This window comes from Myotis yumanensis, unplaced genomic scaffold (assembly GCF_028538775.1).
Source record: "Myotis yumanensis isolate MYYU_CA2020_CCGP unplaced genomic scaffold, mMyoYum1.0.hap1 SCAF_4, whole genome shotgun sequence".
In the NCBI taxonomy this organism is placed as follows: Eukaryota; Metazoa; Chordata; class Mammalia; order Chiroptera; family Vespertilionidae; genus Myotis; species Myotis yumanensis.
This window is the reverse complement of record NW_027223755.1, coordinates 50,589,155-50,661,243: the sequence shown is the minus strand read 5'-3', so window position 1 is coordinate 50,661,243 and position 72,089 is coordinate 50,589,155. Positions and strand designations below refer to the sequence as shown.

The 72,089-nt window shown below is 41.2% G+C and overlaps 2 protein-coding genes and 1 pseudogene across 5 annotated transcripts; 1 reads left to right on the top strand and 2 right to left on the bottom strand.

The window, feature by feature from the left end:
• Positions 1–14,280: 14,280 nt before the first annotated feature.
• Positions 14,281–15,918, bottom strand: LOC139009426 (lysine-specific demethylase 4D-like). The gene has a single exon (XM_070413742.1). It carries the CDS (start codon positions 15,916–15,918, stop codon positions 14,281–14,283), a length of 1,638 nt encoding a protein of 545 aa, XP_070269843.1.
• Positions 15,919–17,282: 1,364 nt separating this feature from the next.
• On the bottom strand, positions 17,283–18,466 carry LOC139009425 (negative elongation factor E pseudogene; annotated as a pseudogene).
• Positions 18,467–47,092: 28,626 nt separating this feature from the next.
• On the top strand, positions 47,093–61,236 carry ARRDC3 (arrestin domain containing 3). 4 transcript variants are annotated; one of them, XM_070412324.1, is made up of 8 exons: positions 47,093–47,607; positions 51,648–51,729; positions 53,489–53,636; positions 54,637–54,739; positions 55,186–55,442; positions 55,781–55,943; positions 56,207–56,361; positions 58,539–61,236. In XM_070412324.1, the coding sequence occupies exons 1-8, from the start codon at positions 47,328–47,330 to the stop codon at positions 58,593–58,595; spliced, it is 1,245 nt and encodes a 414-aa protein (XP_070268425.1). In that variant the 5' UTR covers positions 47,093–47,327; the 3' UTR covers positions 58,596–61,236. The 4 variants fall into 4 exon arrangements, with proteins under 4 accessions (XP_070268425.1, XP_070268427.1, XP_070268428.1 ...); XM_070412327.1 differs by lacking the exon at positions 53,489–53,636 and adding an exon at positions 47,705–48,058 and having other exon boundaries at positions 47,520–47,607; XM_070412325.1 differs by lacking the exon at positions 47,093–47,607 and adding an exon at positions 49,399–49,766.
• The last annotated feature ends 10,853 nt before the right edge of the window (positions 61,237–72,089 follow it).

The window sequence follows — 72,089 nt, the reverse complement described above, 5'->3', positions numbered from 1 at the left end:
CCCAAATTAATCAACCCTTCTCATTCCCTAACCCTGACCTCTCCCAGAGTTCCAGTTCCACTTATATAACTTTTAATTGTATTGGGTGGTCAGATGAGATCCTTTCTCCTTGATTCACTTTGTCCTTCCTCCACAGCTTTACCATGGGTACGGAAGGCATCGTTGCTAAGTTCCAGTGAAAACAACCATTAGGAGTTGCCACAGTGAACCACTGACACTTCAGTATGAGAAGTAATCAATATTAACAAGGTGAATATATTTGTTTTTCAAATTCTTCAGCCTCTTGAATTCAACAACGTACAGAAAAGACCTGATGTGGCCCATGCATGATGAAATTGGAGAACCCTGGGGTAAGAGTAGGGAACTCACTGGGGAGAGTGAGGTGGGCAACTAGTTAACAACAGAACTGTCTGGTAATGGGATAGACTTGTATGAGACCCCCAGCTATAAAAGATGCCATACAGGGGCTAAATTTGGATACCCTGGAGCACCTCAGACTTAGAATTTCTAAAATTAAACTTCCCCAACAATCAGTTCCTGCTGACTTCCTTGTTTGTTGAGGGTACACTTATTCTTTCTGGCTCCAAACATGTCATCTTGCTTCATTCCTCAGCCATCCCCTTCATATCTAACTAAACACCAAGTGGGGTCTGTTTTTTGGTTGTTGTTTTTTCTTCTTCAGCACTTTACAATTCCCTGCTGCTTTCTTTTCTCACTTCTTCATTTCTAATTTGGTTTTGATCTCATACTTGGCTCCCTGACTATAGCCCCTTAACTTCCAAACAATCCATCTGGCAGATATGCTTCGAGTTTAAACTCTGCCTTGATTGGGTCACTATTCTTATCAGAAATATTCTGTAATTCCCCCTTTTCTAATGTACAAAGATATTCCAAGCTACTTTCAAATGCACCCCAAATTGCTTTCAGTCTTACCTTCTATTTTCCTGGGCACCAGCCATGCTGGTTATAATCCCACTCCCCACGACACTCTACTGCCCTAACTCTGGTCATTTATTTTCCCTGCAATATCATCTCCCCAACTCCTACACATTGCAAACCCACCTCCAACTCCCCCCCACACACACCCCACACACACATACACACTCTGACATAGGCTCAGATTCCTTCACTCCTTTAAGTCTCAATTCACCTTCCCATAGATTTCCCACCAGAAGTTTTTCCTGCTCTCTCATAGAGCTTTCATTTGCCTTCATTTTATAGCAAAACATAGTGCTTCAAATTGTAGTTATTTTTACTCAAGGATATTACTTTCTCTAGTAGACTTGAGTCCTATTCTTCTAAGAGAGGACCGTGTCTTATTTGTCTCCTTATGACCCTTAATGCCTGGCATCGTGCCCTTCACAGACTGAGTGTTCAGGAATTATTTTACATGAATAAATGCAGAAACAAAATAACTGTTCCAGATATACTGCTTTCAAAACAGTGCTTTTCAAGCTTTAGAATATCATAGAATCACCTAGGGAGGGGACAGCAACCAGTCGATGTGTGTCTCTCTCTGTCTCTCTCCCCTCCCTTCCACTCTCTCTAAAAATCAACAGAAACATATCCTCAGGTGAGGATTAAGATTAATTAATTAATTAAATGAAAAAACTTTTTTTAAAGAAGCAGATTAAAAAATACTATATAAGCCCTGGCACTGAAGGGTTGAGGGCTGAGGGCTCTATTCCTAATCAAGGGCATGTACCTGGGTTGCAGGTTCAATCCCAAAATCTGGCCAGGGCATGTGCAGTGGGCAATCAATCAATGTGTGTCTCTCTCTGCTCTCTGTCTTCTCTCTCTCCCTACCTCTCTCCCTTCCCCTATCTCTAAAAATTAATGGAAAAAATATCCTTGGGTGAGGATTAAGAAAAATACTATATACAATATTATAATATTTTACAAGACACATAATCATGAAAAATAAGCAGTAGAAAGACATTCACCAAAATGTTAATCATGCTTATTTCTGGCTTCAGGGGTTCTTGTTGATTTTTTATTTTGTTCTTAATACTTTATCACATTATCTATAACTAGTGGCCCGGGGCACAATATTCGTGCATGAAGTGGGGGTTCCCTCAGCACAGCCTGCACCTTCTCACAATCTGGGACTGCTGGCTCCTAACCGCTCACCTGCCTGCCTGCCTGATCGCCCCTAACACCTCTGCCTGCCTGCCTGATCACCCCTAACCACCTCTGCCTGCCTGATCACCCCTAACCACCTCTGCCTGCCCACCTGATCGCCCCTAACTGCTCCCCTACCAGCCTGATCGCCCCTAACTGCCCCCCTGCTGGCCTGATTGCCCCTAACTGCCTCTGCCTCGCCCCGCACCCAGGACCCGGGCTTCCCTCCCTTTGGCCAGCCACAGGGACCCAGGACCTGGGCTGGCTTCACCTAGGCCAGCAGCTGCCACAGGGGACCATGGGCAGGCAGCTTTGCCCAGGCTGCAGCCGCAGGCACCCGGGACCACAGGGCATGCGGCTTGTCCCTCTCCTGGGCCGCAGCCTGGCTGTTCCCCAATCCTCTCTTCCCAGTGTTGAGCGTCTGAGCCGATATGGCATGATGGCATGAGGGTGTGATGACTATTTGCATATTAGCTCTTTATTATATAGGATTTTAACTTGTCACAGTCTATCATCAAGTGGATATTATACCACTTCACATCTTGTATAGAAACGTCACTGTAACAAAATTTCATTTTTCCCAGGCAATCTTTGGCTATTGGTGTCATGTATTTTACTTTCACAGATGTTATAAAACTGACATTACATTATTATTTGTTTAAATAGTTAATTATATTTAAATATATTTAAATAATAAGAAACTTCTATTATACTTTTTCCTATGCATTTACTGTCTTTGGTGTTTTCCATTTCTTGGCATAGATTGTTATTTCTATCTGGAAAAATTTTATTTCTGCTTGCAGGACTTCTTTTAACATTTCTTACACTACAAATCTGCTGATGATTTAAAAAATTCAATCTTTTATATATGAAAAATATATTTAACTATTTTTTAAAATATTTTCACTCAGTCTAGAATTATAAATTGAGAGGATTTTTCTCCCTTTGTGAATACTTTAATGATGTTGCTCTACTATCTTCTCCCTTACACTGTTTCTGATGAGAAATCTTTCGTAATTCTTGTGTTTATTCTTGTGTATAGTGTGTCTCTTTTCTTCTGACTACTTAAAAGCTTTTTCTTTTCATCATTGGTGTTGAGCAATGTGATTTTTATGTGTCTTGATGTAGCTTTCTTTATGTCCTGTGCTTGCTATTCACTGAGCTTCTCTGACCTGTGGGTTTATATTTTTACTATATTTTGCCAAATTTGGGAATTTTGGGATCATTCTTTCTTCAGATGATTATATATATACAAGTTTGGGTCTCTAGAGGGGGCTGGGGAGGAAGAGGAGTGAACCAAACCATAGGGTCAGGACCTCAGCAGGCAATTGAGTACGGGGACGGTCAGCAGGGCCACCTCTGTAGTGGCCAGTTCATGACCTGCTGCCTGAGACTGGCTCGTTCCTGGGCTGAGGGGTTTCATGCATCTGCTCCGTGCTGCCCAGCAGTGCGGTGCCCGTCGGGGCTGTGCATAGCTTAGGGGAAAGGTACGGCCTGGGGAATCAGAGCCTTGATCCCACGCAGTAACCAGATCCGGGCACTGGAAATGTAGCCAGTTCTCTGCACCCGAGTCGCCCCTCTGTTGCATCCCCGGAGCAGTCATAGTGCCTTCTTCCATCACGGTCCCCTAAACTCGCAGCGATGGAGGAGAGCTGTCATAGGTTTGGGTGAACGGAACATGGAAGACCCCTGGGTGATAGCAGGCACTGGGTGCTGGCTGGGGAGGCGGTCGTGTTGGTTTGCGTGAAATGCTCACAGTCACAGCTTTGGCAGCCTCTTTCTTAGTTTCTCAGCTCGGTGGCGAGAAAATGCAGGCCTTGTCCTGCGTTGCGGATTCCATGGGAAACCTCGCCTTTGGGGGTGTCAGAGGGGTTGGCCAGGGCACCTGAGGCAGAGAGACATCCTTCTCCAGTAACCTCTTCGCAGGCGGACTCGTCGCCAGATACCCGGGAACTGCTCAGCGGATCCCTGCTGTTCCACAGAGTTCTCTGAGCAGCCGTCCATCTTCCGCGGGAAAAAGGTGTGCGCTTGTGCACAGTCACTGCCCGGCCCTGGGCAGGCGGGGGCACCCCAGCTCTGGACATGTTCTCCCACTGGGTTCACAGAAGTCAGACAATCGTTGTCCAGAATTCTCTTGTTTAACAAAGAAAGTTACGTTCCCAGGGAGGCCCATGGTTAGAAAGGGAGGGGACTGGGGAGAGGAGGAGGAGCCAAGCTGCCTCTTCCCCGCCTGCCAGAAGGTACGGAGCCCGAGGCATGACCTCCAGCCTGCTCACCTGCCCCGGGAGGCTGCTTCCAGAGAGACCGTGAAGGCCAGGCTCTGCTCCTGTGTCCTGGTGGGTCTGAAAAGCAGGAAGCAGAGCCGTGCTCTCACCTGGGCCTCGGGGCAACGGCCTCCTGGTTCTCAGCAGAGATGGTGGCCCTGGAGTCTGACCGCTCCTTAGTGGTTGGAACCATGTGTAGGAGCCAGTGTGCCCCTGGGAGGCAGATACAGTGGGCAAACCATCCACCTCGTTGCCCAGGCGACAATGACAGCATCCCGCCCAGCCGCTATGGGCGCCACCATCTTTGTCATGGTGTGATGGTTAATTTGCATATCCCCTCTTTATTAAATAAGATAAACATCGTATTTTTGCACCCAGTACAAAAAGAAGGAAAAGTCTGGATTATAGTGATAGCTTAAGCTTACTCAGCCATAGTTATTTCATCTAAAAATATAAGCCAATAATTATGGCAACTTTACTGGGTTGGGTAAAGTTAAAATACATGTAAAATTCTTAGCACTGCTGCATGAGTAAATAGTAGTCTGAAAAGACAATCTTAAGGGGCTGTATAGCAATTTCAAGTTTTCCCCTTTTTTATTATTAATCATTTTAACCATCAAGCCAGTCTATCCTTGAGTTCAAACTCTCCTAAATCAAATAATTGTCTCAATAACTTGTGGGAGTTTACTGAGCCAAACAAGATAACTATGGCTGGGGGCCCAAGTTGATATTTTCTACCAGCTGCATTACACACTGGTGGTTTCAATAAATGGCCATAATGTCCAACAGGGGAAAGAAAAGAATTATCTTCCAAATCCACACTCTTTGGGAATTTTACAAAGGAAACATATAATTATGAAAATTTGGCTGGCATACTGAATCTGGTGCATTAAGAAAAGTCATGGGACTTCTAATGATAGAAAATGGTCCAGACCTTGGGTTTATATGTCATCAAATAAAAAATAAATTCTTTAAGCAAAGCACTATAATGAAGCCATGTTTTACTTTTGGGTATCCTTTAGTCATTTTAACTAGAAAAATATATTGTTACTCTGTACAATTATTATATTTTCATTTTTCTTCGATGTATCATTGTTAATCAGGTAACAGTTTGATTGAAAACATTCACAAGTTCAGAGATACACTCATTCATTCATTCATTTACCCGACAAACATTTATTTAATCACTTCTTATGTGCCATTCATTATGTAGGTACTGAGGAACCAAGGAAGAGCTCTTCTCGTGTAGCACAGAGCACAGTGAAAAAAAAGTGACTCAGAAAATTACACAAATGAATATCTATATATATAAAAGCCTAAGTGTCCATCCGACCATCCAACTGGTAGCTATGATGCACACTGGCCATTTAAAAGAAAAAACAGCACCGCAAACCTGGAGTCCACAAACCAACACTCGACTTTCCCCAAGTGGGACACAGGCCCCGCCACCACCCCAGAGCAACACTCCACAAAATCACAGCCAATGCTGCCAAGACCCCATGCCACAAAATGTGGCCCACAGCCCAGCCCAGCCCAGAAACGGTGGCTGTGGGCACCAGATAATGACATCACGTAGATACGCACGGCTTCCTCTCCCTAGTGACTAGCCTTCTTGGAGTTTCTTCAACCCAGAAACACGACTTGCTTTATAGCCAGGTGCAAACATTTTACAGTTTAACCAAATGTTTGTGAAGCGTTTTCACGTGCCCCATCTCATTTGATCCTCACAGAAGCCCTGGAGTAGATAGATAGGAGACTCGGTGGAATCCTATTTTCTTTTCATTAACCAGAAATGGAGATTTAGAAAGTTTACAAACTTGACTCAAATGAAAAGAAGTAAGAAATGGTGGAACTTGGAAATGACTTCAGGTTTTCTCATTGCACAGAATATAGTCAAACACTGCTGCAGTTAAATATTTCACCCTTTGTTCTCCCTGCATGATCTACAATAATAATCTGCTTCATGTTGATATTTACTGCTGTGTTCCTGGCAATTACCTGAAAGAGAAGTTGAGGTGCTTCACTGGGCTGGAAAAAGTTTAGCTAAATCAGAAAGCAGGTCTAATTAAGAAAGTTTATCTATATATATAACGCTCTCACTGGCACCAATCGAACAAGTGTGTTTCCATCTGTCATTGTTGATCATGAATTTGGTTGACACTTCTATTATAGAGAAAGGTCAAATAGCAATAGTAAAATATTTCTTCTAAATAATTTCTTTTCAATGTGCATGAATCCATGCACCAGGCCACTAGTATAAGTATAATGTAGTTGATGCTACAAAGAAGAGGTAGTATGGTAGTAGATGTAGAGTAGAGGGTACATAAATAGAAGCATCAAGCTTTTAAAATGCTGAGAATTCTCTATCGTGATAAATGAGAGCCACACTGATAACGATTTGAATGGGGTTCCAAGAGAGCTACAACTACATTCCACTACATGTCAAATACCTGCCTCCTGGCATAGCAAAGATCTTCTCGACTTGGTAAATTAATGTATTTCCTAAAGGAATCAAGGCCAGACTTCAGAAGTCCAGTATACACTGTCTCATTAGTCAATATATCCTCTAAACTTATAGTATGATATCTTGTTTCTAATAGGTACCTAAATATTGATTGTCTATCAGGTTAACTAAACACAAAATATGTCAATATAATTTTATCATTGTTCCTTTCCTGGGAGATTTTTCCATAAAAAAACGAAGGGCTCCTTGATTTATGAGAAGTTACATATGATTTAAAGGCCTGCTGTGGCATTCTGGAGATAGAGAGTGGTGCTGGTTGCACAACAATGTGAATGTACTTAATGCCCCTGAACTAAAACTGGTTACAATGGTAAATTTTATGTTATGTAGATTTGGCCACAATTTGAGAGAGAAAACATGCCCACTATGGGCATTTCCATGATGAGTAGGGGAATTGTGCTACTGAAACACAAGGCTGTTTTGAGAGTCAAGTAAGATAACAGGATGCCTGGTACATGGCAGAACCTTGATAAAAATTAGTTCCCTTTTCCAATGGTTCTAGATCAAAACTGCCCCTGATGGTGACAAGCCACCAAAAATGCCCCCCCGCTGTGGTTCCTATTGCCAGATAAAAAGTTTTCTCTGAGGGGGGAAAACCTCTCCAACCCTTGTGCTGCTTCGTGTCCTGATACTGCAGGTGGTAGTGATAACCCTCTGGAAGAAACCGTACAGCTTGGTCTCTATTACAATTAATCCTCGTATCATAAATTATAAAGTATCAAAGGAGATGCTTGAGACTATTAAAAGAAGACATGTCATTTACTACCCATTTTGGACAAGCATCTGCAATATTCGTTTCAAAATAACATAGATTATTTTTTCAATTACAGCTTTTGTGAATTTACATGCCTCATTATAAAGTAATTCTGTAGGAGTTGAGGGATTATAATGTAGAGTCATTAACTCTTTCTTCAGAGGAAAACCACAATAACCTACAGAGAAATCATGAGAGTTGTGAATAAGACTTTCATGTTTAATACACAGCCAATGGTTTATTTTTTTAATATATTTCTATTCACCTACTAATCAGTCTCAAACTATTTTTTTTTAAATCAACATATTCTTGATTGTCTCAGTTTAAATAAATCATGGCATGATCCTGAGAACTTGGCAAGAACATCAATGGTTTTACATCTGGCATCACACACCAGCTGCGTGTTGAAGGAATGAAAAGCTTTTCTATTTCTTTACCTTGCTTCATTAGTGAATACGTGGCGATGCATGCATTACCATGTCTGTGCATGCTCAGCGCCCCATATGGAGAGGCAACCAGCAATGTCATCAAATCTATGCATCATTTGCTATGATGCTGAACTTTCAAAAATAATAAGATCATATTTTTAATGAAATATGTGTATCTATCAATTAATATCTTTTTATCAATAGAGCTATATATTTAATGTATATTGGTAGAACCTGTTGCAAAAGTCTCTAATGGAAAAATAACTTTAGCTGTCACAGTTGAACATATGTACAGTATGGTACCCATCTTCAAGTCATCATATAGTAAAAAACAATAATTTCTTTGCCAAATCTATGCCCAACACATTTTCTACTTAGTTCTTGACAACAATACTACTTACTGGAAAAAGTATCTGCACTATGAGCTTTGAGCTTTATGGTTATCTAATTAAAGAAATCTTTAGTGTCCTCAGCCTCATCACAGTTATTTGCCTTATATTTGCACACTGTACGTTTAACAAATATTTCTCTTTACTGGTTATCTATTACTGTCTAACAAATTACCTCCAAAATTTAATAGCTTAAAACAACAACAATAATCTTCTGTCTTGAGGTTTCTGGATCTCTCATGAGGTCACAATTTAGGTTCCAGAGTTGCAGTGATCTTAAGGTTTGACTATGACTAGAGGATCCACTTCCAAGATGGCTCACTCATATGATGGGCAAGTTGTCACTGACCCTTTTGGCAAAAGGTGTCATCCCTTTTAGTGTGAAACTTTCTAGAATGCTCCTTAAATGACCTCATGATATGACAGCTGGACTCCCCCAGAGTGATTGGTCCAAGAGATCAAGGCAGAAGAGGTACTCACTGTCTTTTAAGCCTAGCCTTGGACGTCACATTCAACCATTTCTGTCATATTATATTGGTCATTCACACCAAACCTGGTACAACATAGGAGGGGTCTATACAAGGTCTTGTATATTGGAGGTTTTTGAGGGTCATCAGTCAGCGGTTCTCAACCTGTGGGTCTCAACCCCTGAAAATACATCCTGCATATCAGATATTTACATTACGATTCATAACAGTTGCAAAATTACAGTTATGAAGTAGCAACAAAAATAATTTTATGGTTAGGGGTCACCACAACATGAGGAACTGTATTAAAGGGTCGCGGCATTAGGAAGGTTGAGAACCACTGCAAGGCTGGCTACCACATCCTTTTTTTTTCTAGTTCTGATATTTTTATTACACCATAATTCTGCTTCAAACCTGATACAATTTTTATTTATTTATTTATTTATTTATTTATTTATATTAAATCTATTGGGGTCACATTGGTTAATAAAATTATGTAGGTTTCCAGTATATAATTCTTGAAACCACACTCATAAAAATTATTTCCAAATTAATAAGCTTCCATTGTACATAAACTTTCACTTTGTTGAAATCTGATTTTACACAAGTTCACTTTTCTATCTTCACTGAACATTAAAATGGAAGCATAAAAGTAAAAATAAAGGTTCTCATCCATAATAATTTAATTAATCTAAAACTTATAAGCACGTCCACATTTAACTAAAGAAAAAATCTATTTGATCTAACAGCAAAGGTATTTGTAATCTACTGAAAGCACTTAAGTAATAATGAAAACAAAAGTTCACTTTAACTCATTGGTTAAAATTATAGATCAGGAACAGTAATTATTTGGAGAGATTTTGCTATTTCATCTCATTCAATATTCTGAGGTAATATCAATCATCAATATCAAATAAAATTATTTTTAAATTTAAAAACAGCTTCTGCATATGACTGTTCTTCTGAAAGCTTTTAATTAATGACACATTAAGGCAAGAAAATGATCTATATCAGTGGTTCTCAACTTTCCTAATGCCGCGACCCTTTAATACAGTTCCTCCTGTTGTGGTGACTCCCAATTTTATTGTTACAAATTGAACATAATTAAAGCATAGTGATTAATCACAAAAACAATATGTAATTATATATGTGTTTTCCGATGGTCTTAGGTGACCCCTGTGAAAGGGTTGTTCGACCCCCAAAGGGTTCGAGATCCACAGGTTGAGAACCGCTGATCTATATGTTTATTTTTCAAGCAATGAAAAGGAAATGTTCATGTAGAACTTTACCACCAAGCTATTTTTATAATTTCTAACTTGGCACCCAACCTTATTAATTCAACAGATATGTCTGAGCACCTGTTGCTTTGAAGTACTTTAGGGATATAAAGAAACTAAGCCAAGGCCTTTGGCCTCAAGGAACTTATACCTGGTTAGGTTGATAAGGCAGGTTAACACATACTTTAATGCTAAACATTGCACAGTAAGTTTCATAAGGGAAGGAAACAGTGGTCTATGAATTAGGGGAGAGAGAAAGCAATTCTAATTGGTAAACAGCAAAGCATTATGGAATACTGGCATTTGAGCTGCCTCTTTAAAGATGAGTAGGTTTCAATAGTGGAAGCTGATAGGTGGTTACTACTACAAAATAATCAGCAAAATCAAATGACGGAAATCATGAAGTTACTAATACACACCAAGGTGGGCACATTCTCCCATAACCTCCATATTTCAAGGTAAAAGCCAAGGTAGATTCCACTCCTCTGGTGATGCTATCCTTCTCTTTCATCCTTCATCCAGTGCAACCCTGTCATTGCCTTCTACTGACTTTTGTTCACATTATCTGAGTCTGGTTTTTGTTACATTCCATACTATAATTTACACAATATACTTTCAGGAGGTTCTTTTCTTCCTTCTGTTGTAATTAACCATTGAGGGTTTCTGTATAGGACTTAAAATTTAAATTATTTTGATACACTATTGTGTCAGATTGTATTTTCCAACATGGCCACAAAAATACCCTGAGCTGAGGCCCAGCCCCAGTCCCAGCCACCATCTGACTGCTACCACAGACTGAGGTCAAGTGAGAACTGCCTAACTGAGTCAGTCTATCCTAGAATCATAAGAGATACTAGTGAACAGACTGTTGTTGTTTAAAGCCCCTATGCCTTGGGGTGATTTTTTTGTGTGACATTAGATAATTAAGAAACATTCTGGCATCTATAACAAAATCCTAAAACATGTAGTATGGTCCTTGGGATCAGGTGGTGAGCAGAAAGGGGAAGAACATTGAAGGACTGTTAGTGAAAACCTATAAAACCTCCATGAAAGCCTTAGTGAAAGCCTAGAGGGCCTCACAGAGGCTGTCTGTGAAGACTCAAGCAAACGGAGAAATGTCACTGGAAGCAGGAGAAAAGGCTATACTTGTTACGTAGTGCTGCAAAGTTTTGCGCCAACGTCACCTGTGATCATGTGAAAAATGGGAAATGTACCTAATGCACTCAAAGATCTAGCTTTTTCAGGCAACACTGAAATTGCCACATGGCTTCTTCTCACTGCCTATGATGAAATGCACAAGGAAAGAGATAAGCTAAAGAGTGAACTGTTAAATATAGAGAAGCCAAGATTGCTGGGTTTGAAAATAAAATGATTTCTTATTCCCAACCTCTCTAGACAGCAAATGATTCTAAAATTAAAAGTAGCTTCTGGGCAGAGATGAAATCCAGTGCAGGAAAACAGCATCTAAAAATGAAACTGGGGGCATGGTGATAAAATTCTTTATTAAGATTTTCAGAAAGATCTAATGTGGTACCTCATAGAACCTTTCAATCAGACCAAAAGCTTTTGAAGGATCTCCAGAACATGCCTGTAGAGCCTCTCAGTTAAGTAATTGAGCCTTCAAGAATCTTAAGGATATCGTCCCACAACAGCATCACACTGAGCCCAAAGTAGAGAAGGGCTTACTTAGCCTGAAGAAGTAGGATAATAAAGCGATGCATACAAATACACCCAAACACACAATGTGTTTAAGAGAATTATTCTGGTGGAACCACTGACAATTGCGACTAAAATGGACAGGTAAATACCAAGAATAGGATTTTGAACCTCTACTACTTTATAGGCAGGAACCAGGCTGAGAAGGCTACTCAACTGCAAACTCTGCTTTTCTTAATCGGGGAGTGGAGGTGCGGCGGAGGGCGGGGGGGAGACAGGGAATGTCTGAGGGCAAGACCAAAGCCCAGAGAGTGGAGCCAAGAGCTATGATGAACACCTGCCAGGGCAGCAGGGGTGGGCAGTTGGAGGCGATCAGGCCGGCAGGGGAGGGCAGTTGGGCGATCAGGCCGGCCCTGTGATCCCCTTCTCCTGGTATTCACACCCTTATATAACCTCCTCCCCTTCAATGTAGGCAGGATCTGTGATTTGCTTCTAACCAATAGAATATGGGAACAGTAATGAGATGCTCATAATTACATTGAAGTGACTGCATTGCTTAAAACTGCAATGTTGCCCTGGCCAGTGTTGCTCAATGGTTAAAGTGTCAACCTAAGCACTGAAGGGTTCAATTCCAGGTCAAGGGCACGTACCTGGGTGGCAGGTTCAATCCCCAGCCCTGGTCAGGCAGGAGGCAACCAATTGATGCTTCTCTATCACATCTATGTTTCTCTCTCTCCCCCCATCCCTTCTCTCCTTCCCTTCCACTCCCTCTAAAAAGGCAATGGAAAAGTATCCTCAAGTGAGGATTAACAAAAACAAATAAACAACAACAACAAAAAGAGTACAATGTCCATCTTCGTAGGAGACTTTCTCTCTCTTGCTGGCTTTATAGAAACAAGCTGCCATGTTGTGGACTGTGTATAGATAGGGCCAAATGAGATATGTCCCACACCATTGCCCTTTCTTGTGTCTAGTGAACTTTGATGTCTTAAGTCTCATTCAGATTCTCATGCTCATTTTTTTCTGCTACAGTTTCTGCCTTCCCTGAAAAGGGACTATTTTTGATACCAAGAGGACAAGGAAGAGAAGAGGTGCCAACATTCCATATCAATCTATCAATAATAGCTGCAACACATTTCCTCCTTTATTATCAAAAAATAAACACACACACACACACACACACACCCAGCGCCAAGTGTATCAGTTTCCTGGGGTTTCCATGGCAAATCACCATAAATTTGGATGGCTTAAAACAACAGAAATGTATTGCCTCAAAGATCTGGGGGCTAAAAGTTTGAAATTAAGGTGTCAACTGGGTCATACTCTCTCTGAAAGTTCTAGGGAAGAAGCCTTCCTGGCCTCTTCCTAGGTTCTGGTAGTTGCAACACTTGGTGTCCCTTGGCTTGAAGATGAATAATTCCAATTTCTGCCTCCATAGTTACATGGCATTCCCCTGTTTGTTTCTCTTACTTTTCCCCTTCTTGTAAGAACACTAGTCATTTGATTAGGGCCCATCAATATGACCTAAAATATGACCTCATCTTAACTTGATCACATCTGCAAAGATGCTACATCCACATAAGGCCACATTCACAGACACTGGGGATAACAACTTGAACTTCTTTCTGAGAATACAGTTCAACCCATAACAATATCAAGTATTAACTTTCTTCCATAGATAGTACAATATAGTTTATCCAAGAGAGTATATTCCTGCTATCAACATGCTTTGGACTTAATACTCAGTAAAATAATAACTGGTTGATGTTGCTAAAAATTTAGTTTTTATGGGCTTTGAACTGTTTTTTATTTAAACTTTAATTTTCAATTACAGTTTTCATTCAATATCATTGTGTATTAGTTTCAGGCATATAGCATAATGGTTAAACAATTGTACACTTTACAAAGTGTTCCCCTCATATTTCCAGTACCCACCTGGCACCATACATAGTTATTACAATATTATTGACTATATTTCCTATGCTGTACTTTACATCCCTGGCACTAACTACCAATGTGTGCTTCTTAATCCTTTCACCTTTTTCACCTAGTTCCCCAACCCATCTCCCCTCTGGCAACCATCAGTCTACTGTTCTCTGTATCTGTGAGTTTGTTTCTATTTTGTTTGTTCATTTATTTTGTTATTTGGATTCCACATATAAGTCAAATCATATTGTATTTGTCTTTCTCTGACTGATTTTGCTGCGAAAAACATCCTTAGAAACAAATGCCAAGAGAAAAACCCACTGAGGCTTCCAGCTACCATTTTATTTTTATTTTTATTTTTAATCTGAACAATAAAGATTTAATTTTAAAAAAAAAAAAAAAAGAACATGGAGAACAAAAGTAGACATCCCCTGGGCTTAGGGGAATGGAGCACAGTAGCACTCAAAAGCCACGTTAGGAGGCTGGGACCAGCAGTGCCTGGCTGTCCATGGCGGGTTTGTCCTCAGGCACAGGCTGGGCTTTGGGATCCGGAGCTGTGAGCACTGCGCCCACTAGGCGGCGCCTCTTAGCCGGGACCTGAACAATGGACTCTTGAGTCCCCTGTTCCTGAGGACGACGACCACTTCCACCACCACGTGTGCCAGTTGGCTGGAGATCCTGAGCAGATGGGCCCGAGGGTGGCTGTGAGGATGGGTTGGGCTTTGAGGAGCAGAGGGCCGCGGCAGCCGCGGGCTGTGCAGCAGAGGCAGAACCATGGCCTAGCGAGGGGTGCAGGCATGGCTTGCGCACAAGGGCCTGGCTGCCACGGTGGCCGCGGGACCCACGGCCCATGCCCACTGATCCAGGGGTGTGCGTGGCCCGACGGGGCTGCAGTTGCCTCAGGCCCAGCTCCACGTGGTCCACAACAGTCCGGTCCTCCCCGCGTTTCCACAGCTCATAGCGCTCGGGCTGCAGGAGGCGCACGAACACGTCCATGGAGAAGCTCACCCGGGCCTCCCCGCAGCTGCATTGAGAGGCCACTTTGCCATAGTCGACCCATCGCGGGGTGGCAAAGTTGATGGCCTCCGCACAGTTGAAGCCAGCGTGGTAGCCATAGGGAAAGGTCACCATGAACTCTCCAGCCTCCTGAGTGATGCGACTGAATAGGACCCCGTTCTCCTTGAGGACAGTGGGCGAGATGAGGGCCACCTTGTGCCGCAGGAAGGCCTGGCAGCCCCGAGAGCTGCCCGGGAAAAGCTCCCTGGCCAGGCGCTCCAGGCGCGGGCCCTGTTCTGGGGGCACCGCGTACCACGTTTTGGGCTCCCCGAAATGCAGGTAGTTGATGCTGTAAAGGTCCATGTCCTCCGTGTGCCAAGCGAAGGTGGTCTTCCACATGCCAAAGTACAGGTAGGGAGTGTTGACGCCTTCGATGACAACCCCACACTCCTGCTCCAGCAGGTCCTGGATGGTTCCCAGGTGGCCCAGGTTCCATTGTTTAGTGTTGGCATCAAATAAGGAGCCACTGACGTCAGCGCCATAGATGGGCGCGGCGTACAGGCGCGTTTTCCAGTATTTCCGCTCCAGATCCTCAAAGTCCAAGTGTGGTGGAGTCTGATACTGTCCACTGTTTGCCAACAGGCGATACTCGCCCACTGTCATGGCCCTCTTCTTTTTGTGGTATTGAATGAACACACCTGCTCGCCCAGACGCCACCTGCTGGAGGGGAGTGGCTATCACCATGTCACTGACATCATCGTAGGTCTGTCTGGCTTTCCATTCCCTGGGTGGAATGACCTTTGCCAGGCCAGCTCGGTGGGCAGCTTGGGATTCCATGTAACCAATATATTTGTTGAAATCTTTAAATTCTTCCATGGTTGGGTGGAAGGTCATGATTCTCCGACTTGGCTCATTAGACACCATGGCTGCAATGTAAGCAGAGGATTCCCGGGTTCTCAGGGATGTTTTAGATACCTGAGAATGAGGGAGTGATGTCTTCTCTCTTGTTTGACCAGCATTCAGTTGGAGATCCTCTAGCCAGGATCTCCAGCCAAGGTCTGTGTCTATTGAGCTATTACATCTGTATTTATACCAGTTGATTTTAATCCTATCCATTCTATTCCAAAGGTTAGGGCATTTCTTATCTCCATTCCAAGGTTACTCTATTGTTCTTTTAAGCCACAAGGGAGTAACTGAAGCAGATTATCCTAAATAAAGATTATGTAGTTTAAGCGTGATTGTTCGTAGTTAAAGTGATTAACTACCCGCCTGGCACTTAGTTAAGGGGTTTTATTCCCTCCCTAACTCCAGGGAAAAATCCTCCCTTGGGGAAACAACCTTTCTCAGGGAGGTGGTCCTGTTTTAAAACACATAGCGTTAAGAGGGGGAGCAAACATATGCCATATATGCCAGGTCCCTTGAAACATAAGCTGTGCAGATGTTTCTTCCCTGCAGCGACTGTGTCAAGCAGCAAGGGTGGATTGGCTTCCAGCAGGAACATAAAAAGGACACTGAGTAAAAACTGAGGAAATCTGATTAACAGATTTATTAAATAACGTATAGGCCTTGATTCATCAACTGTAACAAATGTACCACAGTATTGTAAGGTATTAATAATAGGGGAAACCATGAATGAGGTAGCATGGGGGTAGTTATATGGGGGGAACTCTCCCAATTCTCTGATCAAATTTTTAATCTAAAACTGTTCTAAAAAATAAAGTATCACTAAGTGTAATAAAATAATAACTAAGAGAAGGTGTCAACGAAGAATAGAAGAATGAAAAAAATTAGAAACATAATCTATTTTTAAAAACAGTCGACAATACAGCTCAATATAAAACAAACAATGATAATTTTTTTAAAGCAGGAAGGTTTAACATTTGTTTAATTATAAAATATGTTCTTATAGAAATTCACAAAGCATATTTGTACAGCTTAACTTACACATATTAAGAACTATTAACATCTATTAATAACCGTGCTTAATAACTGTGCTTCCTGAGGTGCAGGAGATATTCTACCGAATGACCCATGGCCACCCTGCGTCCCCTGCAGGTTGGTACGATCAGCTGGGGAGTCGTGGGTGTCTGCAAAGACAAGAAACTGCAGCACCAGGTGCCTGCTCACGCCTGAGACTTTCACATCAACCTCTTCCAAGTGCTGCCCTGGCTCAAGGAGAAACTCCATGAGGAGGATCTGCGTTTTCTCTCAGGGGTTTCCTCCTGGGAAGGGGCATGGGATCCAATTTTAAGAGCTGTGACAACACCTGTGCTCAACATCCTTTGGGGTAAGGGAGTGGGGAAGACGCACTGGCCATCTTGCTACAAATGAGATCCAATCTAGTAGCCGTTGTAAAAGGCTCAACCCAATCCCCAGTGCTGAGAAACCAGAGGCTGAGGGAGGTGTGTGAGCTTCCACCTCAGTGCTTTACTGAGACCACTGTCAGGGCAGGCAGGGCCCAAGCAGTTCAGTTCCGCCACCTAGAAGCCATCCACAAGGTTCTCCTGGCAGACATCGTCATTGTAGACAATCTGGGTCCTTTTGTCCCGATGGCAGCCCTGAGGACTGTTCTGGAGGGCGAGGGAACCCCACACGGACTTGCCAGTGGCGGCATCCAGCATGGGCTGTTGGCGGGCAATGCTGACCTTGAGCTGCACGGACTCCACCTGCGTCCTGTTGAGCTTAGCAATGGCCTGATCTGCTGACTCCATCTTTTCATAGGTGACGAAGGCACAGTTTCTGGGTGGGTCCATGGAGAGGTCAGTGATGTTTCCAAAGGGGGAGAAGGCCCCACAGAGGAGGCTGGGCGTCATGTCTTCCCCAAACACGTAGAGAGTGTTCCCCTTCCGAGGGGCCCGGCGTTCAGGGAAGGAGTCCGACCTGCGGAAAGGGCCTTCTCGGTCTTGGTCCTGGTCTCTGTCTCGGTCCCGGTCTCGCTCTCGGTCCCGGTATCTGTCTCGGTGCCGATCTCTGTCTCACTCCCGGTCTCGCTCTCTGTCTCTGTCTCGGTCCCGGTCTCTGTCTCACTCCCGGTCTCGCTCTCTGTCTCTGTCTTGGTCTCGCTCCCAGTCCCAGTCTCTGTCCGGGTTCCGCTCACGACGGCGGTCCCGGCTGCGGCTTCGGGGAGGGGAGACTGAGGAGCGGGCGTTACCACGTTCTGTTCTTCGGAGCCCCGTCCAGAGCTTCGGGGAGGGCCATCGCCAGCCCCCGGGCCCTCTGCCTCCTCCCCGTCTGGCCCCGGATCCCCACGCCGGGCACTGGCAGACACAAAGCTCTCGTACAGAGATGTCCTTTGGGGACGTCTGGGCGACTCCTGCAGATGGTCATCAGCAGATAGGCTCCCCTGGAGCGGCTGGGAAGTGGGGACCGGCCCCTTCTCAGGGTCCTTGAACTTTCCCTCTAGGGTTCGAGAACGCTTGAAGCCCGAGTTCTTGGTCTCAGCCTTGACGGCACTGATGGCTCCCGACTTCACCAGCTGCTTTGCCTGCTCCGTGGCGGTGGTTGGGTCCAGCACGGGCTGCGCTGGCAGAGAGCGTTTCACACGCCTTGGCTGGCTGTGCTGCTGCTGCTTTGCTTCTTCAGAGCCAGCAGTGCCTTTTTATTTTCTTCTCTTCAGTTTGTTGAATTTCTTCTGCAGAGCCTCCTCCTCCTCGCTCAGTCCGGGGGGGTATCACCAACATGGTGGCTCCTGAGGGGCATCAGCCGGGCCGGTCTCACCTTCCTTAAGAAAGAGTCCACCCCAGCTACCATTTTAAAGGAGTATGGGACTATGGACCAGAGATCACTGTTAGAATTTGCAAGCTTTGGAACTTTCTTAAGTGTATTTATCTTATTAAATTCATTTTTCCAAAGTGATCAGTGAAAAACCCACAAAGAGAAAAGGACCTGGCCCTAGCACGTTTGGCTCAGTAGAGAGAGCATCAGCCTGTGGACTGAAGGGTCCCGGGTTTGATTCCAGGCAAGGGCATGCACCAAGGCTGCAGTCTCAATCCCTGACGCTGCTTGGGGCATGTGGGGAGGCAACCAATCGATGTGTCTCTCTCACATCAATGTTTCTCTCTCTCTCTTTCTCTCTCTCTCTACCCCTCCCTTCCATTCTCTCTAGTAACCAATGGGAAAATACCTCTGGTGAGGACTTTTTTTTTGTATTTGTTAAAAAAAAGAAAAAGAGAGAAAAGGACCTGGATGGTTGTCTTCAGTCACGGTAAAGAAAAGGAGCTACTCTTTTAAACAACCAGGCTTCATGGGAGAAGAAAGAAAACCATTTAATGACCTGCCCCGACCTGCAGGTCACGCTTCGTGGGTACACCGCACCAAATCCTGCAAAGGAATGAGAGGATAGGAGACGCGAAGAAATGGAGGCAAGACAAAGTTCTGATCAAGCCTCCGTTTTATTCTTTACAGCGAGTGGTATTTATGTTGTTTCTAGAGGAAGGGGCGGGCAGAGGAAGTCGTTAAGGATGAAACAGGCTTTGGAATGTCGCAGCTTATCAGCGGAGATGTAGCTTGCTTTGTGCTTAGGGTGAGGGTATGTTATTTAACTCCAGGCTAAATCGCAAGGTTAACTTTTAACTCCAGGCCAAACCAGGAGTTGGCTTGGAGGAGCCAGAAACCTATTGTTGTAAGCTGGAGATGTATATGTGATTTATAATGGCTCCCAACAATGACCCAATTTGCAGTGGAAGCATCAAAAAGAGAGAAGCTTAAGTGACCAAGCCCTGTAGCAAAAACAGACAAACAAAAACAGGAAGGATACCTGGGAGCTGGCTGGGGCCTAGCTCCACAAGCAGAACATTTCACTGACTTCCCTGGGACACAGCGATGACTGGCCGTAGACAGGCACTCAGAGTTGCACCATAGGGGACATTCTCAAAATGTGGGTCCCAGACCAGTTCATCATTTTCATCTGGGAACTAATCTGATATGCAAATGATACAACTCCATTCCTGACCTACGGAATCAAAAACTTAGGATGAGGCCCAGCAATCTATATACGGTATCTCCAAAAATGTATACACACACTTTGAATAACTATAAAGGCAGTATTTATTAAAATACATTTCATTTTCAAAATTGAGCTATCAGCTGTTAAAGTGTGTATTCATTTGGGGGGGGACACCCTGTATTTTAACAAGCCTACAGGTGATTCTGATATACACTGAAGTTTATATACTATTGCACTAGGGAATAGGATTTGGCTCATTATAGCACTTCACCTGAGAAGGTACTGTTTCCCTGATACAAGGTGAAAACAAAGCAAGAAAGTAACTGTGCTGGGAAAGCTAGAGAAAATAATTCATGTCACCAACAAGGAGAAAGGCAGTGCTCTCCCCAGCTCAGGCTGGGCAAGGACAGCTTACACGTCCTCAGGGGTGGGCTCTGGGCTTAAGCTGAAGCGGCCAGCAGCATCGGTGCCCTCTCCCCCTTGACCCTACAAGTCTCCCTACTGGCCCAGGACATGTGGCCCCTGAGCTTCAGCCCAGGCTGCACTGGAGAGCACCATGCCCAGCTCAGCAGAGCCCTGCTCCAGAGCACCTGACCAATCACTGGCGTTCATAACAACAGAAACCATCACAAGAGAAGCAAGATAAATAATCCATTGGATGATCATGAGTCATCCCTCTCAACAGCATCTATCTTCTAGGCATATTGCTGAACAATCCACATTTATTTGCTGACAGTTTTACTTGTTAAGCAAAACCATGAATACCCACTCGAAATGATACAAAAATAGACTTTAAAATAGTGAAACTTACCGTATCAGTTAGCAATGAATTTGGTGGAAAACAACATATGCCTAAGATAAACACATATTATTCATCCTAGTCAGGCATTTTAAAGAAAAAAAATTAAATTTAAAAATCCAGACTCTGGTAATCAGTGAAATATAAGGCACTAGTGTAAAACATAAGGTTAATTATTCAGATATACTGATGAACTTGTTTAAAATGTTTAAAAGAATATTTTTTCACTGCATCTAAAACAAGCATAGGGTGAAATATTTTTTCAGACAAACCTACTACCCTTAATGTTTATACATCCTAATGAGTTATTAAAACCAGTATACAAGTTCACGCCCAAAACCATCTGAAATCATGATGTTTTGTTTTCCAGATTACAATATATGAATTTTTTTTTTAATATATTTTATTGGTTTTTTACAGAGAGGAAGGGAGAGAGATAGAGAGTTGAAACATCGATGAGAGAGAAACATCGATCAGCTGCCTCCTGCACATCTCCCACTGGGGATGTGCCCGCAACCCAGGTACATGCCCTTGACCGGAATCGAACCTGGGACCTTTCAGTCCGCAGGCCGACGCTCTATCCACTGAGCCAAACCGGTTTCGGCAATATATGAATTTTTTTAAAAATTTAAATTTCTCATAACAAATAACCAGTGTTTTTATAGAATCTATTTTCAAACTTTTTCTTTCCTTCAGAGATCGAGTACACCAAAACAGGAAGACATTATTTTAAAACAAACCCTTTTATTGAAGAAAAAAATGCAAGGCCCTCTCATCATTAGCAGATGATAATCCATGAGGTGCATGAAGAAAGGTAGCTAAGCCATAGATAAAAGCAGACTTCCAGCTACAGAACCTTATACTAACGTCAATGATGCGGGAGTAATGTCAAAACTCCTCAGTGAGAGGCTGCGAAATGAAGCACATAGTTTACACAGTGAAAGGGGCAAGCAGTCCTCGAATTCTATCCACCTTGGCTATGTAGGTGACAGCAGGCATTTATTAAAACAATAACAACACACATCCCCCCACCCCCCAAAAAAACACAATAATGATCCAGAGAAGATACTGTTATGGTGGGGAGGGGGGCTGGACAGAGCAGCCAACTGTCTCAATTTAGTTTAAACAATTCTTTTTCCAACTTGCTGTATCCGGACACCTAATTATATCACCATATGCTTTGAAAAGAACATTTTTTCACTCCATCTCAAACAAGCATATGGTGAAATTTTTTTTCTGGTTTCTCTTTTAAATTAAGTGAAGAAGAATTGATGTAGTATATAATACTTCTAATATATAAGAGGCTTGAAGACCTTTGAAATATAACATCAGAATAGATGGATTCATAATTTTCTTGACATATTTTTGCATGTTTGATTAATTAATTGGTGTCTAGAGACTATGTCATTTTATATCAAGATTTGAATGTACATGGGTTAATTTACTTCTGAATACCATTTTAATTGGATTCAAAATTGGGGTATATATCTCTGAGGATCATAACTGGTCAGAGTAGTCAAAAGTATTAATTAATACACTTCAGAATATTAATTTATTTTCCAAATGCCTTGTGGTCCTCCTGAGTTCACAGATTCATGAATGCTTTCCTCTCAGAATAAACTCATGCCCACACATTTGGGTGTTATAAAATAAAATATTAGTCAAGTGTACAATTAATGAAAAGTAAAAAAATTTGTCAGAGGCCTTCTGTTACTGACTTTTAAATTACTGAAAACACATTTGCAGTATCTAGGAAAATTCAACTGTGTGTTTCTTGGATGTCTACGTCTATTTTCTTCTCTTTTTTTGTTTTTTGTTTGTGTGTGTGTGTGTGTGTGTGTTTGTTAATCTTCACCCAAGGACATTTTTCCTATTGATTTTTAGGGAGAGTGGAAGAGAGAGGGAAAGACAGAGAGAAACATCGATGTGAGAGAAACACATTAATTGGTTGCCTCCTGCATGAGCTGCGACCAGGGCCCAGACCAGGGAGCAGTCTACAACCAAGGTACATGCCCTTGACCAGAATCAAACCCGGGACCCTTTGGTCTGCAGGCTGATACTCTATCCACTGAGCCAAAACAGGTAGGGCTCTACATCTATTTTCTATCAAAGAGAAATGCATCTACCAGTGTTATCAAAGTGAATCATTTAAACAATGCATTTTGTCAATTTGTTTTAGAAATGTGGTGCCAAAATACGCATCATGTAGGTTGCAGGTCAAAAACTTGGCTCTTCCATTCACTACTTTTGCAGCCCTGGCCAAGTTAACCTGTCCTTCTCTATGAAATGGTGCTGCACTCTAACATTGTCAACTTTCAGTGAAGTCTGGGTCTATGAAGCCTGCAGAGAGAAGAGATTATGTCTGATTTGCTTACTTTGTTGTGCTTATTGAAATACCTATCACTCATTGACACCAAACACAAGGTATTGCACCCTGCAGTTTACAGACATGAGGTTTGAAGAAATTCTGTAACAATTTTGGACCTAACAATGAGCAGAAGCCAGCCTCACAGTGCTCCCATGCACATCAATGAATCCCAATCTATTCCCAAAAACCTGTCGAGGTAAGGAAAGTGGTCCAGGAATACCTTCCAGGCATTGCAAGGGATCCTGGGCCCATGACCTTCCCATTAGGAGCCTGCTCCATGAGAAAGCAGAGCATAGTCCTTTATGCACATTGTCCTCTGTTTCACTTTCTTGCTTTGTGTGTGTGAGTAAAGATTCTCCAGTGTTATCTTGAACCAGAGAGAGGCAGAGCCTCACAAGTGCTTGATGTTGCCTACAAGGCCCTGGTTATTTGGCCACTTGCCTACCTCTAACTTCACCTACCTTGGCTAGCAGTGGGGTTCCCCCTAGCCCCCCATGCCTCCTGCCTCAGAGCTTCCGCACCTGTGGCTTCCTCTTGACGGCTCCACCTGCATGCTCCACAGGCCCATACCGTCTTCATCTAGTCACATATTCTGATCTCCATTAAAGTGTCACTTGCTCAGGGAAACTTTCCATGACCTTCATTCTAGATCAGGTATGTGTGTGATGAACTCTAAAGGACTGTGATCCTTTCCTGACTTAGCTACATTTGTAATTATGTATTCATAGGTGGCATCATTTCAATAATGTCTATTTCCCGCACTCAGTAGTAACATCTATGAGAGTGTATACTTTGAGCCTTTGCTCACCAGTTCTAATATTCAAGTTCATAATCGCAAGCAAAGAAAACCAATTCTGGCTGATTTACAAGACAGTATAGATAGGAGTTAAAAGCTTCTGTCTGGTACCAAGCTGCCTGTGTCTGATCCTGACTCTGCCTCTTATCACCTCTGTGGCCTCAGACAGATTCCTTAACATCTGTATGCCTCAGCTTTCTCATATGTAAAATGGGAATACTAAGGGGATCTACCTATTAGAATTGTAGTGAGGATTGAATGAGTTTATTCATGTAAAAACAGAATAAAGCAAATGTTAAACATCCAAATAATTGTAGCTATTATTTAAGCAGAAAATAAATGCTAACATTTATTTTAAGGTTATTAATATCACAATAATAAAATGTTATTAAAAAGTTATTGGATAATATTCTATGATTCTGAAAAGAGAAAATTATAGGGATAGAAAACAGGTTAGGGTTTGGGGGGGAGGAGAGTAACTACAAAGGAGAAGCATGAGGGAATCTGAGGCATGATGGAACTCTTTTATATCATGTCTATGGTGGTGGGTGCATGACTCTATATTGTCAAAATCCACAGAACTGTTCTACCACAAAGAGTGAATTTATCGTATGCAAATTTTAAAATGAAAGGTTACTTGACAGCTCATAAAATCACTGTAATGTTGGATAACCAGGCCTAGACAATGAGCAGGAATAAAAAAGACAAGTCAATATTGAAGACCACAGCCCAAAAATTCAATAAGGACAAGGGCCCACACCACTGCTGGATGCTGAATGACAGAGACCACACCATCGGAGCACAGGACATGCAAAACTGCCCCAGGAGAGTGGATATTGACACTTCCACGGCAACCAACCATGTGCCAGCAGAAAGGATTTTCTGCCTCTACTTCTTGGGCTACTAGCTACCAATTCAAAGTCTATGGTGGATACACAAGATTGTCCAAGGCTATATCTTAGCTGCAAGGGAGGCTGGATAAATGAGTGTCTGTTTCAGCTTCATAATTATAGGCAAATGTTGCCCCAACAACTTAGTAAGATGAAAAATTATCCTGACTATAGGGATGGGTTCAGATGATGGGAATCAAAAACTAATATGAAATAAACATGTCAATGGTAGTTTTCATTCAATAAATATCTATTGAATCAGATTTACAGCAGAGAGCTAAAATTAGGGCTTTCAGAAAATGGGTTCTTATTAACAAATAACTTTAATGGTAGCAACTATTTAATTTAAATAAACTAGCACTTAACAAGAAGCAGGGTGCTGTAATAGAAAGAAAACTGAACCAGGAATCCATAAAACTTGAATTCATAGACCCCCTTAAGGCTTTACTCCCATGTCTATCAATGAAGCCCTACACAGGAATGCTGAGAGAGTGAAATGAGAAAGAAATTATGAGTTTTTAAAACTCTAAAATCCTATGTAAATGTTAAGTTACAGAATAATATAAGACTTTTAAATGATTTAAATCTCTGTGTCCAGAAATGGTAAGATCTCCAAGATATGTTTGCTAAAGAAGCAACTGCTATCCATCTACCTCATCTTTCCATCAGGCCATGAGAGAGGGCATTTCCCACCTGTGCTCCCAGGCCATCCCTCCATTCACTTTCCAGCTACTCTTCTGCCTCCTATGAGAAGAACTGCCAGTGTCATTATTCTCATTCTCAGATCAAACAGTGACAAAGCTACTATTCCTTAAAGGCAAGAACAGGTTCCACTGACTCTCTATCGCTTCCTATTCCTCTGCTGTCTGTTCTTAGAGCAGAGCCTGGCCTCGAAGCAGGCCAGCCAGGCTTACCCATAGGCTGGCTAGGTAACCGGGCTTAGGAAGCCAGGAGCAAGAAGCCCTGCTTAGACTTCTAGGCCTCTTCCTCATGTACAACTGCTACTTCACAGAGAAAGGTTCCTTCTAATGTGGGCACTTGCCCAGCTTTTCTATTTTAGAACCATTACTTATATTGTGCCCACCCCCCATTGTTCTTTAGTCAAGAGTCCTAGAGACAATAGGGTGGTGCAGGCAGGCTGGAAGGGGTCAGTGAGGGGGAAAAAGGGGACATATGTAATTCTTTCAACAATAAAGAATTATTTATTTATTTTTATTTTTTTAATATATTTCTTTTATTGATTTCAGAGAGGAAGGGAGAGGGAGAGAGAGATAGAAACATCAATGATGAGAGAGAATCACTGATCGGTTGCCTCCTGCATGCCCCCCACTGGGGATCGAGCCCGCAACACGGGCATGTGCCCTTGGCAGGAATCGAACCTGGGACCCTTCAGTCTGCAAAAGGAGGTCATATGGGTGGGCAACAATCCAATATGACTGGTGCCCTTATACAAAGATTAGGCCGCAGACACACTCAGAGGAAGACATTAGAGGAAGATGACCATCTACAAAGCAGAGCTCTAGAGAGGCTTTACTTGGTCAGACTTCCAGCCTCCAGAATCATAAGGACAATAAATGTCTGTTGTTTAAGCCACCCAGACTGTGGTACTTTGTTATGGCAGCTCTAGGTATCTAGTACAAATAGTGGGGTAAAAAAAAATTATTTTACCCCACTATCCCATTCTTTTGAGATTTACTGGTAGCATGGCCCAGTGGATTTGTAATGATTAATCTTGCCTTCCATCGCTTTATTTTTGGTGACAGTATCCTGCTCTTTCTAAGGGCTTTCATTCCACGGACTCTTGATGGGTCTGCAAACAAGTGTGAACATGATCCAGACTATGACATCCCAAGATTCCTTCCCACTACAGTTGGCGCAGGGGAGACTTCTGGCCCGAACTTGCAATCAGTCTGTTTCTCTTAGGATCTAAACCCTCAGTAGTGTCACACAGGATGGAAGGAATATGGAGTCATGGCATTTCAAGTCTACTGCCCTAAAGAGATTCTCAATAGTTCTCATCATAGAGATTCCTGGGGCCACCCTGGTTGTTGACCCTCCCAAGGCCTTGAATTTTCACTTCTTTCTCTGTTTCTGAATAAATCCATTCCTTTTTTCAGCCTAAGTGCACTAGAGACAGTCTTTGTTTCTTGAAGCTTCAGTTATACACATATTATTTTGTACAGTTGAGTCTCTCCCATGCTAGTCTCTTAATGAATGAGTTAATTATATATTCTTGGGCCCATTAAGAAAAAAAGTCTGAAAATGCCCTGCAAAGCAAAACTCTCCATCACACCTATCCAATGTAGGTAGGTGACAATATCATTTCACAGATGAAAAAGGTCAAAGAACAGATGCTAACAAATAAACTTTTGCAACACATCAAACAGCACTTACTAAGAAAATCAGAGGCAAGAGAAAACAGTACATGGAAAACTCAAATTGCAGAAGTATAGAATTTGCTCAATAATCAGTTTGAAGTTTGTACCTGCAGTGTACTATGGCACACAGCTAACAAGGAGCTGGAAAGTGATTGAGTGCAGCAGTTTTGCAATAACTTTGCCCTACTGAACTCACACCCAAAACCAGAAAGTTTCTAAAGAGAGAATCTCCCTCATCACCATTTATCCCCTCTTTACCCTCTTCAAACCCTCCCCCTTCCCTCTGGTAATCACTAGACAGTTGCACAGATTTCGTGCACTGGGCCTCTAGTGTGACTATAATCATACTGTTAGTAAGTGGCTTAATGGGTATCCAAACCTGGGTGCCTCTAATACCAGTGGTTTCTTTCCTTTTTTCTTCCTTCTTCCTCTAATTTACTTTTAACTTCCTTTTAAGTTAGTCATATAAATGGTCCAAAAAACCCAGAAACAGTACAAAAGAGTGTAGAGTGAAAAGTACATTTCGCTCTCACTTCTGATCCTAGTCTCCCACTCCCCTTCTCAAAGAAAAGTACTGCTACTAGCTTCCTGTGTATTGTTCTAAATACATCCTTGGCATATACAAATGTATGTAAGTGTCTTTTTTACACAAAAAGTTGTGTTTTAAACATAATACTTCAACTTTTTTCATGTAGTTATTTGTCTACAAAATCTTTAAACCATATATGAATTCCCATGCATACACACACACACACACACACACACACAAACACACACGTAAAAACTGAGAAATCTCAAACTACTATGAGGCAGTCTATTTGATAAATAAAACATTCATGTGGTCAAAACAAACCAAATATTTTATTCCTCCACTTTCTTTCAAGTATATTTCCTAAATATCAGTTCTATCCCTGTCACAGTTTAGTATTATATTCATCAGGCATATAAAAAAAAACATGTGATATAACTTAAGCAATAATATTAAACATCTATTCAAAGTACAGACACCTATAGAATCTTGAACAAAGGATAAAGGGCAGAGGTTTAGGTCTGACACTATTTATTGATTTTAATTAACCATTAGGGAAAAATACAAGAAATATACAAAGAAAATATATAGACATTTTCCAGAGTTATGAAATATTTCTTCTTAAACATTCTGAACCTATAGCTAATTACCATATAGGAAAAAATTATCTTGGCTACTCCTTATACTGAGGTTGCTTCAATCTATTATTGATGCAAAATAAAACTTAAGCAGAAGTTTTCTGAAGAGGTAACAGAAAAGTTTTATTAGTATAAAAGAAAATATAAATTTTATAAAAGATAAAAGAAACATTTTTGCAATATGAAAGATTAATTCAGTACTTCAAGAATCACTCTCCTGCAATAAGCATTTATGTTCAAAAATATGAGCAACTTATCAAACTGCATCTTTCAGTATAAATTTCACTGATAAATGTCATGCAGAATAAAACTATCAATTAATAAAATCTGTCTTTCCTTTAATAGTAAGAGAAAAATGACCCAAATGTTTGGTTATAAATTTTTTATCATACATGGGTAGATTATACATCAAAATGACACCTAAGTAATATATATACATGAATAATTCACATTTGTCTTCATTTGAATTTCCCCCAGAAGCATACTTTGTGCAAAAATTCTAGTTGATTTGGGAGGAGACTTCAGGAAACACTGTGGTAGGTGGAATGGAAAGTCAGTGAAGGGGGTTCCATCAAGACAGTTAACACTGTGGGCAACCTGATTTGATACCCAAGGAGGATTCTGACAGTTGGTATGGATATGCCCAAACATGGAATGAGGGAACTGGGGTATTTATCCCCTACATTGGTGAAGGGCTGCTCCCAAAGGTGTTGATTCATGGACACTTCTGATAGGCCAGGGTGCTCAGACCAAAGAAAGCCCTCAGAGAGTGGCAAGGTCTTTACACCACAAAGGTGGGACTTGCAGACATATGGACAGTCTCTGCTAAATTTTAGACCAGTGTTAGGCACACATCCTATATAATAAAGAGCTGATATGCAAGTGGTCATCACTCCCTCACACTGTAATGGTTCAGACAGTCAACACTGGGGAGAGAGGAATGGGGACCAGCCAGGCACAAATGAGCTTGTGAGAGAGGAATGGGGACCAGCTAGGCTGCAGCCCAGGAGAGGGCCAAGCCACCCACCCCACGGTCCCAGGCACCAGTGGCTGGGGCTGCGGCCCAGGAGAGGGACAAGCCACCTGCCCCACGGTCCCAGGCACCAGCATCTGTGGCTGCAGCCAAGGCAAAGCCACCCACCCACAGTCCCATGTGGCTACAGCTGGCCCAGGCAAAGATGGCCTGGGCCCTGGGTGCCTGCGGCCGGCCAGAGGGAGGGAAGCCCGGGTCCCAGGTGCCTGCAACTGGCCGGAGGAGGGAATCCTGGGTCCCGGGTGCGGTGTGAAGCAGAGGTGGTTAGGGGCAATCAGGCCAGCAGGAGAGCAGTTAGGAATGATCAGGCCAGTAGGGGAGCAGTTGGGGGTGATCAGGCAGGCAGGCAGAGGGGTTAGGGGCCATCAGGCAGGCAGGTGAGCAGTTAGGAGCCAGTGGTCCCGGATTACGAGAGGCAGTTGGACATCCCCCGAGGGGTCCTGTATTGGAAAGGGTGCAGGCTGGACTGAGGGACCCCCCCACTCCTGTGCATGAATTTCATACACCAGGCCTCTAGTTATCTATGAAAGTCCAGAGAGTAAATAGTTTAGGCTTTGCGGGCCATTACAATCTCCATTGCGGCAACTCAACTGCAGTTTTAGCACAAAAGCAGCCATAAACAATACATAAACAAATGAGCATGGCTGTGTCTCCATAAAACTTTATTTATAGGCACTGAAATTTGAGTTTACTATAATTTTCATGTGTTACAAAATGTCACTCTTCTTTTGATTTTTTCAAGCACTTAAAAATGAAAAAAAAACAACAACACTATTCTTAGTTTGCAGCCATACAAAAACAGATGGTTGCCCTAGCTGGTTTTGCTCAGTGGATAGAGCATTGGCCTGCAGTCTGAAGGGTCCTGGGTTTGATTCCAGTCAAGGACACGTGCCCAGGTTGCAGGCTCGATCCCCACTGGGGCATGTGCAGGAGGCAGCTGATCATTCATTGATGTTTCTCTCTCTCCCTCTCCTTTTCTCTCTGAAATCAATAAAAATATATTTATTTTTTAAAAAACAGTAGGCTGTGTTTGGCCCACTGGCCATAGTTGGCTACCTCTGTTTTAGATTATGAAAATATTTACCAAATATTTATAAAATCCCATGGGAGATAACACTCAGTTTACAAGAATATCCTCTAATATTTAATAACCATTCTAACAAAAAAACTCCCTAGATTTTTGAAATAGTTTATTTCCATTTTAATCCACTGATCTACGCTAGAGTTACTAATGAGTTATTAAGTCAAGTGGAAAGGTATATGAAAATGCAAGTGATACAAATTATCTCAGACTTGATAAAAACTTGATAGAGTTCATCTCATTAACCTGGTTTTTTAAGTCAGAGTACTATATCTCATGACTAGCCCCCAAAAATGCATGAATTACTTTATCACAGACAATTTTCCACCAGGCTTAAATGCATTGTGCTAATTTGCATATTTAAATTAACTGTATGTTTACATAATGCAAACTAAGGACATACAGAATGTCACTTTACAGAATGGACTTAAGTAAACTGGTTGAAAGATGGGGCTCATCCTGGTTTAAGTTTGCATAACAACATTATTTTTCTTTAAACTGTAAATTTATTTGGAATTGGCTTAAAGGATACAAAAGTGATTTTCAACCTTTTTCATCTCATGGCACACAAACCAATTACTAAAATTCTGTGGCACACCAAAAAATGTATATTTGCCAATGTGACCCAAAAAATATATATAAATTTGATTGATTTACCAAAAAGATCGTAATTACCTACACTTTTTTTTTATCTAACGTGACTTTTTTAAAAATCAGGTGCCTATACTTGTATATAAGGATTTCTGCTACTTTTTCCCCCTACTACTGAGAATTAACCAATCACACACAACCTTATTATACAGTGCAACCAATAAGATGACCTATTATATGGCCTATATATTTATGGTTCAAGACAAGGCATTCACACCAGACAGCTATTGTTGTATTGGCTGTTGTCATTTTCTTTTTTTCTTTTTTTTACAATCTAAGGGAAAAGAGGTTAGTGCCCCTAACTAAATAGGCATTGCATATTTTAAAAATTCTTGCAGCACACTGGTTGAAAATCGCTGGAATAGAGAGAAGAAATGTAGATTATAGAAGGGCATAAAGTATCCTTCTTTGCCAACACTACAACAGACAATAGTCAGAGAACCTAAGTGCAGACCTTGCAAGCATAAACCTTGTGTTACCCATCTGAGCTCTCTGATCATCATTCATTCAATGAACACCAACTGTAACTACACAAAAAGCACCTTGCTAGATAATGGAAACAGTCATGCTCTGTCTTCTGAAAATCCAAAATTTAGTGGACAAATCACAATAATTCACATGCTCAATTATATGTGTGCACACTGTGGTGTAGGATCCCAGAAAAGCAATGACTAACAAGCTCCATACTTAATACTTCAGCTAATTTTTAAAGGATAATCATGGCATTTATCCTGCAGACAATATATAAAAGGTCTCTGAGACAGAGCATGACATGAGCTAAAGCAGAGGCAGCAGGGTGAGATGAGGAATCAGAGAGACATGTCTAGGCTAACACTGGCTGGACTTCCCTGATGAGATATGGAATGAATGGGGCAGTAGTCAGTTGAGGACTTAAACTACTAGCTTGGTGGATTGCACTATTGTGTTAACGTTGATCTTGATATATTATATAGGAGGAAAAGAAGTTTGGGAAGAAAATAACAGTTTGGATTTTAATAATGTGTGTTTAAGATACCCACAATGTATCCAGAGCACTCAATAGTAACAGCCTAACACTAAAAGAAATGTCTGGGCTACACAGTTAGATTTAGGAGTCTCTCATCTTTAGAGAGCTGTGTGGGAAAATAGAAGAGGCTGAAGACAAAATCCTGGCAAACACAAAAATGTTCCTGTTAGTAAATGGATATAGTTAGGCACTTTAAAGCAATCATTATGAATGCACAGAGAGGCTTCAAGAGGTTCTGTCGAAAATTATTTATTTGTTGATTCAGCAAATATTTATCAAATACCTCCTAGGTACCAAGCCCAGTGCTAGGTCATAGGTTTGCAGCAAAGAACCAGACAGATAAATTTTATGACTAAAAGAATGTATAGTCTATGGACACAGATGTTTAACAAGTAAACGAAGAAATAAAATAATTTTAGACTGTTCCAAGTAGTAGGTAGATAATGATAAAGAGAATAACAGGAACCTATTAGAATTTTTTTAATCCTCACCAGAGGATATTCTTCCATTGATTTTCAGAGAGAGTGGAAGGGAGAAGGAGACACACAGAGAGAGAAACATCAATGTGGTTGCCTCCGGCATGCGCCCCAACCAGGGTCAGGGATCAAGCCTGCAACCAAGGTACATGCCCTTGACCAGAATCAAAACTGACAGCCCTTCAATCCACAGGCCAACACTCTATCCACTGAGCCAAACCAACTAGGGCTCCTTCTTGCATTTTAAAAAGAAAATTTTTATATTAAACACACACATGCATGCACACACATACACCCCTAGCTCAATCTTTTAAAGAAATGTGCCCTTTTAAAGAAAAAATATTTTAAATATTATTGAACACAGACAAGTCTAACTTCTTTTGGGAAAAGAATCTTCTTCTGTATAAAGAAGTAGGTGGCATGCATATGAGCATAACCAATGGACACAGATAGTAGGAGGGTGAAAGGATGTACTGGGGGGTGGGAGTGGCAGGGAAAGGTCAATGGGGGGGAAAGGAGACTCATGTAATACTTCAAACAATAAAGAATTTAAATTAAAAAAAAAGAAGTAGGTGTCAGTTTTATTTGTGTAAGGCTCTCAAAAAATAAATCAAGTACAAATATTAAAAACTCACTCAAAATTGAAACTCTGTCATATAACTATAGGTAGCCTACTGTAGAGAAACATGTCTTTGTTTTATATGTACAAGTTCATTACATTAATATTTGAGATACTCTTACTTACTTACTTAGTGGTATTTATTAGAAAATGTAAAGCAATTCAATGTTTCTTGGAAAATGTCTCAAGAGGAAATCTGAAAAGTTGGCATTTGACCAGAAGATGGCGCTAAATTCCCAAAAATCTTTGTGCCAGGCAAAGAAAACAGGTTTCAGAAGTTAACTTAGAGCTGAAAGTTAGTCCATTGCTTATTGACTTTTGTGCTTGAAGCCATCTTGAAGAATCATGGGAAATTATTTCCTACAGGTCAAGACTCCTTTATGTGATCCCACCAGACTCTTGTTTTGCTGTTCATATTTTAATTTATCCAGGAGAAAAAATATTTTTTAATGCCAGACCTTACCACATAAGTTCATTTAATGTTAGGCCATATAAAAAATATTAAAGTTATTCCCAGCTCTCAAATTTTAGTTATTTAAAATCCAAAGAAACATTGTAGAAACTGATCCAAACAAGCTTTTTCAGTACCATTAAAAATGTAGTAGGAAGTGGAAATATTTTAGATGTATTAATAAGACATGAAAATTCCATTCTTAAGGACTGCATATCTGCTTCTTTTCAAAGGAGTTTAACCTTCATATGTATTTTATGAAGGTTTTTGCCAATTTTCAGTGTTCCATTGTGTATTTTAAAATCTGTTCTACATGTAGCTGGATGATACTCTGAGATTTTGAGCCTTCGTTATTGATCTCATTGAAATAATTCAAGTTTCAACATTCCATTCTCATACATATATATATATATATATATATATATATACACACACACACACACACACACACGAGGTCTGTTGCATGAAAAGATTCCTGCAATAGGCCTTCCCTTCCCCTGGCCGCCGGCACCGGTTTTCCTCCAGCACCCAGGACCCAGGCCTTCGCTCCAGCCAGAGCCGCCTTCAAGCCTTCGCTGCTCCGGCCAGAGCCGCCTTCAAGCCTTCGCTGCTCTGGCCAGAGCCGCCTTCAGTCCTGCCCACACTCCACCCCCCGTAAGGACTATTCTTAAGTAGTTTATTGAAATTTTTTTCTAAATACCTATATTCTTTGCCTAAGAGAAACTCCAAGTGGGATTTCCTCCATCTCACAAAGTTCTTATTTACCCCCTCACTAGTGGTGCCCCTCTTTCCACACAATAGAGCATTATCCACCCTGTGACCATCTCCTGCTGTTCATTCGGGCGGGTCCTGATGTGCATGGGCCACCTTCCCTCTTATCTAACATTGAACTAAGCTATATCCATGTATAAATAGGCCAAAGGCTCTGCCCAAATTTGGAGAAACATTAAAGAACTAATCAAAATTGAGGGCTTTGGGCTCAAACTCATGATGAGACAGATAAACAAAACCTGTCCGAATGGAATCTAGTTCTCATACATTTTCCTGCCTTTCTAATTAAAGCCAAATGTTTGAGTATTTCCCAAATTACCTCTGATGAAATGCACTGCATTGTTTTGCCTTTCAAAAGCAGATAAACTTATATTTACATTGTTAATAGATTTATTCAGTGCATTCTAGTTTTTCAGTCTGTTTGTCACGGAGTATTGTGAATCGTGGCGGGCCTGATGAGCTCCAGTCTTTGACAGAAAGACGGACACATCTGCTCTCTGGGCCACAGGTGTATAAAAAAAATATGGGAGTCCTCAACTGATCAGAATACCATCTCACGCAGCTTTTGTCATTATTTTTATCCCTGCCATGAATACAGGGAAACCAGGGAAAAGGAATCTGTGATATTAGGGAATAGTTAACATCAACAGTGGTGAAGCCTCCCACTTCACCATGATTCAAAATAATACTAATAATTCCGAATACTGCAGTGGAGAATTTCAGAATCCACTGTGTTTTCTCATCTGATTTCCACAATTTGAGATGGTTATATTATTTCCATTCTATAAGTCAGGAAATGGAGATTCAGAGATGATAACCGAATCTCCCCAGATCCCAGAGCTAAGAAACAAGCCTGTGAGTTGCCTAAATTAGGCTTATCTTCAATGATCTCAGTAAATTTCTGTGATTATTAAGTTTAATAACTCTATTGGTAATGGGCATTTCCAAATTCAAATTAGTTTAAAATTTTATGAGGCTATCTAATGCCTTGAGAATGGTGTCTACAGAGGTTTGGAATTCCAGAAAATAAGAGCTAAAAAGGTTAATTTATTCTGATAGAAGGATGATTAATACAAGATAAGATTACCTGTCTCTAATTAACCTAGTCCATTATTCAGTTCTTAACAAGGATATGGCTAGCAGAAATGTCACTCAGAAAGAATTCAGCTGAGAAAGTTTAAAGAGAGTATCACTCTGGGAATAATCATCATTACATTTGTTAGCCATAGGGAATGCTTAAAATCATCTTCATATCTAAGCCAGAACCTAAAATACCTCTTTATTCAAACCTGTAAATGGGATTATGAGGCATAAGATTAACAAGTGCATTTTAACATCTACTAAATTTTTTTAATGTATTTCAAAGGTCTAAAAGGAAATTGTTTATTTTTTTAAAATCAATACCAATCCTGCTTATTACATTCAAAGCCTTTCTGATAAAAAGTTAAACACTGCTACTGAGCTATGTTCTTGACTGAGCAATGATTTAATAATAAGCCTAACTCCTCTCCTTCACTCTGATAACCATCTTACACCTACCATATTCCAATAGGAAGCCAGACAAAACAACTAAAATATTATTCATTAATAGTACTTCTAATGCTGCTTTAACTTTTCCTAACTTAAAATCTTAGACATTGAAGAGATCTGGTTTGACATATTCTGTTGGTAAGTTTGTGGATTATTTATTTTCATTGTAGACTACTGTATCAAATAAGAATGAAGGATATTATTTAGTTAAGTTTTAAGCTATAATAATAGACTGTTCAATGGGATTTTTCTTGCTGTCTTGGAATTGGCTATTATGACTAAAAAATGATGACAAGAAGGCATAATATTTCCATGCTTGTAAAAACCTATCTAACCATTTGGGCCAAAAGCCTTCCTGAGGACTTACTCAAGGCAGGCAAACCACTTCTGCTACTCCCAACCAACATCTCAGCCCTGGGTGGGCAGAAAATATTTCTTCTCAACCCACCAGATGCCAACTAAAGGCAGAGTTTCAATGGAATACGCAATGTGAGTGCTGGCAAGAACAGATTCACAGTCTGCCACCGAGCTGAATACTTGCAGAGCCAGGGACCCAGAGACCAGTCCAAAGCTTGCCTTCATAGTGCAGCAAGTCCTATGAGGGTGTCAGGGCAGAATTTGACTTGTGTCCCTGGAAATTTGGGAGCCTATCTGAACACCAAGAATTGTGCCTGTTTATTTTCTAAAATGTTAAAGGAGGAGCACTTGCTGGCTAAGCCAAGGTAAGTGGGACAAAAAGAGACCATGCTATAGGAGTTTAGGAAGGAGGAGAAGAAAACCTCTAACCCATTCCTGGTTTCCTAATCTACCAGAGGATGCACAGGAGGACTTTCATGTTTGACTTGATATGAAGGAATATAGATAAGAGAGGAGAAAGCCCAAGGCCCAGGGTATCTGACAGCTGCTTCTTAAGGGAATTGGGATGCAGACCACAGGCAGACTAAAAACATGAGTGTCCAAAGTTATGTGGTGGACCAAAAAATTGCAGGGAGTTATGAGGAGACCACTATGTCCTCTGTAACCCCCGAGCAGCAACAGAATCGTGTACAGTCCTGTGGGGAGAGGTACTTCCTCATCTCCAATAAGCAATCCCTGCCATCTCTCATGTTTCTCCTCAACCAAGGGCTTAGATGCTAGTCGAGGGAATTGAGAGGATTACGTTTGAATCAGATTTCAGATTGGATTTTTACACTGGAGTGAAATTAGTTTGGTTTTGCTTTGTTTTTTTAATAACTGAAAGCGATGAGAAAGTTATGGAATGTGCCCAATAAATTATCTTGGGATGCTCTATAAAGCACTATTGGGAATTTTAATCAGAAAAAATAAAAACATTATTGTGTTAATAGACACCAAGTAGAGTCTACTCATTAAAACCCTTTACACTAAAATGTTGGCTTGCTACAGCAGGCAAGAAGAGGTGGGCGGAAGGGGTTACACGCCATTCAAACCTAGTTGTGTCTTGACATAAACTCTGTTAACTTTATTATGTCACTATTTCTTAGTCTTTGTTATACAAATAAAAGTATTTTCTTTGTATTAAAAAAAAGAATTATTCACCTCAACATTTCAACATTCATTCCATTTCTTTTTCTTTTAATGTTCATTAACCTCTGAACTTTCCATTGGCCTCCTCCCCCCGCACCCCCCCCCCCCCCACACACACACACACAAGGAGTGCTCCACTTCTGTTGCCTCTAACGCCTGAGAACTTTGCTGTCCTTGACCTCAGACAACACTTTGCCATCCACAATCCTGTGGGTGGTGGTCTTCTGGATGGATTGTATGGAGTGGCTGCTGTCCAGGGCATCACCAAGATTAAAGTCCTTTCCTTTTCCAGCAGGTGGCGGTAGGTGGCAGCTCAGCCTCCAGCTTCACCTTGGTGTTCAGCAGGGCCATTCCTTCATTTCAATCTCTCTCTAGCCAATATCCTCAATTTACTTTGCCATGTCTTTCTACTTAACTGTTTCCTGATTAAAAACTTCCTTCTCCACTCCTAGCACTGAGGGCTGTTGGAGAAAATACTATAACTGTTCAGATTGGTGTCTCAACTGATTTTCAGTTTCTGTTCTCAGACCTTCCATATCACTCAGAAATCTTTCAGGGTTTTGTTTTTGCTCATTTCACTTTCTCTTTCTCTACAGTGATTTCAGAACTTTCCTCAAATCTCCCACTAAATCACTCCTTCTCAGCAATGTCTGCACCAGAAAGTAAAAGCCACGGAATGGAAATTCATTCCTCATCCTGCCAAGGAAGTTTCAAACCAGCCTACGTTGAACCCATTCTTCCTTCCCACTCTCTATTAAAGTGGAATGTGGTCTTTGTACTAAAAATTAATCCTCAGGCCCTAGCCAGTTTTGCTCAGTGGTTGGAGTGTTGGTCAGTGGACTGAAGGGTCCCAGGTTCAACTCTTGGTCAAGAACACATACCTCCGTTGCAGGCTCAATCCCTGGCCTCAGTCCGGGCACATGCGGGAGGCAACCAATCAATGTGTTTCTCTCACATCGATGTCTCTCTCTCTCTCTGTGTATCTCCCCCTCCCTTCCACTCATTCTAAAAATCAATGGAAAAATATCCTTGGTAAGGATTTAAAAAATCAAACCTAATCCTCAGGATTGCTTTCTGTATCCTATCTCATTCTACCTTCTGAGAGAAGTGGCTTTATCAATTACCTCTGTCTCTTTCATATCTTTAACCTCACCCTCAAGATCGGTACCTTATCAAAAAAAAATTGTTTTCCTGAATGAGTCTTCTTTTAGCTTCTGACCTATCTTCCTTTTCTCATTCACAACTGAATTGAAATCATTGTATACCTACTCTGCTTATAGACAGAAGGTGGGCAGGTAGGCAGGGGAGTAGGAGAGAAAGTTGGAAGAAGCATGAGAGTCAAAACCTACCTGATACCAAGCGAAGACAGCATCTCACAAAGGCCAGTCCAGCATGGAGAGGCCAAGCCTGAGAAGGGCGAGAGTATGTCCATGCAGGGACAGTTTGACGTGGGTAGCAGAGCCAGCTCAGGTGAAGAATGCACCTACATAAATGAGGGCAGTGGAAAGGAAAGATTGATTACACACAGGGGATGTTGATCAGATAAGTAAATATAATAAGGCCAATAGGAACCAGGTTTCTCAGTGTCAAAGAGGGTTACATATATGGGAAGGGTGATAATCAGAATAAACTCTGAGGTGCTGGATTAGAACCGATGTTATCAATGTATACTTATTAAATAGACAGATAGGTAGATAGAATACAAATGTGTGTATACATTTGTATACACACTAGCTCTCTCACTGAGACATCCTCAAAATGCTACACTCCAAAAGCAAAGAGCACATCTAATACCCAGACCTTGTATTCTAAATGTTATTCTCTACTAAAAAGACTCTGGGTAAAATGGTGATTCCAGGGCTAGGGCAGGGGAAGTATAAGATGAACTTGTTAATATCATATGCCAGAAAGAAAGAAAGTCAAAAAGTGATGAAAACATGTCAAGAAATCGCATAAGCCACATGGAAGGGCTTCTAGTAGCTAAATTGCAAACAATTTGAACATCATGATAAATAATGATAGTAATGAATGAAGGAGTAGTTTTTCTTTTAATTATTAAGGGAAAATTAGGTCATCTTTTCAAGACCTAAATTTTTACAATCTTAATCCACCAGTACTCATCTTTTCTGATATCTTGCAAGTATCCAGAATGTAACATTTCATTTCCATTCATAAATCCATAAAAATTTGCTTTTCCACAGCACATATTGAGTTATTTTTCACCGAATTATTTGTTTCTAAAATAAAAGTATTTTTTAAATATGTAAAAAATCATTTAAAAATAATATATACTTTTTATTGTCTAAAGTTTTATGTAAGTCTCCTTTTCCCCAATTGACACCCCCCCTATAATATACATTTTCGGTCACCAGGGTTTCACATACCTGATTACTGAATGTACCAAACCTATGAATGAATAAATATTCATCTTCAAAAATGTCTTTTGTGGTTTTAATTTCTAAGAAAGACAGCAACTATCTTTCTTATATATATCTTATATATAAAAGCCTAAGTGACTGGACAACCGAACGACTGAACAACCAAACGACCGGTTGACCAGTCGCTATGATGCGCACTGATCTCCAGAGGGCAGACACTCAATGCAGGAGCTGCCCCCTGGTGGTCAGTGTGCTCCCACAGCAGGAGTGTGGCTCAGCTGTCCAACAGGCATTAAACACAGGGCTCACAGATAGTGAGCACCGCTGCGGCAGCGCGAGCCTCTCCCAATTAGGCCTAACTGAGTGCAAGCCTGGGATGAGTGGGAGCAGCAGGCAGGATCTGGCCAGAACCGGCAGTCCTACATCCCCGAGGGGTCCCAGATTGAGAGAGGGTGCAGGCCAGGCTGAGGGACCCCACCAGTGCAAGAACTGGGCCTCTAGTCCTATCTAATCATAGACAAACATGGTAATTGACTGTACCTTCGCTACACCTCCCATTGGCTAATCAGTACAATATGCAAATTAACCACCAACAAAGATGGCGGCTAATTTGCATACTGTGGGCAGTGCGGGACACCAGGAGCCACCATCCAGGCCCCCTTGTGCGACCCCAGAAGCCGCCGGAAAGCCAGGCCGCAGGCAAGACAACCCCCCTGGGACCCAGGAGCCGCCTTGCCTGCGGCCCGTGATCATAATCATGATCGTGATCTAAAAGCCGGGCGCAGGTAAGGCGGCACCCCGGGACCCAGGAGCCGCCTTGCCTGCAGCCTGTGATCCTGATCGTGATCGGAAAGCCGGGCCGCAGGCAAGGTGGCCCCCTGAAACCCCGGAGCCCATTGGCAAGGTCTGCAGGCAAAGCAGCGATCAAGCTATGGGGGGGGGGGGGGGGGAGGGGGAGGGGGGGGGAGAGCTACAGGGGCAGCTGTGGCCGGAGACTGAAGACTCCCGCCGGAGCGAGGAGCAAAGACTGAAGGCTCCAGCCACAGCGAAGACTGTGTCCAGAGCGAAGATGGAAGGCGGTGGCCAGAGTGAAGGTCTGGGTCCCGGGTGCCAGAGGAAAACTGGTGCTGGCAGCCAGGGGAAAGAAGGCCTATTGCACGAATCTTCGTGCACCGGGCCTCTAGTATACATATAAAAGCCTAAGCGACCGTTACAACTGGACGACCAGACGGTAGCTATGATGCACACTGACCACCAGAGAGCAGACACTCAATACAGGAGCAGGCCGAGGGACCCCACCTGTGCATGAATTCATGCACTGGGCCTCTAGTCTATATATAATATCAATATATATAGCAAATAAAACATTATATAATCAGACTTTTGAACTAAACCTTTCTGTTACCTACTTGCAGAAGCTGTTCAGAAACTTTATTACATGTCAGCTACGAAACTATATTAAAAAAACAGATAAACAATATTTCAAGTTTCATTTAACCTCTCCAAATTCCTACAGTCAGGTATTTTGCTCTCTGCTGTGGCACACAATTGCATTTTTCCCAAGCAATCAAAAGCAGGCTGGAAGACTCTTTATTAATCAGTTGCAAATAATATACCAAATGTAATGTAAGTAGAAAAATGCTGAAAAGGGATATATGTTTTTTTTTAAATGATTATTACTTTCTAACAAAACTTTATTTTAGCACAAGCCAGTAATTCTTACTTACTTTGACTGGGATTGGACAATAAAACATCATGATGATTACCTTTTGGCCACCAGCATACATTTACAAAATTATGGTCTGACCTTAGGTCTAATGTTTAATTCATCATTCTCATGTGGTTTCACATAGTTATCTGGAAAAACTTCCCAAAAGATTCTACAATCTTGCAATAAAAAATTGCTTAAAAATAACATTCCATTAGCAATTTATCCAATATTGATAAACATTTAGTGAGTGTGTATTATGTGTCAAGCACTATGCTAAGTCCTGGAGATATGAAAATGATTAGCACTTGAGCAATAGGTAAGATATGAAGAGTGCCCTTGAGATGCTTGGATTATGATGAAAGAGACAATAAATGTAAAAATTACAAAAAAGGTTGTTAAGGAATAGGATTTTTTTTAAAGGTTCTGTGAACACAGATGAGAAACACACCATCCAAACTAGGGCAGGGGAGGTTGGAGGCCCAGTACACGAATTCGTGCATGGGTGGGGTCCCTCCCAGCTGATCAGGGCCAGCAGGCCGAGGGGAGGGACCGCAGGAGGTTGGCTGTCTGCAGGAAGTTGGCTGTGGGAGCCCACTGACCACTTGGTAGTCAGTGCGCATCATAGCTACCAGCCAGTTGTCCGGTAGTCCAGTTGTAATGGTTGCTGAGCTTTTATATATATAGATAATTGTATTAAAATATACTAGTATTCTAGGTGTTATAATGATGACCTCTTTCTTACTCATACTCATACACTCCTCTAGTGTACAACCTGGTGGTTTCTGGACTTTGTAGCTAATTTATACATGTCCTATGCACCCATAAAAAAAAAAAAACAAAAAAAAAAACTGCTTCATTTCACCAATCCTCACAGTCTGTCCCATCTTCCGTAATCAGCCAGACTTTCCAAACCCCCCAAAAGTCTTCTTGACTTCCTATCATTACTAGACATGCCTGCACCATGTCCACTCTTTGAATGTGAGCCTAACCACTGAAGGTAGTAGCAGTAAGTACTAGTAGCAAGTTTGGGGTTTTTTAAGTCATTTTTATTAATTTCTCTTCATCAACAGAGAAAATGTAGATGAGTGGAAGGACAACATTCTCCAAGTAAGATATCAAATATAAAGTTTGTTAGCCAAATATGAATTTGATATTTTTTTAAAAAATGAGAACTGGTTCTTTTGAATTATATTTTGCCACTAAAGCTTAATATCCATCAAGAAGATATTAGTTACTATAATTAGAATGCATTTACCCTTGTTACATAAAGTTGTGCCTGGTCAAAAGTCATAAAATATTTCAAAAAAAAATTTAGCATTTCTGAACCTACCTGTGGGCCCAATGCCACTTGAGCCTAGATGAATAAATGTCCCATACACCTATTACTAATTCATCTAGGTTAGCGGGCCCTAAATGTTACAAATCCATTCAAGAGACTATCCCTTGGAGGCACTAAATAAATCTGTAGTCAAAGAATTCTCCATGATAAAAAGCACTATCATAGCTTAACTGGCAATGCTCTTCTTTCTTACTTATACATCGAGGTAGAAATGTACCAAAAAGTTGACAATGGTATATCTGTGGGTGGATAGTAGAATTATAGAAGATTTTACTTTAAGTCTTTTATTTATTTATTTATTTATTTATTTATTTATTTAAATCCTCACTCCAGGATATGTTTTTATTGATTCTTAGAGAGAGAGGAAGGGAAGGAGAGAGAGAGAGAAACAGAAACATCAATCTGAGAAAGAAACATTGATCAGCTACCTCCTATACATACCCCGGCCAGGGATGGAACCTGCAACCTAGGCATGTACCCTGACCAGGAATCAAACCTACAACATTTTGGTGTAGGGGATGACACTCCGACCAACTGAGCCACCTGGCCAGGACATTTTAAATCAAGGTGTGGCTCAGTTGTTGAGTGTCGACCTATGAACCAGGAGGTCATAGTTTGATTCCCAGTCAGGGTACATGCCCAAGTTGTGGTCTCAATCCCCAGTGTAGGGCGTGCAAGAGGTGGCCAATCAATGATTCTGTCTCGTCATTGATGTTTCTATCTCTCTCAAATCAATAAAAAGTATATTTAAAAATAAATAAATAAATAAAAAGATTAAATGGTATTCACATGACACAATCACACTATTTTTTAACAGAAACCAAATTTGGTTCTGAATTTTCTCATGAAATCCACAACACATTCAAATGTCTATTAAATATGAAGAATGCAACAAACATACCATATAATTAACTATCAAATATAAAAACAAGTCTTACTCATTTTGCTAATACTATAGCAAATCTTATTTCCAGTCTCCACACCAAAGTCAAATTTGTTGCATTCTGAAGATGTTAAAGAGTTAAGTCAGAGTTACAAAATAATGAAATGCAGAATTAAGTCTTAAAAAACAAATGAACAAAATAAACTTCCCTTACTTTCATAACACCCAAGCCTGTCAGGTGATAGTTCAAATAAAAATTAAGCATGGATTTCACCGTTTTCTTTAAGAAACAGGTTCAGACTGCTGGTATAGTTTTTCTTACAACCATACAGCAAAACTTTCAGTTGAGATGACTTCCTTTTTTTTTTTTCTTCTATGACAATTGGGTATTTTGATCTAATAGGCGAAAAACTCCAGACTTGGCGGTGGAACAGACACTGAATTAAAAATCCAAGGATCAAATGCCATAAAAAGAGATATCTATTTAAGCTCTGAAAAAAATCTATAGAAAGGGGAGGGGGACTAGTTATTCTGTGCAGATGGAATTGTATTAAGTTGTGCCAACTAACCTGGTGGAGGGGTTAGAAGGGAAAGGAGATGACACAGCAGTGGGATGTTGTTCTGGACACAGAAAGCAGCATGTAACTGCACATTGGCAACAGTGAGGCAAGCTAACAAAGGGGACAGGAGATGTACCTGATGGTAGTGTAGAGAGCTAGCAGTTGAGTAGGAGGAGGTGGCATACGAGACGTAGGCTGGGGTGCAGTAGGAACGATCCCTGGTGGTAAAGTTGAGTAGCTTAAATTTAATACAAAATACAGTAAGAGCCCAGTGAAGCAAGTCCAGAGTCCAAGATAACTAACAGCTACAGTACAGCATTTGAAAGCTGTCTAAAGGATAGATATTATACAAGGAACCTCTAAAGAGGAGGTTATAAAAGTTACAAGAGAAAACATTCAAAATCTAGTCATGTTTTCCTTTTAGAAATAAAAATATAAACAAGGATTTAGAGGCACCAGAGTTGTTTGTGTTTTCATAATTTGAATAAATAGGAGGGAAACAAGATGAAGTAAATTCAAATTTAGGCACCTGAGAAAGTTGAGTCGCATAACCAAATCCAAAGAGAAGAAAGGCAATAATTAAGGTGAATAGGATCTTAAGTGAAAATGATAGGGGATAAAAATTTCTTGGCAACTTGTCAGTTACTAAAGTGTTTAGAAAGACAATAAAAATACAATAAACAGAAACAGCAAAATAAATAACACAGACAATGCTTTATTATATCCTAAAAGCTTCAAAAAAAAAAACCCCAAAACGAGATAAGACAGTGACAGGAATGAGTCATTTAATGTGATAAAATAATTTTCCAAACTACAAGTAAATCGCTTAGGATTCTTTTTGTTTAAATGCAATTCTAGTTTATTTAAACAGCTGATTCTTATTTTTTTCAGAAATAAGTTGTATTTCAACTGAAGAAATTTTACTAAAAATTCTGAAGAATTCAGCATTGTTCAGTAATACTTAATAATTTAAAACAAATTTAGTAATGAAGACCTTATTGTGCACTACACTTTTAAATTCACCCCTTGCCTAATGTCATTTGAATGCTTTATATTAGAGTAGACCTTAAGGCTGAGAAGCTGACATTTTAGCAAGCTCACTACTTTTACCACTAGGTGGCGAAAAAACCCAAGTAGTATCTGTTACCAAAGCTAGCACAAAATCCCAAGTACTTGAACTAGAATTTCCACCAGGTGTCAACCAAGAGAAAAAAAGAGAGAGACTATTTTCTGCACTCAAATACACAAATTCATAGTTTTATGCACAACTATCAAAAATAAATGGCCTGCCCATTAACTATCCAAATATTTTGCATATTTATATCCTCATATGATGCCGTTGAGTCCAAGATATTGCCTTGTCAACTAAAATCCAACTAAATAAAATTTCATTTCTTCCAAAAAAGAAAAACAGAAAGTCCAATGAGTTTAGTTTATTGTAACTGATAGATTCAACCTATCCAAATATATGACACAGAAGAATCTAAAAAGTTTTAGACATGGACAACCAAAACTTTTCAAAGTATACTTGGAGAAATATGTATATCCAGATTCATATTTTTTCTTTCTGTATTTCTCTAGTAAGCAGGTCTGTTGATTGCAAAAGTCCAGGTAAGTTTATGCTGTTATACTTCGAATCTCAGTGTGATTTTATGAAAGCAATACCATGTTACCAAAACTTTCACAATAAAGAGACAAATGTACCTGCTTTTAAGGTGTATTAGAATTATTATTTTGAACAGTCCAAGACTGAAAATTAAAATTACAGCTTTGCAGAATTAAGCCCTACGTATAAACCAAATCATGCTTTTTAAAAACTGTTATGTGCTTCACTAATTTCTAACCAAGATTTTCCGATCTTGTTGTAAACATGATGCCAGGTAAAACACTATGTCATGCTGCCTTTGGAAAGGTGGTCCTTTTTTAGGCCGAACTTTATTCTTAACTCTATTCTTAACTTATTCTTAGGCACAGGAGTTATAATCATGTCATACCCTGCAAATTTAGCTGTAGGTGGTGTCTCAAAAAAGGACTTTTTCTTCCTTCGAGGAAGTGGTCAAGCCTTTCTTCCCCCTAGTGTCATCACGCAAACCACTTGGTTGTTTTTCGTTGCTATCTAATTACGAGATGGGAAAGAAAGCAGCTGAAGAGAAAGCAAAACCTACTGATTAAATTATGCCTGCTTGTCTTCCTGGCTCTTTATAGTATTCTCTTTTAAGATTCCTTTGGCCTCAAACGAGCTCATGTCCACCCTGGCTGCCAAGCACTGGTTTTTGTGTTGTTGTGTTTGGTTTTTTTTTCAAACAAAAATATCCAAGCCAAACAGGCTCTTGTCGGAGAACATTATTTCTTGTCTGCTTTTATTACGGTTTCTTTTGAAATTCGTGCGAGTCTGCTCTGCAACCAGCCGCTTGCCCAACCGGTGACTCCCCTGCCCCCATCTCTCTCCACTCATCACTTTCCTCCTCCTCCCAGCCAGGCACAGCGGTCAAACCCCGGCCGTGCCCAGAGCGCACGCTTTGGGCGGCACACGCGGCAGCGTATCCTTACTTGGCTTTGCAAACAGCTCCCCATCCAACCCTTGTCCCCCGGCGGCCCCCTCTGCCGTTATCTCTAAATAGAGCGCTCGCCAAAGGGGCTGCCGACGGCCCGTCCGCCAGGGTTGACGGTAGCCTGCCTACCAATAGGAGCGCGCAATGCAGAGGAGTCAGGGTCAGCCTCCCGGCAGCCCCGGGGCCGTCCTCCCCCCGCGCGCACCTACTGTACCCGCGAGCAGGGAGCGAGCCCGGCGCGGGAGGGGGCGCGCGGGAGGGGGCGCGCAGGGAGGCGGGCGGGCGGCCGCCGCGGCGCGCATGCGCACCGGGGTTGTTTTTCACAAAGCTGCTCTTAAAGTGAGCCGGCCGCCGCCAACCGCCCGTCTTTGTACCGAGACCACTGGGCCGAGCGCGAGCGCGGAGCGGGAGCCTCGCTGCTGCCCTGACTTTTAAGAACCTCAATGAACTACTTGTGAGGAGTCGCTGGTCGTGCCTGTGAGCTCTTCCCACGGCCACGACAGCGACCCGTGTTCAGTGGAGATCACATTTTATATGCGATCTTGACTTTTTTTTTTTGGTCTGACATTATATTTTTATAGATTTTTGTTATAAACATGGTGCTGGGAAAGGTGAAGAGTTTGACCATAAGCTTTGACTGTCTTCATGACAGCAACGTCCCCGTGTATTCTAGTGGGGATACCGTCTCAGGAAGGGTGAATTTAGAAGTTACGGGGGAAATCAGAGTGAAATCTCTTAAAATTCATGCGAGAGGGCATGCGAAAGTACGCTGGACCGAATCTAGGAACGCCGGCTCCAATACTGCCTACACACAGAATTACACTGAAGAAGTAGAATATTTCAACCATAAAGACATCTTAATTGGACACGAAAGAGGTAAGCTTTTTTTTTATATTATTCGGAAATCATTAACGCTAATTTCTTTGGGAATGTAGCTTTTGATTTTTCTGAATGGATATAATTCTACTCCTAGCATGAGCATAGCAGCTCGGTAAGAGCTGAGCGAAGTTGGAGACGGGCTTCTCCGTGACGTGCACCGAGTGCGGAGCCGCGGAGCGTGCGGGCATCTGCAGGGGCTGCGACCTGCGCCCGCCCGCCGCCCCCACGCCCGGCCGCCCGGCCGGTGCCCTCGCGCTCGCCGCCCGTTTGCACCTTCACGTAGATTCTGCTCAGACCCGACCCCGTCACTCCACTAGCAGGTCTTTCACTGGATCCCCAAAGGCTGCAGTCCAGTGCTCGATGTCTTCCCTTGTGCTCTGCAACCTTAACATCTCAAAAACGAAGCCTCCATCGAGAAATGGGATAACATCTTTAAGCGGGTGAAGAGGTGCATTTCATTTTTTTAATATTGACACGCAAAAGACTTGAAAGCATTGATCGTTGTTCTTTGGTCAAGGGTTTCTGTGGCTTATTTTGACATATGGTATGAACACCCCACGTGTTTGGGGTCCCCCCCCCCCCGTTCTTTGCAGTTCCTTTAGAAATGTATATCATTCATTCTCTATTCTAAAGGACTGCACCTATGATTGTGATGGGTTTCGAATCAGGCGTCGAAGCCATTCGGGGAAATGTTCCTTTCTGAGCATCATGCCTAACTTTGAAACGTGCCTTCAATGAAACCCATGCCAGGGACATGAAATGGAAAAGTATTCGGCACCTTGGTTTTGATTTTTGGTGAGACGAGGGAGAGGAAGGGTTGTCAGACATGGAAGGGGCCCGAGGTTTCCCATCTGTTGTTTAAATCGTTACATTGTGGAATTATAGGAGACTCTAAGCTTGTTTTTCTAAGTTTCCACCCTTTGTTAGAAGCGGTTCAATCCTGTTTCGGACCAGTTCTGGGGGGTGGCGAGGAGGGGCGCTTGTGCAGCTCTCAGCAGATTGGCTGCACGCGTCAGGTGGTGGCGATGACTTAATTCCCAGACCGAGAAGAATATAGTGTTAAAACTGGTTATGTAATTTTGTACTTCTCCTTTTTAATGCGATGTTTAGTTCCAATGCGGGCTATTTTCGAAAAGTAGAGCACATTTTTTACCTTCATTTTCAGTATTAAATATGCACATGCCCGAGGAAGTGCTAGCTGAACTAAAGCAAGTGTAGAAATAAAGGATGCTTCCATCCACAGCATTCCTGCGCTGTTCTTAAAAATATTAAGATGAAGTCAGTTCTGGAGGTAGGTTTTCAGTTGCACAGAGGGAATTTGCATCCTGACATTATTTCTAGTTCATCTCTCCAAGCAGTAGCGCTGATGAAGAAGCGCTAATGCCTAATGACAGTCGTCGTATTTGTTGGAAAGCATAGGCAGGAGTTTGTGTGAACCTTTCTGGATATTGCAGCTTTTTATAAAATGGTGGGAAGAGACAAAGGTTTTCATAGAGTTGAGACTGTAGAGTAACGACTTGTGGGGGACAAACACAATTTACTAGCTGCTCCCTGATTTCGTGGTAAAATAAACTGTGCGCCTTTTAACCCCACGAAGCACCCCTGAGCCTCTGCAAAGTGCAGACGAGCCCTGCGCCTGGAATACTTTCAATGACTTAGAACCGGGACCTCTCACACGAGCCTGGTCGCGGAGGCCCCGCCCCGCGCGGCCAGCGATAGGCGGAGCCGGGTTTGTTAGCCTGTTGCTAAGGCGATGCCAGCCCCTGATTGGATTGGGCGCGGGCGGTGGGGAGAGTGGGGCGCGCCCGTGGGGGCGAGGCTTGGAACCGGCGTGCGCCGGTAAAGGGCCCTCCCGCGCGGCCCCCCGCCCCGACTCGCGCCCCTCCCCGGGCTTCTGGGGGTGCCTACGTCTCATCACCTTCGGTCGCCCCACCGTGGCCTGTCCTGGGCCCCGAAAGACATGACTTGGGGTGTCAGGAGATTAGGTGCGGAAAGTGCCGGGCGGCCCTGGGCGCAACCGGCGCTGCCAGCCCTAGTCCGAGGGAACTTGGGCGGACAGGGTCCGCCGGAGCCCATCTTCCTGTTTCCCGAGAGGAAGGTACCTTCTGCGAGCGCTTGTTTCCCTCTGAGCGGAAACAAAGCCTGTCCCCCGACAGGTACAGACCGGCTCCCTTGCTCTGACCCCAGAGAGAGCGCGCCGAGGCTGGGGTGGAAGGGAAGGAAAAGGGATAGCGACGTCCAAAGCCGGGTAGGGCCTCGGCGAGGATTCCCTCCCCCGCCCATTGTTCCCCGGGGCGTCTGGTCCCCACCTCCCACCCCGCAGCGTCCCGGTCTCCGTGGTTGCAAGTGGAAAGGTGTCAGGGTGGCCCGAGCCAGCTCGAACCGGTCACCGGCTGGGGCGTGTAAAACGGAAGCGCCGCGCCGCCGCGCCCCGCCCCCGGCCCAGCAGGCTAGGCTGCGCGGGCGCGCGCGCGAGCCGGCGACGTATGCCGTATGTATAGCGGGGCGCGCGGGCGGGGGCGCGCGGCGGCCGGCTGGAATCTGCTCGCGCCGGTTTAGGCCGGTCCTCTCCTGCTCCGCTCTAGTTCTTGATTGACAGCCCGGCACTTGTTTACCGCGGCGGCCGCCGCCGCTCGCCGCAGTGAGCCTGCTGAGCTGGCACTCGGGGCGCGGAGGGAAGGAGGCGAACGCTGGGCGCCCCCGCGGCCGCGGCGTAAGGGCCCCGAGTCACCAGCCGGTGTTGGGTGCTGAGACCCGTTCAGGGGAGTCGCCCGGAGGCCGCGGAAAATAGTACAAAATAAAAGCTTCCGCACATAGGCGCATTCTTCCTTTTTATAAGCGAAGTGTCACTTTTCTGTGTGTCTCTTCAGTACTTCGGTGAGGGAGAGTTAGGGGGTCACAATTTGGTCAGCTTTCGTGGTAAAGTGCCAATGATCAAGATTTCTACACCGAGAAAATCCTGTAAATCTAGTTAGAACACTAGAAGGAATCATTTTAAAAATCCAGAATCCCCCCCACACACACACACTTTTTTTTTTTGCTTTTGGGTTTTTTGATGTGTTGGGGGTTTTTTTGGTTTTTTATATTATTGTTGTTTTTTGTTTTTCAGTTAATATATTTTGGAGACATGTTTTAAATAATCTAGTTGACCAAAAGAAATTGGTTTCTTGAAAGGTCATCCCTTTCTTCAAGCAACTGGCAGCCGCCTGGTCAGACTACAGGTGGGGGGGGGGGGGGGCAGATGGTGTTGGTAACAGCACCTTTTAAGTCTGAGGCACGTTTTTTTGTTTTTTTTTTTATACATATGCAAATTTTTAGCTGTTGCTAGGACAGACCGATTATGGTTCTCATTTTAGGTTCAATAAAGAATTTATATGACACTGATTTAAAATCACTCTTTTTTTAGCTCCAACATCTATTTAACAAAGTTTTCTAAAGGCTTTATAACTGTCACATTCACATCTGTATCGACTGGTTTTTAAAGGTGTAGTGAGTTCTCATTTTATATGGTTAAAACCATAGATTCAGGAAAACAGCTGGAGAGGGTCCGGGGGGGCGTGTTCCCTGGGGGCCGGAGCCTCCGTGCAGCGGGCGCCCGTGGGGGTCGGGGTGATGCCCCCATGTCACAGATGAGGCGGCTGAGGCTCGGGGTTCCCCGCTGGAGGGCGCCCGTGGGGGTCGGGGTGATGCCCCCATTTCACAGATGAGGCGGCTGAGGCTCGGGGTTCCCCGCTGGAGGGCGCCCGTGGGGGTCGGGGTGATGCCCCCATGTCACAGATGAGGCGGCTGAGGCTCGGGGTTCCCCGCCGGAGGGCGCCCGTGGGGGTCGGGGTGATGCCCCCATTCCGCAGATGAGGCGGCTGAGGCTCGGGGTTCCCCGCCGGAGGGCGCCCGTGGGGGTCGGGGTGATGCCCCCATGTCACAGATGAGGCGGCTGAGGCCCAGGGTCATTACCGGAGAAGTGATGAAGTGGGAATTAGCGCGCAGACTCCACGCGGGTGCCGGTCCCTGACGCCGTGTGTGTGTTCTCTCCGCAGATGACGACAACTGCGAGGACGGCTTCCACACCATCCCTTCGGGGCGGCATGAATACGCGTTCAGCTTCGAGCTTCCACAGACGTAAGTATGAGAAGGAACAGGCGCTTTTCATAGACATCCATCCTTTTAAACTTAAAATTTTTCTAAGTTCAAATGTTTTTAGTTTAAAAAAAAAAAACCCTTTTCATGACTGAATCTTGCGAGAGGAAAACAATGTGCTAAAAAAAAAAGCTATTTTATAATGTAGTGTGGCAAAATTATAGAAAGCAAAGCTTAATTCTTAGTACTCTGCCTCACGATTGATGAGGTTTTTAAAACCTGAATCAGAGTTCATTTAACGTGAGTTGAAGGTGCTATTCAAATAGTTAGGCCCTGTCTGCCTAGTTGGCCATCAGTTATTAGCAGAAAAGGTAAGACATAGCAGGTCACAGTCACTTATAAACACGCCGTCTTCCTCCTTTTCTGCTGATGCCAACCGGCAGCGGTGAGCTGAGCCCATCAGCGCGTTGGGCACGTCCCGACTCCAGGAGCGAGGGGCTTTGGGCTTTGGATCTGAGCTCAGTAGCTTCTGTGCGAAGAGCTATTGAGAAGGTCACCAGGAGACATGACTTGGACTTAAAAGGAAACATCCTTCAGAGATACCTTCATATAAGGATTGGGATCTAATAGGAAAGGGAGATGGAAAAGGGGCATAATCTTAATGTAGTAAAAGATTGTTAGGAGAGATTATTCAATGTTTTTAAAATAATGCCTTTAACAGATTATCCTGACAGGCAAAGTGGGACTTGTGGTCATTGTTTTGGAGGATAAACTTACAAGAAAAATTTATCAAGTGCCAAATGTACATAACTTTATATCTTATCTGTAAAGCACTCATTTAAAATAAACTCTAAAAGACTAGCAAAATATTGCATTTTATTTCTCTTTGCTATGCAAATTAATGCAAGACTCTAAAATAGATAGCCAATATGACAAGCACTTTATTCATTGATTATAGGATATTCACAATCTGTTTTTGCAAATTCTTGATTAGACATAAATTTTCTATCCAACTACTCATTCTAATCTAAGTTAGCACTCTGCCTTGTAAATAACTGAAAACCAGGCATTTTTCTAATGAAATTATGAGAAAGAGACTAAACTCACTAAAATAAAATCTTTCACAAGTAATAAAACTGGCAAAATTGCAAGTTCTGATTCCCTTGATACAGGTCAGTAGAAATGTTTCTTTTTCTTTAAGCCTATAGTAAAGTTTGAAAACAGCCAAAAAGGAAACATGAGGACACTGGGAAATATAAAACTTTTTTAGTATTTCAGTGGACTTTATGAAATGTGAAATTTTTGAAACTATAATGACTGTTTTGGCCTTTTCTAGACCTTCTTAATTAGTTGCTATAAAAAGAGATACTAATTCCCGGCAAATGAATAGTGGAGCACTGTAGGGAATTTGATCTGAATATTTAACCAGTGTCTATAATTTCTCAATAGAAATAAACCATTCTTAACTTTATTTTTAAATTAAGTTCTTGACCTTTTCAAGAATTATTCACTTCCAGTTTTTCATAATTTTGCCACCAACATTAAAAGTAGCTTCTTTATTTAAAGAGATTGTATACTTCTTGTTTCTTTAAGCAAAATTTCTATAATGTTTACCAACTATTTGTTCTATTTGGAAACAAGATTTTTCCCCAATGACTAATCCCTTTGGAAATTTTTAAAAATCATGTTTGATACCTCACTGATATATAAACAGTACAATATATTAACACTTCTATGATAATCTGTGTAATTATTAGAAAGAGGTATAATATTAATATATTGACCTTTATATTCTACACAGACCACTTGCTACCTCATTCGAAGGCCGACATGGCAGTGTGCGCTATTGGGTGAAAGCCGAATTGCACAGGCCTTGGCTTCTACCAGTAAAATTAAAGAAGGAATTTACAGTCTTTGAGCATATAGATATCAACACTCCTTCATTACTGGTAAGAATTGACTGAATTCTTCATTCTTTGTTTTGGCATACCAATACTAAAGAATAATCACCTAAACTTAAACTGTAATTTTATCATTTTAAAATAGTGGCTTTATTTTAAAATTTAAAAAAATATTAATTATTTAAAAATATAGTCAAGGGCACACACACTAATGAAGAATATGATCATATTTCCTGATACTGTAATTAACATTAAATAAATGTTAAAAGTAAGACTAGCATATGGTATGAAATATCTCTTACTCAGAAGAAACAGCAGTAACAAAAACATAAATCTGTTCCCTGCATAATTGTAGAAGAGGAGCAGTAGTATTAATTATTATTTTAACATAATATCACTTACTTTGAAAATACCATAATGAATCATTTGTATTGCTTTGCATTATTCCAATGTAGGGATGTCAAATGATGGGGAGATTATCACTTTTTTCAAAAAATTTAATTTCATCTTAAATGAAATCCTTCTTAATTGTATTTTTTTATAAGATTCAAATTTAACTTCAAAAACATTAATTGGTTTAAACAAATGATAACATCTTTAAGCAAATAAGAATTTTAAAAATGTGCAGTTTTCCATTTTTTACACAATTTAAGGCAGTTTAATAAACTGGAATGTGGAAAGGGTTTTTTTGTTTGTTTGTTGGGTGGGTTTTTAATTAATATATATAATGTGGGCTAAAATTATGTTTATGGTGTTAAGCCCTGCACCCTTTTTTCTTAATTGCATAGAAACTTATATAAAAACAAAAATAATTCAGAGCCATTGGTTAGTAAAAATATATGTATATATGTGTGTGTATATATATATATATATATATATATATATATATATATACACACACACATATATATATATGTATTTGGCTACCAACAAAAAGCAGCACTGCTTTTAATTTTTAATTCTCCAGGAGTTTAGATTGTATTTTAAAACATTTTATTACTCTCCCAACTCATACATTGATCTTTTTGTCTAAATTTATTTCTTACAGTCACCCCAAGCAGGCACAAAAGAAAAGACTCTCTGTTGCTGGTTCTGTACCTCAGGCCCAATATCCTTAAGTGCCAAAATCGAAAGGAAGGGCTATACCCCAGGTACGTATGAAGTGGATTCCCACAAAAAACAATCTTTTTTCACTTAGCTTTTGTGTTTAAATTTATAGTATTTCTACTAAATGCAAACATGATATAGCATTCTTTGGTAAAATAACATAAGCTGTGCTTATCCAGTTTTCTTTCATAAATTGAAATGTAATCTCCTTTACTCCTATTTTTTCATTTATTGATTTTTTTTTGTTTTTAGAAAGAGAAACATCGATTTCTTGTTCCACATATTTATGCATTCATTGGTTGCCTGTTGTATGTGCCCTGACCGGGGATGGAACCCACAACCTTGGCATATCGGGGCAATGCTCTAACCAACTGAGCTACCCGGCCAGGGCCCTGTCTTTTTTTAAAGAGCTACTGAAGAATCCACATTAGTTTTGGGGATTTTGTTTGTTTTGTTTTGTTTTCTTAACGGATAATTTTTCCCTCTCTAGGTGAATCAATTCAGATATTTGCTGAGGTTGAGAACTGCTCTTCCCGAATGGTGGTGCCAAAGGCAGCCATTTACCAAACACAGGCCTTCTATGCCAAAGGGAAAATGAAGGAAGTAAAGCAGCTTGTGGCTAACTTGCGTGGGGAATCCTTATCATCTGGAAAAACAGAGACATGGAATGGCAAGTTGCTGAAAATTCCACCCGTTTCTCCATCTATCCTCGACTGTAGTATAATCCGTGTAGAATATTCACTAATGGTATGTATAAATTTAAGGGGTTTTATTTAAGTCTTAAAATCACAAGGATATCATTTTGTCTTATATCCAAGACTTGATATTTGTATTCCATATAATATATATACAAACAAATATAAGTCTTTATATAGTTTGCATTGTAATTATTAATTTTATATGTATGTGAATGTATTATAAGGTTATTATGCATATGGATAAACTTTTCTTGTATATCATATGCATGTAAGTAAAAAAATGAAGTAAATGAGGACCTCAGATAACATTAAAACTGGGTTATTAGTTTTTTTAAAAGGAAATAATACTTGGTATTCTAAACCTAGCGTCTCCGTTTACTCTTTTAGGTATATGTGGATATTCCTGGAGCTATGGATTTATTTCTTAATTTGCCTCTTGTCATCGGTACCATTCCTCTACATCCATTTGGTAGCAGAACCTCAAGTGTAAGCAGTCAGTGTAGCATGAATATGAACTGGCTTAGTTTATCCCTACCTGAAAGACCTGAAGGTAATTTGATATAATGTATATCTAACTTTATTCTCCTATAATTTTCAAGAACATAATCTCATATTTTACGATTAAACTTTTGTCTATACCTAAAAATGAGTATATATGTCCCTAATGTTAGATTTAAAACCTAATCCCCCTAGTTTTGAACACAAAACAAATAATTATTTTACTTTGATATTTCTTTTTAATATCTACTATTCTGTGTATTTTGACATGCATCAGAACATGCTGTTCGAATTGCGTGTATCTTTTTCCTTCAGCACCACCCAGCTATGCAGAAGTGGTCACAGAGGAACAAAGGCGGAACAATCTTGCTCCAGTGAATGCCTGTGAAGACTTTGAGAGAGCATTTCAAGGACCACTGTTCGCATATATCCAGGAGTTTCGATTCTTGCCTCCACCTCTTTATTCAGAGGTAAGCATCAACTCTTCAAGTATAAAATGGGCTGGCTGTCTTGCATTGCAGACTTTTTAAAAATACAGTTAGTTTTTTATTATGATAACTTAGAAAAACATAATTTAAAAACACAGATTAAAGATTAGATTAGGGTTGTCAGTGTTTACTAAGTAGGACTGTTCACTTCTATTGGTGAAATAAAGATAATGATCTCACGTCATGCTTTTCAATATGCCAGTTAAAGGAATAATTTACATTTTAAAGCATCTATAGAACTGCCATTTTGCAAGCATTGATTAATAGATAGAATTTATCTTATCCTTTTCCAATTTAATTCTTGTATATTTTAACATTCTCAGCCATGAGGGAAAATAACATATTTGCAATAACATTTTAAACCACATTTCTACACTGTTAGATTATTTTTATTCATTTCATATTGATGACAATTAAGCCCTTACATTAATAAAACATGGCCCTTAGTGGGAAAAACAAACTTAGCAGCGAAGTATTATATAACAATTAGAAAGGAATGTACAGTTCATTTGAGAATCAGCGTATTGGGCCCTGGGAATCGAGGGGCTTCCCTGAGAAAAATGATTAAAAGTAGTACTCCTCAAAAGGTAGGGTAGTTCAGGTATGAAAGCAAACAGCCAGTGCAAAAAAAAAGAACAAACAGCATGTGCAAAGGCAAGTAACTAAAAGGTGTGGGGGGTGCAGCAATTTCAGTATACTTCAGAATGCATATATACAAAGTACATGTTTTGAGGGGCTTTAAAGTTAGCCTTGATACCAATATAATGCCAAATAATTTTGTAAATCACCGCAATTAGCTTTTTCCTTTTGGTTACTGTAATTTAAACAGCTATTTTATAATGAAATGTTACTCCCAAATAAGACATAAAAGGGATGTTTCACCTTCAACAAATTGTCCTCCTCATGTTCCCCCCCAACACCATGACTGGAAGAGTCAATTTTCTTTTGGATCTAGCCAATATGACATGCACTTTATTCATTGATTATAGGATATTCACATTCTGTTTTTGCAAATTCTTGATTAGACATAAATTTTCTATCCAACTATTCCTATTCATAAAATTTTCTATTAAATGCTAAAAATGTTCTCCCTCTTGTTACAGATTTTGTTACTACGTTTTTATTCAGACATTTCTGTCTTGCTTATTATTAAGTCAGTTGTTTCTCGTTGGACCTGAGGCTTCTTCACTGTCCAGGCATTTTTTAAAAAAATGGCAATCTAAAGATCTACTTTTAAGTAATTTGTCATAAAATTCTTCCTCCTTTTAAAAATGAACCAAATAGAATTAAAAACTTTTAAAACACTAAATTGGTTCATGTTGTGATTTAATTAACATCTAGTCACATAGAGGGGAGCTTAAAAAGCTATTTTTACTTTTTTTCCTCTTTAAAGGATAGTTATTAAAAGAAAGAAAAGTTATGTAGCTTTTTTTCTTCAAAAATGGGTTTTGCCTAAAGTGTCTGAGGCACTTTGGATTTGTCCTACGTGTGAATGCAAGTAAATAGGTCTTATCCAAAAGGTCTTTCAATAAAAGAAATGTATTAAACCCAATAATTTGCCTTCCTGTGCCCTTTCCTTTATACCTGAGAGGCAACAAAAATGCATTCACGTTTATTAAACATATGTGTATATGAGTCACTCCAAAGATAGAAAAGGTGGGAAGCCCCTCTATCTCTGGTGGGTTCAACATTACTATTTCTTAATATACACTATTCCTGGGCCCTTTCTGAAGTTTTATACCCAAGAGTTACCAAGAATATTGTTTACACAACTGCATTCTTCCTAAAGCCTACAGAAGAGATTTTTTTTTTAAGTATAAAAGGGATACTTTACAAAAGGATATCATTGCTATAGAGATGTTTTACATTGTATTTGAGTCTTAAGTACTAGTACGTGCTAAGTAAAACTCCATTCACTGGTAAAATTTAACCATTCGCTTTTGTGAAAGAGAACTATTCAGGCATATTTTTATGAATGTTATTATTAATCTAATAATTGCATGTCAGGCACTTTAAGTAATACTAATACCCTTTCCTCCCCATATTAGCTACGTATGTTCTTTCTAATTAGGTTCATCAACTAATACTCAAAATCTTAGTCATTTGCTACATTCTTACTAGACCTTATCAAATAACTTTGAATTTTTTTCTCCTTTAAGATTGATCCAAATCCTGATCAGTCAGCAGATGATAGACCATCCTGCCCCTCGCGTTGAAGGAACATGTGGTTAAATCAAGTTGATGTGAATTCCAAACTGTATCTCTTCCCAGCTGAGGACAGAGAAGTATCTTGGAGACACGTTTTCAGAGGAAGTGGAGTTGCTTTTGCCCAGAAAAATGGCAAATACGTGAAACAACCAGTGATCATGCTTTAGAAGCCTATAGCAACATTCTGGGACTGCTCCAACATGCTTGAAGATCTAAGCTTTTCTTCTTTAAAACTGGCACATACCAAGAGCAGTCGTCTTAGCCTATGGTCATACGTGTCAAGACACCACGTTATAAAGAGGGATGATTTCCTTCTTTTGATTTGAAAATTTGCACATGCTCAATGCTTACATTGTGCAGTTCAATGTCACTACAGCTTTTTTTTTTCCATTAATGCCAGACTCACGATATTCATATAAAACTTGTTTGTGATCAGCACAACAAGGAACAAAAGAAAGCTTTGAAAAAACTTTAAGATGAAAAAAACGCACTGACATTTTTTTTTATTTAATATAGCCTGGACTTTACCTGCGTATGCACATGCTCAGAATTGTCCTACTAGGCTGACCATGTATCACCTCTTCAGCTTGGATCCTATTGTGGATTTATTTACAAACATCAAATGCCTTCAAGCCAATCCTTCATGCTGTATGTTTTGCAGCCTACTGTAGTAGATACGCAACAGATATGTGGGAAAAGAGATAAGAGGAGGAAGCTAATAAGAGACTGTCAAGATTGTATACCTTCTTGGTTTCTTTTAAGAATTTGTTGCCTTTCTACTATTACAGCAAAGCAGCATTTTGTTACTGACTGCCTAAAATCACTTAATCTCAGGTGAACGCATCACTTGCCAAACTGTTGGAATGCTATTTTGTGTTTTGTTGCACTGTTATTTTTTCGTTTGTTTGGTTGGCTTTTTGGAGAGGGAATTTGGAAAAGGGACATACACAAAAGTGATAACCCACCCGCATTTTCTTTTTATCATTACATATAAGAAGAAACTAGAAGAGCTAAGAATGGAATAAAGAAAGGCAGTATGGCAGGCACCAGCAAAGAGTTAAGGGCTGTTGCTCTTAAAAATTATTGTTATTTTTTTGTTTGTTTTAAAAAAGTATGGAAGTTTTCCAGTCACAAGAGGAGGAGAAAATACATTTATTTTTATACACAGTTACTTAATTACCTCCAAACACATATGTTGGAAATCATTTTTGCTGGTGCAGAGTATTTTAATGAGCAGGAAGGAATATCAGGTTATGATTAGAGAGCTCAGTTTATACATTTTTTATCCTGCTCAAGATCTACAAAGCTTGAAAACCTGTTCTAAAAGTGTATACCTTCAAAATTATAAATACTAGAATATATGCTGGAATAATAAATGTTCTGTATTTTTGTGGGTTTTTTTTTAATGGAAATCTTTTTTTTCATTACCTAAAGAACATTTTGCTAAACATGAAAAATCACTGACTTTAAGTATATGTAGATAAGATAGGGAAATTATTACATCAGTAAATTATAGTTTATATTAAAGATAATTGACAGTTGGCTCATAACAAATATACCAGCATTCATGGTGACACTTAAAACAGCATTTTCTGAGTATACTCAGAAAATTGTCTTACTTTAGAAGGAATTCAGCTCTGGTGTTTTTAGTGAAAATCAGCATCTCTGATGTTACAACATATGTGTGAAATGGGTGTTACATCTATCCTGCCATTTAACCCCACAGTTAAGGTGACTGAAAATAATAGTAACTCTGGCTTGGTGCTTGACCTGGTTAATACTGTCTTAAAGCTTCATACAAAACAAATAGGCTTTTCCATAAGTGGCCTTTAAGAAAACATGGAAGACAATTCATGTTTGAAAAATGCTGACAGGGTGAAGAAAGCCCAATGTAAAAATGAATCGCGTTTTAAGTGATTCAGTTAAAGGGTTTGGGCTCCCGTAGCAAACTAATACTAGATAATAAGGAAATGGGGGTGAAATATTTTTTTATTATTATTAAATCATTTTGTGAATGTCCCCCTCAAAAAAAGCTAATGGAATATTTGGCATAAAGGGCATTTGGTGGTTTTATTTTTGTTTGGGGAGGGGGGTTGTCAGAAAATCCCTTTTCTTTTTTATGTCTAACTTCTAGGGAACAATTGTTGATATGCATAGTATTGGAATACTTATCACCATATACTCATAACACATGAAAGCAAGAATGACCAATATTCTGGCAATTGGCACTAGGTCACGAAATAAAAAAGATAAAATCCTAATTATATAAAACTTTATAAAATAAAGTTTTGTTTTCCCCATTAAAGTATTTCTTTTTTATTTAGAGGCATTACTTTACTCTTTCCTAAATATTGGTCAATTTCTGACATAAGACGTGAGGGTTCACATTTGTATTCCAGTATTCAAGATAGATTCCTGATTTTTCTATTAGGAAAAGTAAAATCCAAAATGTTAGCAAAACAAAGTGCAATATTAAATGTTTGCTTTATAGATTATACTCTATGGCTGTTTGTAATTTTTTTTTCCTTTTTTATTTGGTGCTGAATATGTCCTTGTAGGCTCTGTTTTAAGAAAACAATATGTGGGAAATGATTTGATTTTTCCTATTGCTCTTCCTTGTGGAAAATAAAGTGTTTTGTTTTTTTCTTTTTTGTAAAATTGTTTGGAGATTTATTTGAATCAATCATATTAGTATCATACATGCAAACACTTAGGACTACAATTAAAACTCAAGCCATTCTTGGTAAGATTTGTTTCTAGACTCACTAAAGAAAATTTCTTAAGGCTTAAAGGAATTTTGAATACTACTTACTGTTTTACTTAGTAAGTCATTAAGTTACGGATACTTCCTTATAAAACTTGTCATATATATGAACCAAACTTAACCAGGTAAAGTACTTTACTTAGATACCAATTCCCTCTCACTGTGATATGCCCAAGTTTCTAGTATTCCAATAAAATTGGACAGGTACATGCAAAAAAAAAAAAAAAAAAAAATGAAAACAAGACCATCAACTTATACCATACACAAGAATAAACTCAAAATGGATAAAAGATTTAAATGTAAGTCATAAAACCATAAAAATCCTTGAAAACAGCCAGCAAAATCTGACATCTCTCAGTATTTTTTGTACATATATCTATGGCCAGGGAAACAGGAGAAAATAAACAAATGCGACTACATCAAAATAAAAAGCTGCACAGCAGCAAAAGAAACCATCAACAAAAAGGAAAGGGAAGCCTATTGTATGGGAGAACACTCTAATAAGGGGTTAATATAAAATATCAGGAAATCATATTACTTAACAAAAGGAAGACAATCCAATTAAAAAATGGGCAGAGGACCTAAATAGACACTTCTCCAAAGTGGACATGTAGATGTCCAAGAGACGTGAAAAAATGCTCTAAATCACTAGTCATCATGAGAGATGCAAATTAAAACCACAATGAAGTATTAATCATGTCAACCTGTCAGAATGGCTACCATCAACAAATGACAAGTGCTGGCGAGGATGTGGAGAAAAGGGAGCTCCAGGTACACTGCTGGTGGGAATGCAGACTGATGCAGCCATTATGGAAAACAGTATGGAGTTTCCTCAAAAAATTAAAATATGGAACTGCCATTTGACCCAGTGATACCACTTCTAGGAATATATCCTAAGAAACCTGAAACACCAATCAGAAAGAATATATACACTCCTGTGTTCATTACAGCACAATATACAATAGCTAAGATCTGGAAACAACCCAAGTGCCCATCAGTAGATGAGTGGATAAAGAAGCTGCAATATATTTACACTAGGGGATACTAGGCAGCATCGAAGAAGGATCTCTTGCCCTTTGCGAAAGCATGGAGGGACCTGGAGAGTATTATGCTAAGCAAAATAAGCCAGTCAGAGAAAGATAAGATCACATGATCTCATTCATATGTGCAATCTAAAGAACAAAATAACCTGATGAACAAAATAGATCCAGAGACATAGAAACATGGAACAGACTGATAAATCCCAAAGGGAAGGTGGGGGGTGGCTGGGAAAAGATTAACCAAAGAACTTATATGCATACTAGAGGCCTGATGCACAAATTCATGCACGTGAGGGGTGGGGGAAGGGACCGCAGGAGGTTGGCCGCCGGCCCCAAGGAGGGAGCCAGCCCTGGGAGAGGAGGCGACTGTTGTTGGGCTGGGCACAGAAGGAACCTCGCAGTTCCCGCCTCCCCCACTCCTTCCCTCGCCACCTCGCCACCATGGCGGTGGGCGGGAGGCCCCCAAGGAAGGGACAAGAGGAGAGCGGGAGCGAGGCAACCCTTGTGTCAAGGTCTGACTTTCAATAGATTGCAGTGAGGGAGTTGCTCTGCTAGGTATGAAACCAAAACCTAGAAGCAGGTCTTTTTTTTTTTTTTTTTTAATATATTTTATTGATTTCAGAGAGGAAGGGAGAGGGAGAGAGAGATAGAAACATCAATGATGAGAGAGAATCATTGATTGGCTGCCTCCTGCACACCCCCCACTGGGGATCAAGCCCGCAACCCAGGCATATGCCCTGACCGGGAATCGAACTGGTGACCTCTTGGTTCCTAGGTCGACGCTCTACCGCTGAGCTACACCCGGCTGGGCTAGAAGCAGGTCTTTATGAATGGTTTAGCACCAGGGGCCGATGGGGGCCGGCCGGCTGGGGGGAGGGGCTGCAGGAGATTGGCTGTGGGAGCGAACTGACCACCAGGGGGAAGCTCCTGCATTGACTGTCTGCCCCCTGGTGGTCAGTGTGCGTCATAGTGACTGGTTGACCAGTTGTTCCAGTCATAATGGTCACTTAGGGCCCAGCGGTTCTCAACCTGTGGGTCACGACCCTTTTGGGGGTGGGACGACCCTTTCACAAGGGTTGCCTAAGACCATCAGAAAACACATATATAATTACATATTGTTTTTGTGTTTAATCACTATGCTTTAATTATGTTCAAATTGTAACAATGAAATCGGGGGTCACCACAACATGAGGAACTGTATTAAAGGGTCACGGCATTAGGAAGGCTGAGAACCACTGGCTTAGGCTTTTAGATATGTAGACTAGAGGCTCGGTGCATGGATTTCGTGCACGGGGCGGGGGGTCCCTCAGCCCGACCTGTGCCTTCTTGCAATACGGGACTCCTCAGGAGATGTCCTACTGCCAGTTTACGGGCCTAAACCAGCAGTTGGACATCCCTCTTGTAAACTGGGACACTGCATGCACCAGTGACCATACTTTTCATACAGATGAAAGGCATCTTGCTGTTGTATGGGCAGCTACATTTTTTTGCCCTGATTATAAAAAGTAGTACATAACCTGATCCTTCTGAGGCAATAGTACCATTTTTCCCATCTTATGGGTGGAAAAACTGAAGCAGAGAGAAGTTAAGTAATTGGCTTTGTCACACAGTTATAAGTTTCAGAATCAGGGCTGACCACAAAATATGCAAGCCAGAGTCCATGTATGTCATTGCTGCATCATCCTGTTTTTTTGTGTGTTAGAGTAGCCTTGCCAGGTTTTAAATTTTAAATCTAAGAGACTATTCACAATATATAGGGTAGGGTCCCTAGGCCTGGCCAGAGATCAGGGCTTATCTGTGGGGCAACCGGCAGGGTGATCGGGCGGCCCCCGCTGGCACCCACTTTGGCTGGCAGCCTGGCACTGCCTGTTCTTCAGCCCCTCCCCCCACCAATCGGTAGTTCTGCAGGTCATTCTGTTGTTCGGTCGATTTGCATATTCTGGTTTTATATAGATAGATATGCATAACCCATGGACACAGACAATAGGGTGGTAAGGCCTGGGGCAGGGGTATGGGGGTATGGGAGTAAGCTAGAAGTGGTCAATGGGGAAAAACAAGTCATCTGTATACTTTCAATAATAATAAATAAAATTAAAGTTACCATATTATTCTAATCTTATGAAAACACAATTTTTCTAACTTTTAAAACAAAATTTTGAGAAAAAAAATCTTTCACAAAGAATGTCTGAATTTTACAGTGATTTGTAATATTAGAAGTACTTTTGGAGTCACATTTAGAATTTATCTTTTAGTGTTTATACATATACTAGAGGCCCGATGCATGAAATTCTTGCATTCGGGGAGGTCCCTCAGCCCAGACTGCACCCTATCACAGTCCAGGAGCCCTCAGGGGATGTCCAACTTAGGCCCAGGGGAGCGGGCCTAAGCCATCAGTCGGATATCCTTAGCATTGCCCTGGAGGTGGGAGAGGCTCCCATCATCACCACTGTGCTCGCCAGCCATGAGCCCAGCTTCTGATTAAGTGGCACTCCCCCTGTGGGAGCGCACTGACTACCAGGGGGCAGCTTCTGCATTGAGTGCCTGCCCCCTCGTGGTCAGTACGCATCATAGCAACCGGTCATTCTGCCATTCGGTCAATTTGCATATTAGCCTTTTATTATATAGAATATGGATGAGCTATCAAGTTGTATATGTGCCTTACTATATGATTCTTCCATATTCTCTAATGTATATACAATGGGGCCTTGACTTACAAGATTAATTCGTTCCGTGACGGAGCTCATAACTCAAATTACTCGTATGTCAAATCAATTTTCACCATTACAATGAATGGAATGCTGGGCTGATGTTGTGGCATTCACTGTGACGTTCGCTGTGCCAACTAGCGGTGGGGTATCTGAAGCTGGCTCGTAACCTGAATTTTAGCTCGCAACTCAAAGCAAAAAATCGGCCGAGAGACGGCTCGTATCTCAAAAAACTCGTTAGTCGGGACACTCATAAATATAAACAAAAATATATTACAAAGCAGCAGACAAATATGTTTATAATCCACTTCATAGAAGTATACTGTCATTTTTGTTGATTAAATGCAAGTAATCTGCCTTGGCCAATGTGGCTTGGTTGAAACGTCATCCCTTACACCAAAAGGAGGCAGGTTCGATTCCCAATAAGGGCATATACCCAGGTTGAGGATTCAATCCCCAGTTGGGGTTTGTATAGGAGGCAACTGATGTTTTTCACATCTACCTTTCTCCCCCTGCTTCTCTACAAAATCATTTTTTTTTAAAGCAAGCAATCTACCCAACATCCTAATACAATAAGGAATGGGAAGAAGAATGATAACGTCAAAAGGGGAGGCCTAAGTTCTGTGTTCTGTAACTAGAAGTTTCCCTGAACAAGATGTGTGCATTTTGATTTCTTCATTTACAAAGTGGAAAAGTAGCTATCCAAAGTTCTTTTCAGCCGTCAAGTATGAAGTCATACATCTTTGGATAAAGAAATAAAGCTCTAAGTCAATCATAACATTGAAAATTAACACATTGCTTCTAAATTTACATTAGAATACTTTTAGAATGATTTAAGTACATGTCACAAGTTTAAGAGTGACAGTTATCTGGCTCTGCTTTTGCATTAAATCATCTGTACTTATCAAACTACCCTTGTCATTATGGCCAAGAATGGGTATTTATTAGGATTTTTTATTGTAACAAAGGGAGAAACTCAGACTAGCTTAAGTAAAAAACTATTAACAAGTAATTCTGGGGATAATCTATTAAGCACATTTAGATCCAGAAATCCAAATAATGCCCTGGACACTCACTCTTATCTCTCCTCTGTTTACTTAACACCTTTTTTCATATTAGCTATATTCTTTCATGTTAGATGGGCCAGGAAAGATGACCCAGCTTTTATAGATCACGGAAGAAATGCCATCTGGAGTTCCCAAGTCACTTGTTTTGGGACATTCTGAGTGATCAATATGTAGGTCATGTTTCATGCCACATAGAATGGATTTCCCAATAGAAAGAGTTCTATTTCCAGAAGAAAAGAGAAAAGCGGTCACTACATTCTTGTTATTTCAAGTATTGTCCAAACCAAGAGTAGTGCCATCACTACTAAGATTAAAAATCTATACTAATAAAAGGGGAATATACTAATTAGACCAGATAGACTGGACGTCTTCTGGATGTCCTTCTGGATGTCCTTTCGGACAAAGCCATGGTGGTGGGGGCTGAGGCAGAGGCTGTTAGGGGCGATCAGGCCAGCAGGAGAGAGCAGTTAGGGGCAATCAGGCCAGCAGGGGAGATCAGGCAGGCAGGCAGAGGAGGTTAGGGGCAATCAGGCAGGCAGGCAGAGTGGTCAAACTCCCTGTCTAATGGACAATTTGCATATAAGGCTTTTATTATATAGAACTAGAGGCACAGTGCACGAAATTCATGCACGGGTAGGGTCTCTAGCGGCTGCCAGCTGCTGGCCAGGGCCAGGACCTCCCTTCCCCAGCTGCTGGCTGCCAGCTGGGGCCTTCCTTCATTCCACATCGCCCCCCTGGTGGTCATCACACGAACTCCCAGTCAGTCGAACTCCTGAGGGGACACTTTGCATATTGGCTTTTATATATGTAGATAGTTTAAAAAGCAAATGTTCATTTTCCATAGCACTAAGTGTTGTGCGTACCCTGAGAAAATCAGAATTAAATTAATCACATTTTCAGGTGTCTTATACCATTTTGCCATTTGCCATTGCTAGATCCTTCAGGGTAATGATAATAGCTATTAGTTCTTTTTCCATACATCTCTCTACATATTTTCTCAAATAAATCATTTATTTCCTTAGCTTCAATTATCAACCCAATGATAATGATTCAAAAACCCATTATTGCCTATCCTGCTTTTTCTCGTCTCCTTGCCCTTATTCTCTATGACAGTGGTCGGCAAACTGGCCCCTTGAGTGTGGCTCTTCCACAAAATACCAGGTGCGGGCGCGCACGTACAGTGTGATTGAAACTTCGTGGCCCATGCCACGGGGCCAAAGAGCCTCATGTGGCTCGTGAGCCGCGGTTTGCCAACCACTGCTCTATGACATTACAGACATTTTACTCAGTAAGTTCTCCAAGTTCTAAAACTAATTATTTCTAAAATAAACTCCTCATCCTTCCCTATGTACCTAATGTCTCCCCCCTTACCCCAAACCTTCCCTCCTTCTGGAATTTCTAATCTCTATTAAAAGAACCAGTCTTTTCACTCATTCACTCCATGCCTCAGTTATGAAGTCCTCTCCATGCCAATCAGTTATAAAGTTTCCTCATTCTCCGTAAGGCCTCTAATGGTACCTGGCCTTTTCCCTCCATTCCCATTGCTAACTTCCCGATCTAGGTTTTTATCCTGTCACAGACTTCTTACTTTTTTCCACCCATTCCAAAATCCCATAAAGTTTTCTGGGCCACTCCACCCTCATTGATCCCTGCCACTCTGGAGTTTCCTCAGCATTTATTCTACCTCACAGCATTTATTCTAGTTTATGTTCTACTGGTGATGCCTCCCCAGTATTTTGTCCCACTCCACTCCACTCCACTCCACTCCCAATTATCACATTCTGATCCAGTCTGAGAACAGTGAAGATGCTCACAAAAGCCTGGCCAGTGTTGTTCAGTGGTTGAGCCTCGACCTGTGAACCAGGAGGTCACATGCCTAGGTTGATCTCCGGCAGGGAGCGTGCATGAAGCAGCCAATCAATGATTGTCTCTTATCATTGATGTTTCTATCTCTCCCTCTCCATACCTCTCTCTGAAATCAATAAAAATATATGTATTTTATTTTTTTTTTTTTTTTTTTTTTTTTAAATTAAATCTTTATTGTTCAGATTATTACATTTGTTCCTCTTTTTTCCCCCCATAACTCCCCTCCTTCCAGCTCCCACCCCACCCTCCACCCTCACTCCCCACCCACTGTGTTCATCCATAGGAGCATGATTTTTGTCCAGTCACTTCCCGCATCTCCCACACCCCTTTTTCCCCCAAGAATAGTCAGTCTATTCCCTTTCTATGTCCCTGATTCTATTATAATCACCAGTTCATTCTGTACATCAGGTTATTTATTCACTTGATTCTTAGATTCATTTGTTGATAGATGCATGTTTGTTGTTCATAATTTGTATCTTTACCTTTTTCTTCTTCTTCCTCTTCTTAAAGGATACCTTTCAGCATTTCATATAATACTGGTTTGGCGGTGATGAACTCCTTTAGCTTTTCCTTATCTGTGAAGCTCTTTATCTGACCTTCAATTCTGAATGATAGCTTTGCTGGATAAAGTAATCTTGGTTGTAGGTTCTTGGTATTCAGCACTTTGAATATTTCTTGCCATTCCCTTCTGGCCTGCAAAGTTTCTGTTGAGAAATCAGCTGACAGTCGTATGGGTATTCCCTTGTAGGTAATTGAGCCTCTTTCTCTTGCTGCTTTTAAGATTTTCTCTTTGTCTTTTGCTCTTGGCATTTTAATGATGATGTGTCTTGGTGTGGTCCTCTTTGGATTCCTTTTGTTTGGGGTTCTCTGCGCTTCTTGGACCTGTAAGTCCATTTCTTTCACCAGGTGGGGGAAGTTTTCTGCCATTATTTCTTGAAATAGGTTTTCAATATCTTGCTGTCTCTCATCTTCTGGCACTCCAATGACTCTGATATTAGACCGCTTAAAGCTGTCCCAGAGGCTCCTTACACTATCTTCACACTTTCGGATTCTTTTTTCATTTTGCTTTTCCAATTGGGTGTTTTTTGTCGAATCTTTGGTTTGATTATTGTACTCCTCTGGTCTGCTATTGGGTATAATATTCTTTATTTCAGTCCGTGTATGCTTACTTTCTAATTTCTTTATCGTAGCATCGAGGGTCTCATTAGTTTTCGTGAGGCTCTGCACAAATTTATGGCAAGCCCTCAAAATTGCGATTCTTAGCTCCATATCCTCCATTTCTGTCATGTTTTTTTGTCTCCGCATCTTTTATGCTTTCTTGGTGCACCCCCTTGTGGTCTCTGTGCGCAGTCTTGTTCTAGCCAAGCCTTAATTGTTGTAGTTAACACTAGAGGGGTTTGACCACCAGGCCGGCTGGCTGTGGAAATCAGCTGTGTGGAAAACGTCTGCCTTCTGGGGAGGTGCTAATCCAGCCTTTGTCTGAGGCAATCGGCAAATGGCTGTGCGCAGGTTTTGGGCGGGGCGGGATCAACAGGGCGGGCGGAGGGAGCAGTTATGGCCACGCTCAGTCCCGTTCCCAGAGGCTCTGCTTCTCAGAACCCCGGCAGCCACTGCAAACCTCGGAGAGAAAGCTGCCCTCAGGTCCCAACTGATGCCGGATAATCCCGCTTCTCCCGTTTGAGTCTGGGTCCCTAGAGACTCGCCCGGATCTGGAGCCCAGAGTCTGAGACTCACTCCCGACAGAAAACGACAACCGCGCCCTCAGCCACCAGCCCGCTTTCGCGCGCACCTCGGTACCTTTGTATTTTCCACACTGCGCCGCCTCTGAGCCTCGATTTGCTGTTCTCTTTCCTTCTAGTTGTAGAGTCTCTCTTCAGCCAGCCTTCCTGTGGTTCTGGGTGATGTCCGTTCAGTCTTTTAGTTGTATTTTTGAAATGGTTGTTTGCGGCAGCGGTCTCCGGTGTTTACCTACGCCGCCATCTTGGTCTCCCAAATATATGTATTTTAAAAAGATGCTAAAAAATACTTAGAAATGATTAACATTCGCGCACTGCTATTTACTGAAAGTGGTCCTCTTCCAATTCATATGTTGAAATCCTAATGCTCAAGCAACTATCTTTTTTTTTTTTTTTTTTTCCCGATGCAAAAGCATAAGAGTCTTTATTCGAGCTAGCTCGGCTCCCCCACCTTGCCGACGCAGCGACAGGAAGCAGAGAGAGAGATAACTCTGTGTGGAGATGGGTTATATAGGGGGAGTTGGAGGAAGGGGAGGAGAAAGGACTGTGCTCTGCTGATTGGCCAGGCACAAGTCTGTGTCTTGTTCCTGGGTGTGGCTAGCAGAGGCTTAGACTTCCGGGAAGAAGCTCCTTGCCAAGCACGTGGCCAAGGTAAGATGGAGCACTTACCCTGGGGCAAGGTGGAGGGCCTAGCCCTTACCCTGGGGCAAGGTGGAGGGCCTAGCCCTCGCCCTTTCATTCCCCCCTTTGTCTTGGAACTTCCGGCTCAATCATGAGACGGACTGCTTTTCTATTCCACCGTTGCTAGAGGCCCGTACTGGGCATATCTTAACAAATGGTCTGGTGGAAAGGAAAGAAACCATTTTAGCTTTAACAACTTCTATTGAAATAGGATTTTTCTTCTTAAAATTCCTCCATGGCTATCAAAAAGCCAAATCAAGATTAATTTATCTACTGTCCTGATGTTTGCATAAACACAATCAAGCAACTATCTTAAGAATCTTAAGATAGGGTCTTTAGAAGAGAAATAAGGGTATATGAGATCAAAAGTTTGGGGCTCTAATCTGATAGGACTATGGCTTTATAAGAAGAGAATTTTCTCTCTCCCCGCCAAGAGAGAAAACAACCCAAGGCAGCCATGTACAAGCGTACAAGTCCGGAAGAGGGCTCTCACCAGAACCCAGTCATGCTGGCACCTTGATCTCGAAATTCCCAGCCTCCAGGACTGTGAGAAATAAATTTCTGCTGTTTAAGCCAAACAGTCTATCATACTTTTTAAATAAACTTTTTAAAATTACAGTTTACATTCAATATTATGTTGTGTTAGTTTCGGTTGTAGCATAGTGCTTAGCCGATCATACACTTTACAAAGTGCCTCCCCTGATATTTCTAGTACCCAATGGGCACCATACATTTTAATATTATTGATCATATTTTCTATGCTGTACTATACATTCCTGTGACTGTTTTGTAACTTTCAATCTGTACTTCTCAATCCCTTCATCTTTTTCAACCACTCACCCCCCACCCCCCGCATCCATCAGTCTGCTCTCTGTATCTATGAGTCTGTTTCTGTTTTGTTTGTTTGTTTATATTGTTCTTTAGATTTCACATGTAAGTTATGTGGACGAAAGGGGCCACATGCTAACCTGACAAGCTCAGGGAAGGCCTGCATGGCAGTCTTGCAAACTCAAAGACCTAAAGTAACCACAAAGGATGGTCTGAAATTAAACTTTAAAAGCAGTTATGGTGGGTAGTCACCTCCTAGGCTGGTATCTTCCCTGACAAGGTCAAGCTTTACCTTAACTGAGCTTATTGTCTTTTTGCATCTAAGATAACATATCATTGAAATGTCAGGGTAACATAACTTTCCCTTTTTTCCAGACACCTCAAGGCACAACCAAATGCCCTGGGCGCCAGGACAGATACCACAAATTCCTTCATTGTTATTGTTATCATGTTAATTGTTGACTGTTAACTATCCTGCACCCACCTAAGTATGTGTCTATCATTTTACTTTTTTTTACTTTTTATCCAATCCCTGGGTTTTTCCCACTTTGCTTTCTCTCATCTCCATAATCTATCACCAATGGATTTCATGTAACCCGCCTACGTCCCCCTCCTTTAATGTAAGGTATGAAACAAGGTGAAAAGCCACCATTCTCCAGAGCATTATCTCAATCTGTTGAGATTCTGCTTCCTGGCAATTGTTGACAGTTTGGCTCAAGTAAACTTACAAAAGTTCTTTATAGGTTTGAATGTTTTTACGTGAACAATAAAATCATGTGATATGGCAACCTGCGCTGACAGGCACGGAGAGAAGT

Excerpts from the sequence above, each read along its gene's own strand:
- LOC139009426 (XM_070413742.1), bottom strand. The coding sequence starts at position 15,918 with ATGGATAGGATTAAAATCAACTGGTATAAATACAGATGTAATAGCTCA.
- ARRDC3 (XM_070412324.1), top strand. The coding sequence starts at position 47,328 with ATGGTGCTGGGAAAGGTGAAGAGTTTGACCATAAGCTTTGACTGTCTT. Across the intron at positions 47,608-51,647 it reads CTTAATTGGACACGAAAGAG|ATGACGACAACTGCGAGGAC; the intron begins GTAAGCTTTTTT and ends TTCTCTCCGCAG. Across the intron at positions 54,740-55,185 it reads AAGGAAGGGCTATACCCCAG|GTGAATCAATTCAGATATTT; the intron begins GTACGTATGAAG and ends TTCCCTCTCTAG.